The sequence below is a fragment of the Coregonus clupeaformis genome, chromosome 2, assembly GCF_020615455.1.
Source record: "Coregonus clupeaformis isolate EN_2021a chromosome 2, ASM2061545v1, whole genome shotgun sequence".
NCBI classification, from domain to species: domain Eukaryota; kingdom Metazoa; phylum Chordata; class Actinopteri; order Salmoniformes; family Salmonidae; genus Coregonus; species Coregonus clupeaformis.
The window spans coordinates 23040841-23112929 of record NC_059193.1 but is presented as its reverse complement, the minus strand read 5'-3'; the positions used below and the strand labels follow the sequence as shown (position 1 = coordinate 23112929).

Here is a 72089-nt window from a genome sequence, read left to right as displayed (position 1 = left end):
AGACTGTAAACTCTCCTTCCAGACTCACATTAAGAATCTCCAATCCAAAGTTAAATCTAGAATCGGTTTCCTATTTCGCAACAAAGCCTCCTTCACTCATGCTGCCAAACATGCCCTCGTAAAACTGACTATCCTACCGATCCTTGACTTCGGCGATGTCATTTACAAAATAGCCTCCAACACTCTACTCAGCAAATTGGATGTAGTCTATCACAGTGCCATCCGTTTTGTCTCCAAAGCCCCATATAATACCCACCACTGTGACCTGTATGCTCTTGTTGGCTGGTCCTCACTACATATTCAGTCGCCAAACCCACTGGCTCCAGGCCATCTATAAATCACTGCTAGGCAAATCCCCGCCTTATCTTAGCTCATTGGTCACCATAGCAACACCCACCCGTAGTCTGCGCTCCAGCCGGGTATATCTCACTGGTCATCCCCAAAGCCAACACCTCCTTTGGCCGCAATTCCTTCCAGTTCTCTGCTGCCAATGACTGGAACAAATTGCAAAAATCTCTGAAGCTGGAGACACTTATCTCCCTCACTAACTTTAAGCATCAGTTGTCAGAGCACCTTACCGATCACTGCACCTGTACACAGCCCATCTGAAATTAGCCCGCCCAACTACCTCATCCCTATATTGTTATTTATTTTGCTAATTTGTACCCCAGTATCTCTATTTGCACATCATCTCTTGCACATCTATCATTCCAGTGTTAATACTAATTGTAATTATTTTGCACTATAGCCTATTTTATTGCCTTACCTCCATAACTTGCTAAATTTGCACACACTGTATATATATGTATTTCTGTTGTATTTTTTGACTTTGTTTTGTTTTACCCCATATGTAACTCTGTGTTGTTGTTTTTATCGCACTGCTTTGCTTTATCTTGGCCAGGTCGCAGTTGTAAATGAGAACTTGTTCTCAACTGGTTTACCTGGTTAAATAAAGGTGAAATAAAAAATAAAATAAAAAGGAAGGAAGGAAGGAAGGAAGGAAGGAAGGAAGGAAGGAAGGAAGGAAGGAAGGAAGGAAGCTAAAGTAATTCCACTACTTAAAAATAGTAAAGCACTCTTTGCTGGCTCTAATAGCGCCCAATCAGTTTGCTGCCTGTTCTTAAAGTAGTAAACTGATGGAGAGAATTGTGATTTGCACAAATACAATGCTATTTTTTAAAGAACAAGTGAACAACTGACTTTCAGCATGCATATAGGGAAGGGCACTCAAATTTTAATGCACTGACTCAGATGACTGATGATTGGCTAAAATAAATGGATAATAAGAATATATTGGAGCTGTATTGTTAGATTTCAGTGCATCCTTTGATATTATTGATCATTATTGAAATAACTCACTTGTTATGGCTTTACATCACCTGCTATTACATGGTTGGAGTGCTACTTATCCAATAGAATGCAGAGAGTATTCTTCATTATAAAATGGGTGGGTCTAATCCTGAATTCTGATTTATTAAAACCTTATTCCAGCCGGTATCTATTCCACAAGTTACCACCGGCTAAATCTATGATGTTAAAATGCATATTTACTCTGTTCCATCTGACTGCGCAATCCACTGTCTCATCAGCCCAGCCAGGCAATTTCTAAACTAGATCTCCACTATAAAAACCATGTAGACATTATCTCACATTTCTTTTAGACTAACATTTAGTTGTCAACAGTGGACATTTGTATAAACCTTGCTGTCTGTCTCTCTGGCATTTGCAACATTAGTTCAATATTCAAATTCGATCTCCAGGTGTCCCATAGTATTGAACGTGTCGTGAGTCGGGACGAGACAGACAGGTAGGCAGCGTTTCTCAGCCAGTCAAAATCATGAATCAGCTGGCATCATTTTTATTGATAAAAACAAAGAAATATCAATTGAAAAAAGGTCAAAACGAAATGAAGTGCAGCTTGTTTGCAGTCTTTCCAGCTTCAGTTTGAATTGATTGTGTTAGCTGTGTTGTTGGCTAGCTCCTCTGAACAACAGTGTCCTGACGAGTGAGCACATTTTCTATGCCAGGCGAAATCGTGCCTCATTAGCTAATTGTTATGGATGTATCCAAATAAATGTCACTAGAAAACAGCTTAAACAAATGCAAATGCAACTACTTTGCTGTTATTCTGGCTGCACTGTAGGTTAGCCGTAGTTGGCTAACTAGCAAGCAAGGGATAAGAACATTTCCAGCCAGTATGGCAATAGGAGATTTAGAACGAACGACTGAGTCGCGTCCATAGATACAGAACAAACAGACTGAACAACTGGGTCTTGTCTCTGGCAACCGAACCGCTAGAACAAACGACCAGCCGGCTTGGGTAGCAACACTAGATTTGTGTTGGGACTATATCTTGTGGATGGATGAAATAGTATGAATAAATTAATCAAAATAACATTTTTAATGAAAATATGTAAATCATTATTTGAATATGTTTGGTAACCCATTGTATATAAAAGTGATAATGCCCTCAAAGCCGGTGTTTGGAGGATATATTGTCACGGTTTGCCAGCCCTCGACTTCGTCTTGAGCCTAACAACACCTGTACCAATATATCCTCCTAACACTGGCTTCTCGGGCATTATCAATTAAATCAGATATGTACAGTGCGGTATCCCTCAGGGCAGTTGCCTTGCCCCGTTACTCTTCTCTATTTTTACAAATGATTTGCCACTTCTCTTACAGGAAGCTAAAGTGACTTTGTATTCTGATGATTGCACACTCTACACATCAGCACCTAAAGCCAGTGAGCTCACTGAAACTCTTTGCAAGCAGTTTCAGTCAGTATCAGAACGGGTAATTAACAATAAACTGGTCTTAATTACATCTAAAACCAACAGCATTGTATTTGGTTCAAATCATTCTCTTAGACCTAAATCTTAACTGGAGTTGTGCATAAAGCGTGTGACAATTGAACAAGTTGAAGAAGCTGAACTCCTAGGAGTAACATTGGTCAGTTATCATGCCCAAGTTATATTGACAACATTGTTGTTAATATAGGGAGAGGTATGTCTGTTATAAAAAGATGTTCTGCATTTTTGACACAAAGATCAACTGTACTAGTTAATCAGGCTCTGGTCTTGTCCCATCTTGATTACTGTCTGGTAATATGGTCAGGTGCAACAAAGAAAGACCTAGCAATCAGTAAGATTGTCTCACCCAATGTTCAAGCATGGCCTTTTTCCCTTTATTCATATTACAAACTCTCACTTTCAGTTATTTGAAAAGGAAATCATCTCCCAAATATCACTATTTCTAAAACAATTTCAATTTAATTCCCCAGAAACGACAGAACAAATAATGCAACAAATATTGAGGTTAAACTCAAATATACTAATTGATAAAAAACCATTATTTTTTTGAATAAAAAAAAAAAAAAGGGATAATCTTTGTAAATTATATCATAGGTAGGACTGGTGGAGTGATGTCGCACATGCAGCTAACAAAAACATATGGAAATGTCTGCTCTACCCAAAATTACAACCAAATAATTGCAGCATTACCGCAAAAATGGGAGTGGAAAGTGGAAGGGGGAAAAAGTAAGGAACTTGTCTGTCGGCCCTGCATTAAAGAACATAATTGGTTAAAGAAAATTGTGATAAATAAAAGATTATACCAGTTTCATTTAAGGGCCAAAGGATTGACAGCCGTCCCATATAAATTGCAAAATAGTTGGGAAGAGATTTTTGACGTACCGATTCCATGTCATAGTGTTTATGAACTGATACGCAAAACGACGCCAGATTCAAAACATATAATTTTTCAATTTAAATTATTATACAAAAGTCTTGCTACCAATAGAATGTTATTTATATGGGGGATTCAATATTCACAGCTCTGCAGATTATGCTGAGACAGAATCATTAGATCATTTGTTTTGGTAATGTCCATTTGTAGCTTGTTTTTGGACACAGGTCCAGGAATGGCTAAAGGATTGCAATATTTACCTGGAGCTAACCCTGCAGATAACACTACTGGGTGATCTGAAAAATGATAGTCAATCGATCAATAATATAATAATACTTTTAGCAAAAATGTTTATTTTCTATTTACAATCGGTAGAAACAATGAGAATAGAAGGGTTCAGAACTTTTGTGAAACATCACAGTACAGCTGAAAAATATATGGCAAATAGAAATCCAGTATGGATGGTGTTAAGAGATAGATGGGAGGTGTTGAATGGAGTTGAAGGATGGGACTAATAACAACTAACAACAACTAATAACAACAAGATAACTAATGTAGAGCATACTGTGTCCATAATAAGTATATAGGTTATAGGTTGAGAGCTTTTGTGTGAGAGCACAGTTGGAAAGATATGGCATATAGGTAGAGGAAGTTCAGGAGTAAAAACAAACAAAATAGAATTATTGTAAAATTGACTGTGTCAATAAAATGTATATAGTATGTATTAACTGGAAGTAGACGCCTAAGCATTGATTTTCACTAGTTTACTCCAATTGGGAAAGGGGTGGTGGGGTTGGTAAGTAATGAAGGGAAATATATTTTAAAAAAGGATATGTGTATATATATATATGTATGTATATGTATTTATATGTATGTGTATGTATGTATATGTATATGTATATATATAGAGATATTTGCGAGAAAAAAAACATACACGGCTGCGTGGTCCCATGGTGTTTATACTTGCCTATTATTGTTTGTACAGATGAACGTGGTACTTTTAGGCGTTTGGAAATTGCTCCCAAGGATGAACCAGACTTGTGGAGGTCTACAATTTATTTTCTGAGGTCTTGGCTGATTTCTTTTGATTTTCCCATGATGTCAAGCAAAGAGGCACTGAGTTTGAAGGTAGGCCTTGAAATACATCCACAGGTACACCTCCAATTGACTCAAATGATGTCAATCAGCCTATCATTTTCTAGAATTTTCCAAGCTGTTTAAAGGCACAGTCAACTTACTCTATGTAAACTTCTGACCCACTGGAATTGTGATACAATGAATTATAAGTGAAATAATCTGTCTTTAAACAATTGTTGGAAAAATTACTTGTGTCAAAGTAGATGTCCTAACCGACTTGCCAAAACTATAGGTTGTTATCAAGAAATGTGTGGAGTGGTTGAAAAACAAGTTTTAATGACTCCAAACTAAGTGTATGTAAACTTCCGACTTCAAGTGTATATATATATATATATATATTATATATATATATATATATATATATATATATATATATATATATATATATATATATATATATATACACAGTATCAGTCAAAAGTTTGGACTCACCTACTCATTCAAGGGTTTTTCATTATTTTTACTATTTTCTTCATTGAAGAATAAAAGTAAAGACATCAAAACTATGAAATAACACATATGGAAACATCTAGTAACCAAAAAGTGTTAAACAAATCAAAATATTTTTTATATTTGAGATTCTTCAAATAGCTACCCTTTGCCTTGATGACAGAAGATAGACCTATTTGGTAAAAGACCAAGAACAGCACAAATAAGCAAAGAGAAAATACAATCCATCATTACTTTAAGACATGAAGGTCAGTTAATACGGAACATTTCAGGAACTTTGAAAGTTTCTTCAAGTGCAGTCGCAAAAACCATCAAGCGCTATGATGATACTGGTTCTCATGAGGACCGCCACAGGAATGGAAGACCCAGAGTTAACTCTGCTGCAGAGGATAAGATCATTAGAGTTACCAGCCTCAGAAATTTCAGCCCAAATAAATGCTTCACAGAGTTCAAGTAACAGACACATCTCAACATCAACAGCTCAGAGGGGACTGTGTGAATCAGGCCTTCATGGTCGAATTGTTGCAAATAAACCACTACTAAAGGACACCAATAATAATAAGAGACCTCCTTGGGCCAAGAAACACGAGCAAAGGACATTAGACCGGTTGAAATTTGTCCTTTGGTCTGGAGTCCAAATGTGAGATTTTTTGTTCCAACCGCCATGTCTTTGTGAGACGCGGTGTGGGTGAACGGATGATCTCCGCATGTTTATTTCCCACCGTAAAGAAGGGAGGAGGAGGTGTTATGGTGTGGGGGTGCTTTGCTGGTGACACTCTCTGTGATTTATTTAGAATTCAAGGCACACTTAGCCAGCATGGCTACCAGAGCATTCTACAGGGATACACCATCCCATCTGGTTTGGGCTTAGTGGGACTATCATTTGTTTTTCAACAGGACAATGACCCAACACACCTCCAGGCTATTTTGACCAAGAAGGAGAGTGATGGAGTGCTGCATCAGATGACCTGGCCTCCACAATCCCCCAACCTCAACCCAATTGAGATGGTTTGGGATGAGTCGAACCGCAGAGTGAAGGAAAAGCAGCCAACAAGTACTCAGCATATGTGGGAACTGCTTCATGACTTCAAGCTTTCCAGGTGAAGCTGGTTAAGATAATGCCAAGAATGTGCAAAGCTGTCATCAAGCAAAGGTTGGCTATTTGACGATTCTCAAATGTAAAATATACTTTGATTTGTTTAACACTTTTTTGTTTACTACATGATTCCATATGTGTTATTTCATAGTTTTGATGTCTTCAATATTATTCTACAATGTAAAAATAGTAAAAATAAAGAAAAACCCTTGAATGAATAGTTGTGTCCAAACTTTTGACTGGTAGTGTATATGCTACAGTGTTTCTCTGACACCAACTCAATCATTTCTCAAGTGCTAGTTTAACTTAATGCACTCCTCCAAGGAGGAACAACCATCCCTGGTGCAAGAAAGGTTGTTACACCACACAGGTCATGGTTTCTCTCCGTGGTGAAAAAAGTACCCAATTGTCATTCTTGAGTAAATGTAAAGATACCTTAATATAAAATGACTCAAGTAAAAGTGAAAGTCACCCAGTAAAATACTCCTTGAGTAAAAGTCAAAGTATTTGGCTTGAAATATTCTTATGTGTCAAAGTAAATGTAATTGCTAAAATATACTGAAGTATCAAAAGTATAAATCATTTCCTGTTTCTTATATTAAGCAAACCAGACGGCAACATTTTATTTTATTAAATTTTTTAGCCAGGGGCACTCTCCAAATGAAGCATGTGTGTTTAGTGAGTCTGCCAGATCAGAAACAGTAGGGATGACCAGGGATGTTATCTTGATAAATGTGTGAATTGGACCATTTTCCTGTCCAGCTAAGCATTCAAAATGTAATGAGTACTTTTGGGAAAATGTCTGGAGTAAAAGTATATTATTTTCTTTAGGAATGTAGTGAAGTAAAAATAAAAGTTGTCAAAAATATAAATACTAAAGTAAATTACAGATACCCCAAAACAATACTTAAGTAGTACTTGAAAGTATTTTTACTTAAGTACTTTACACCACTGTGTTGACTGTGAGCATTGTAATGGTGCCCTGATGTGGGAATTAATTTATTCCATTGAAAATCAAGGTGTTCAAAAAGAAAGGAGGACCAAGGCACTCTTCATATAATTAATTAAAATGCCTTTATTAGTATGGCATGTTCAATAGAAACAAGATTTTTTTTTTTATCCGACGCGTTTCGGCTAAATGGCCTTCCTCAGGGAGTACAAAGAAATAATACAATGTCCTCTTTTGAACAGCTTTTCCAATTAGCCCTAAGGGAGTGGTTACAAAGTTGATTGGACACACCTAGTAAGCAATACTATACACATTAAAAAGTGAAATACTGTAACTATGTTATCATATAAATACAACTCCAAGTTAGAAGTATCAGAACACTTAGAAAGGTAGTTCTAACCTTAAATATGACTAGGAAAAGTGTCAAAAATAAGAAAGCAATATATTCCATAGTACACTAGAAACCTGCAAAACATGAACAACAACAGTCTAAACATAGCTGAGGGCAATTGAGCACAATGTCCACTAGATGACAGCAAATGGACCTATCACAACCCTACAGGAAGGGTGAGAAATCCATATCTTCATTTAAACCATGGTGTTTAGTGACCTGTAGTTGGTAAATCCAAAAATGTTCCCTTTGGTTTAACTGTTTCAGACGGTCCCCTTTTCTAATAGAGGCCGGAATATGATCAATACCCATAGCTTGTAGGGAGGTAGGGTTACCATGGTGTAAGGACTTGTAGTGCCTTGCCACGAATATGTGACAGAAGCCTACCGTCAATTAGACAATGAAGAATTCTACCAATCTCTTACCTTCAACCCTACAGAGGACCTACAAACTGAATTGAAAGGGATCCTCACAGAAGCTAAGGAGAATGGTTACATTTCAGACAATGAGTTCAAATTTCTTTTCAATGTTTTTTTTACCTTCTTCCAAAAGTACACAAAAGTCTTGAAAATCCCCCAGGCAGGCCAGTCATTAGTGGTAATGAAAGTCTGACAGAACCCATCTCTAAGTACATTGATTACCACCGATAAATCTACAATAATCGAGAATTTCAACAAGCATTTTGCTACGGCTGGCCATGCTTTCCACCTGGCTACCACTACCCCGGCCACCAGCTCTGCACCCTACGCTGCAACTTGCCCATGCCCCCCGCTTCTCCTTCACACAAATCCAGACAGCTGATGTTCTTAAAGAGCTGCAAAATCTGGAGCCCTACAAATCATCTGGGCTAGACAATCTGGACCCTTTCTTTCTAAAACTAGCCGCCGAAATTGTCGCAACCCCTATTACTAGCCTGTTCAACCTCTCTTTCGTAACGTCTGAGATCCCCAGAGATTGGAAAGCTGCCGCGGTCATCCCCCTCTTCAAAGGGGGGTGACACTCTAGATCCAAACTGTTACAGACCCATATCCATCCTGCCCTGCCTTTCAAAAAGTTTTTGAAAGCCAAGTCAACAAACAGATCACCGACCATTTCGAATCCCACCGTACCTTCTCCGCTATGCAATCCGGTTTCCGAGCTGGTCATGGGTGCACTTCAGCCACGCTCAAGGTCCTAAACGATATTATAACCGCGATCGATAATAGACAGTACTGTGCAGCCGTTTTCATTGACCTGGCCAAGGCTTTCGACTCTGTCAACCACCGCATTCTTATTGGCAGACTAAATAGCCTTGGTTTCTCAAATGACTGCCTCGCCTGGTTCACCAACTACTTCTCAGATAGAGTTCAATGTGTCAAATCGGAGGGCCTGTTGTCTGGACCTATGGCAGTCTCTATGGGGTGCCACAGGGTTCATTTCTTGGGCCGACTCTTTTCTCTGTGTATATCAATGACGTCGCTCTTGCTGCTGGTGACTCTCAGATCCACCTCTACGCAGACGACACCATTTTGTATACATCTGGCCCTTCATTGGACACTGTGTTAACAAACCTCCAAACGAGCTTCAATTCCATACAACACTCCTTCAGTAGCCTCCAACTGCTCTTAAACACTAGTAAAACTAAATGCATGCTCTTCAACCGAACGCTGCTTGCACCCGCCCACTTGACTAGAATCACTACACTCGACGGGTCTGACCTAGAGTATGTGGACAACTACAAATATCTAGGTGTCTGGTTAGACTGTAAACTCTCCTTCCAGACTCACATTAAGAATCTCCAATCCAAAGTTAAATCTAGAATCGGTTTCCTATTTCGCAACAAAGCCTCCTTCACTCATGCTGCCAAACATGCCCTCGTAAAACTGACTATCCTACCGATCCTTGACTTCGGCGATGTCATTTACAAAATAGCCTCCAACACTCTACTCAGCAAATTGGATGTAGTCTATCACAGTGCCATCCGTTTTGTCTCCAAAGCCCCATATAATACCCACCACTGTGACCTGTATGCTCTTGTTGGCTGGTCCTCACTACATATTCAGTCGCCAAACCCACTGGCTCCAGGCCATCTATAAATCACTGCTAGGCAAATCCCCGCCTTATCTTAGCTCATTGGTCACCATAGCAACACCCACCCGTAGTCTGCGCTCCAGCGGGTATATCTCACTGGTCATCCCCAAAGCCAACACCTCCTTTGGCCGCAATTCCTTCCAGTTCTCTGCTGCCAATGACTGGAACAAATTGCAAAAATCTCTGAAGCTGGAGACACTTATCTCCCTCACTAACTTTAAGCATCAGTTGTCAGAGCACCTTACCGATCACTGCACCTGTACACAGCCCATCTGAAATTAGCCCGCCCAACTACCTCATCCCTATATTGTTATTTATTTTGCTAATTTGTACCCCAGTATCTCTATTTGCACATCATCTCTTGCACATCTATCATTCCAGTGTTAATACTAATTGTAATTATTTTGCACTATAGCCTATTTTATTGCCTTACCTCCATAACTTGCTAAATTTGCACACACTGTATATATATGTATTTCTGTTGTATTTTTGACTTTGTTTGGTTTTACCCCATATGTAACTCTGTGTTGTTGTTTTTATCGCACTGCTTTGCTTTATCTTGGCCAGGTCGCAGTTGTAAATGAGAACTTGTTCTCAACTGGTTTACCTGGTTAAATAAAGGTGAAATAAAAAATAAAATAAAAGAAGGAAGGAAGGAAGGAAGGAAGGAAGGAAGGAAGGAAGGAAGGAAGGAAGGAAGGAAGGAAGCTAAAGTAATTCCACCACTTAAAAATAGTAAAGCACTCTTTGCTGGCTCTAATAGCGCCCAATCAGTTTGCTGCCTGTTCTTAAAGTAGTAAACTGATGGAGAGAATTGTGATTTGCACAAATACAATGCTATTTTTTAAAGAACAAGTGAACAACTGACTTTCAGCATGCATATAGGGAAGGGCACTCAAATTTTAATGCACTGACTCAGATGACTGATGATTGGCTAAAATAAATGGATAATAAGAATATATTGGAGCTGTATTGTTAGATTTCAGTGCATCCTTTGATATTATTGATCATTATTGAAATAACTCACTTGTTATGGCTTTACATCACCTGCTATTACATGGTTGGAGTGCTACTTATCCAATAGAATGCAGAGAGTATTCTTCATTATAAAATGGGTGGGTCTAATCCTGAATTCTGATTTATTAAAACCTTATTCCAGCCGGTATCTATTCCACAAGTTACCACCGGCTAAATCTATGATGTTAAAATGCATATTTACTCTGTTCCATCTGACTGCGCAATCCACTGTCTCATCAGCCCAGCCAGGCAATTTCTAAACTAGATCTCCACTATAAAAACCATGTAGACATTATCTCACATTTCTTTTAGACTAACATTTAGTTGTCAACAGTGGACATTTGTATAAACCTTGCTGTCTGTCTCTCTGGCATTTGCAACATTAGTTCAATATTCAAATTCGATCTCCAGGTGTCCCATAGTATTGAACGTGTCGTGAGTCGGGACGAGACAGACAGGTAGGCAGCGTTTCTCAGCCAGTCAAAATCATGAATCAGCTGGCATCATTTTTATTGATAAAAACAAAGAAATATCAATTGAAAAAAGGTCAAAACGAAATGAAGTGCAGCTTGTTTGCAGTCTTTCCAGCTTCAGTTTGAATTGATTGTGTTAGCTGTGTTGTTGGCTAGCTCCTCTGAACAACAGTGTCCTGACGAGTGAGCACATTTTCTATGCCAGGCGAAATCGTGCCTCATTAGCTAATTGTTATGGATGTATCCAAATAAATGTCACTAGAAAACAGCTTAAACAAATGCAAATGCAACTACTTTGCTGTTATTCTGGCTGCACTGTAGGTTAGCCGTAGTTGGCTAACTAGCAAGCAAGGGATAAGAACATTTCCAGCCAGTATGGCAATAGGAGATTTAGAACGAACGACTGAGTCGCGTCCATAGATACAGAACAAACAGACTGAACAACTGGGTCTTGTCTCTGGCAACCGAACCGCTAGAACAAACGACCAGCCCGGCTTGGGTAGCAACACTAGATTTGTGTTGGGACTATATCTTGTGGATGGATGAAATAGTATGAATAAATTAATCAAAATAACATTTTTAATGAAAATATGTAAATCATTATTTGAATATGTTTGGTAACCCATTGTATATAAAAGTGATAATGCCCTCAAAGCCGGTGTTTGGAGGATATATTGTCACGGTTTGCCAGCCCTCGACTTCGTCTTGAGCCTAACAACACCTGTACCAATATATCCTCCTAACACTGGCTTCTCGGGCATTATCAATTAAATCAGATATGTACAGTGCGGTATCCCTCAGGGCAGTTGCCTTGCCCTGTTACTCTTCTCTATTTTTACAAATGATTTGCCACTTCTCTTACAGGAAGCTAAAGTGACTTTGTATTCTGATGATTGCACACTCTACACATCAGCACCTAAAGCCAGTGAGCTCACTGAAACTCTTTGCAAGCAGTTTCAGTCAGTATCAGAACGGGTAATTAACAATAAACTGGTCTTAATTACATCTAAAACCAACAGCATTGTATTTGGTTCAAATCATTCTCTTAGACCTAAATCTTAACTGGAGTTGTGCATAAAGCGTGTGACAATTGAAGTTGAAGTTGAAGTTGAAGAAGCTGAACTCCTAGGAGTAACATTGGTCAGTTATCATGCCCAAGTTATATTGACAAAATTGTTGTTAATATAGGGAGAGGTATGTCTGTTATAAAAAGATGTTCTGCATTTTTGACACAAAGATCAACTGTACTAGTTAATCAGGCTCTGGTCTTGTCCCATCTTGATTACTGTCTGGTAATATGGTCAGGTGCAACAAAGAAAGACCTAGCAATCAGTAAGATTGTCTCACCCAATGTTCAAGCATGGCCTTTTTCCCTTTATTCATATTACAAACTCTCACTTTCAGTTATTTGAAAAGGAAATCATCTCCCAAATATCACTATTTCTAAAACAATTTCAATTTAATTCCCCAGAAACGACAGAACAAATAATGCAACAAATATTGAGGTTAAACTCAAATATACTAATTGATAAAAAACCATTATTTTTTTGAATTTTTTTTAAAAAAGGGATAATCTTTGTAAATTATATCATAGGTAGGACTGGTGGAGTGATGTCGCACATGCAGCTAACAAAAACATATGGAAATGTCTGCTCTACCCAAAATTACAACCAAATAATTGCAGCATTACCGCAAAAATGGGAGTGGAAAGTGGAAGGGGGAAAAAGTAAGGAACTTGTCTGTCGGCCCTGCATTAAAGAACATAATTGGTTAAAGAAAATTGTGATAAATAAAAGATTATACCAGTTTCATTTAAGGGCCAAAGGATTGACAGCCGTCCCATATAAATTGCAAAATAGTTGGGAAGAGATTTTTGACGTACCGATTCCATGTCATAGTGTTTATGAACTGATACGCAAAACGACGCCAGATTCAAAACATATAATTTTTCAATTTAAATTATTATACAAAAGTCTTGCTACCAATAGAATGTTATTTATATGGGGGATTCAATATTCACAGCTCTGCAGATTATGCTGAGACAGAATCATTAGATCATTTGTTTTGGTAATGTCCATTTGTAGCTTGTTTTTGGACACAGGTCCAGGAATGGCTAAAGGATTGCAATATTTACCTGGAGCTAACCCTGCAGATAACACTACTGGGTGATCTGAAAAATGATAGTCAATCGATCAATAATATAATAATACTTTTAGCAAAAATGTTTATTTTCTATTTACAATCGGTAGAAACAATGAGAATAGAAGGGTTCAGAACTTTTGTGAAACATCACAGTACAGCTGAAAAATATATGGCAAATAGAAATCCAGTATGGATGGTGTTAAGAGATAGATGGGAGGTGTTGAATGGAGTTGAAGGATGGGACTAATAACAACTAACAACAACTAATAACAACAAGATAACTAATGTAGAGCATACTGTGTCCATAATAAGTATATAGGTTATAGGTTGAGAGCTTTTGTGTGAGAGCACAGTTGGAAAGATATGGCATATAGGTAGAGGAAGTTCAGGAGTAAAAACAAACAAAATAGAATTATTGTAAAATTGACTGTGTCAATAAAATGTATATAGTATGTATTAACTGGAAGTAGACGCCTAAGCATTGATTTTCACTAGTTTACTCCAATTGGGAAAGGGGTGGTGGGGTTGGTAAGTAATGAAGGGAAATATATTTTAAAAAAGGATATGTGTATGTATATGTATGTATATGTATTTATATGTATGTGTATGTATGTGTATGTATATGTATATATATAGAGAGATTTGCGAGAAAAAAAACCATACACGGCTGCGTGGTCCCATGGTGTTTATACTTGCCTATTATTGTTTGTACAGATGAACGTGATACTTTTAGGCGTTTGGAAATTGCTCCCAAGAATGAACCAGACTTGTGGAGGTCTACAATTTATTTTCTGAGGTCTTGGCTGATTTCTTTTGATTTTCCCATGATGTCAAGCAAAGAGGCACTGAGTTTGAAGGTAGGCCTTGAAATACATCCACAGGTACACCTCCAATTGACTCAAATGATGTCAATCAGCCTATCATTTTCTAGAATTTTCCAAGCTGTTTAAAGGCACAGTCAACTTACTCTATGTAAACTTCTGACCCACTGGAATTGTGATACAATGAATTATAAGTGAAATAATCTGTCTTTAAACAATTGTTGGAAAAATTACTTGTGTCAAAGTAGATGTCCTAACCGACTTGCCAAAACTATAGGTTGTTATCAAGAAATGTGTGGAGTGGTTGAAAAACGAGTTTTAATGACTCCAAACTAAGTGTATGTAAACTTCCGACTTCAACTGTATATATATATATATATATATATATATATATATATATATACACAGTATCAGTCAAAAGTTTGGACTCACCTACTCATTCAAGGGTTTTTCATTATTTTTACTATTTTCTTCATTGAAGAATAATAGTGAAGACATCAGAACTATGAAATAACACATATGGAAACATCTAGTAACCAAAAAAGTGTTAAACAAATCAAAATATTTGTTATATTTGAGATTCTTCAAATAGCTACCCTTTGCCTTGATGACAGAAGATAGACCTATTTGGTAAAAGACCAAGAACAGCGCAAATAAGCAAAGAGAAATTACAATCCATCATTACTTTAAGACATGAAGGTCAGTTAATACGGAACATTTCAGGAACTTTGAAAGTTTCTTCAAGTGCAGTCGCAAAAACCATCAAGCGCTATGATGATACTGGTTCTCATGAGGACCGCCACAGGAATGGAAGACCCAGAGTTAACTCTGCTGCAGAGGATAAGATCATTAGAGTTACCAGCCTCAGAAATTTCAGCCCAAATAAATGCTTCACAGAGTTCAAGTAACAGACACATCTCAACATCAACTGCTCAGAGGGGACTGTGTGAATCAGGCCTTCATGGTCGAATTGTTGCAAAGAAACCACTACTAAAGGACACCAATAATAATAAGAGACCTCCTTGGGCCAAGAAACACGAGCAAAGGACATTAGACCGGTTGAAATTTGTCCTTTGGTCTGGAGTCCAAATGTGAGATTTTTTGTTCCAACCGCCATGTCTTTGTGAGACGCGGTGTGGGTGAACGGATGATCTCCGCATGTGTATTTCCCACCGTAAAGAAGGGAGGAGGAGGTGTTATGGTGTGGGGGTGCTTTGCTGGTGACACTCTCTGTGATTTATTTAGAATTCAAGGCACACTTAGCCAGCATGGCTACCAGAGCATTCTACAGGGATACGCCATCCCATCTGGTTTGGGCTTAGTGGGACTATCATTTGTTTTTCAACAGGACAATGACCCAACACACCTCCAGGCTATTTTGACCAAGAAGGAGAGTGATGGAGTGCTGCATCAGATGACCTGGCCTCCACAATCCCCCAACCTCAACCCAATTGAGATGGTTTGGGATGAGTCGAACCGCAGAGTGAAGGAAAAGCAGCCAACAAGTACTCAGCATATGTGGGAACTGCTTCATGACTTCAAGCTTTCCAGGTGAAGCTGGTTAAGATAATGCCAAGAATGTGCAAAGCTGTCATCAAGCAAAGGTTGGCTATTTGACGATTCTCAAATGTAAAATATACTTTGATTTGTTTAACACTTTTTTGTTTACTACATGATTCCATATGTGTTATTTCATAGTTTTGATGTCTTCAATATTATTCTACAATGTAAAAATAGTAAAAATAAAGAAAAACCCTTGAATGAATAGTTGTGTCCAAACTTTTGACTGGTAGTGTATATGCTACAGTGTTTCTCTGACACCAACTCAATCATTTCTCAAGTGCTAGTTTAACTTAATGCACTCCTCCAAGGAGGAACAACCATCCCTGGTGTAAGAAAGGTTGTTACACCACACAGGTCATGGTTTCTCTCCGTGGTGAAAAAAGTACCCAATTGTCATTCTTGAGTAAATGTAAAGATACCTTAATATAAAATGACTCAAGTAAAAGTGAAAGTCACCCAGTAAAATACTCCTTGAGTAAAAGTCAAAGTATTTGGCTTGAAATATTCTTATGTGTCAAAGTAAATGTAATTGCTAAAATATACTGAAGTATCAAAAGTATAAATCATTTCCTGTTTCTTATATTAAGCAAACCAGACGGCAACATTTTATTTTATTAAATTTTTTAGCCAGGGGCACTCTCCAAATGAAGCATGTGTGTTTAGTGAGTCTGCCAGATCAGAAACAGTAGGGATGACCAGGGATGTTATCTTGATAAATGTGTGAATTGGACCATTTTCCTGTCCAGCTAAGCATTCAAAATGTAATGAGTACTTTGGGAAAATGTCTGGAGTAAAAAGTATATTATTTTCTTTAGGAATGTAGTGAAGTAAAAATAAAAGTTGTCAAAAATATAAATACTAAAGTAAATTACAGATACCCCAAAACAATACTTAAGTAGTACTTGAAAGTATTTTTACTTAAGTACTTTACACCACTGTGTTGACTGTGAGCATTGTAATGGTGCCCTGATGTGGGAATTAATTTATTCCATTGAAAATCAAGGTGTTCAAAAAGAAAGGAGGACCAAGGCACTCTTCATATAATTAATTAAAATGCCTTTATTAGTATGGCATGTTCAATAGAAACAAGATTTTTTTTTTTATCCGACGCGTTTCGGCTAAATGGCCTTCCTCAGGGAGTACAAAGAAATAATACAATGTCCTCTTTTGAACAGCTTTTCCAATTAGCCCTAAGGGAGTGGTTACAAAGTTGATTGGACACACCTAGTAAGCAATACTATACACATTAAAAAGTGAAATACTGTAACTATGTTATCATATAAATACAACTCCAAGTTAGAAGTATCAGAACACTTAGAAAGGTAGTTCTAACCTTAAATATGACTAGGAAAAGTGTCAAAAATAAGAAAGCAATATATTCCATAGTACACTAGAAACCTGCAAAACATGAACAACAACAGTCTAAACATAGCTGAGGGCAATTGAGCACAATGTCCACTAGATGACAGCAAATGGACCTATCACAACCCTACAGGAAGGGTGAGAAATCCATATCTTCATTTAAACCATGGTGTTTAGTGGCCTGTAGTTTGTAAATCCAAAAATGTTCCCTTTGGTTTAACTGTTTCAGACGGTCCCCTTTTCTAATAGAGGCCGGAATATGATCAATACCCATAGCTTGTAGGGAGGTAGGGTTACCATGGTGTAAGGACTTGTAGTGCCTTGCCACGAATATGTGACAGAAGCCTACCGTCAATTAGACAATGAAGAATTCTACCAATCTCTTACCTTCAACCCTACAGAGGACCTACAAACTGAATTGAAAGGGATCCTCACAGAAGCTAAGGAGAATGGTTACATTTCAGACAATGAGTTCACATTTCTTTTCAATGTTTTTTTTTTACCTTCTTCCAAAAGTACACAAAAGTCTTGAAAATCCCCCAGGCAGGCCAGTCATTAGTGGTAATGAAAGTCTGACAGAACCCATCTCTAAGTACATTGATTACTTTATTAAGCCTTTTCTGACGTCACTCCCAGCCTATCTTCAAGATACCACAGATGTGTTGAACAAAATTAAGGAATTGAATAATATAAATACAGCTTCCTTTTTAGTCACCATGGATGTGGAGTCTCTATACACCACCATTGAACATGAACAAGGTTTGGCAGCTATGCACCATTTCTTGAGTCCCCGACCTGAAACTGAGATGCCTCCTACAGAATTCATTGTCTCACTGACTGAATAGTCTCTTAATCATAACATCTTTATCTTTCAGGACCGTATTTTTAAACAGGTCAAAGGATAATAATAATATAATATAATATGCCATTTAGCAGACGCTTTTATCCAAAGCGACTTACAGTCACGCGTGCATACATTTTTTTGTGTATGGGTGGTCCCGGGGATCGAACCCACTACCTTGGCGTTACAAGCGCCGTGCTCTACCAGCTGAGCTACAGAGGACCACCATGGGAGCTTGTGCCATGGGAGCTTGCTACAGCCCTTCCTACGCTGGTTTGTACTTGGGTAAATGGGAAAATGACTTCATTTTGGATCCTTCTAATAACCATTTCTTTGACCGGATTATATGGTGGGGACGCTATATTGATGATGTTTGCCTGTTTTGGTCCGGCTCAGAAGATGAACTTATTTCCTTCCACCAATACCTTAACAGCATTAATCCTAACATCAAAGTAACTATGGAGTACAGCAAGGAAAACATTCATTTTTTGGACCTCGACATTAGTAAAAATGACAAAGGTTGTTTGCACACATCAATCTTTAGGAAGCCCACAGATGGGAATACCATTCTGAGGGCAGACAGCTTTCACCCCAAAAGGCTAAAAGAGAATATTCCATATGGCCAATTCCAAAGAGTACGCAGAATTTGTGATCAGGAAACATACAGTGTCAAATCTGCTGAATTGGAGAATCACTTCTTGAATCTGGGTTACAGCGTTCAGGACCTGAAAGATGCAGGTATAAGGGCTGGATTACTTGACAGAGAGAACTTGTTGCGAAGGGGAGTGCCTCGTGTGTCACGAGTTGCTAAGCCAGAACCCAGAAGCAGACCAGGACAAGGTAAGTTGAAACGAAGGTGAGTGTTTATTACAAATTCAAGAGTGATGCTGAATAATCCAGGGAACAGAGCGGGCGGCGTTGATTAGTTGTTGGGGGTGCAGTGGTTGATCCCATCCTGGGTCGGCAGCCGCCGACCACCAGGCAGAGGTTGGATGAAGGTTCCGGACGGGTGACTGCAGATGGAACAAAACGGGGGTAAGTAAGCAACAAACCAACACGGTGCAAAAACAACAAAACTAACGCTAGGCTCTAAGACTGATACTCTGGTAAACCTACTGTTCATGGCTAACGATCCGGCAGGGACTGGATGTTAGGCCAGAGCCTAAGAAGGGTGATGATCAGGACCAGGTGTGCAGATTGCTGATGGGATGCAGGTGCGGAAATCAAGAGAGCTCCCGGAGCGTTCCCGAACCCTCGGGAAACTGGAGATCACGAACAGAAAAACTAGTCACCAGACAGGACCCGACTCAGACTGCCGGGATCGTTACAGTACCCCCCTCCGACGAACGCCACCGGGCGGACTCCCCGGAGCGCCAGGATGGAGGCGGTAGAAGTCACTGATGAGGTCAGCATCTAGGACCTGTCGCCGCGGAATCCAACTCCTCTCTTCAGGACCATACCCCTCCCAGTCCACGAGATACTGGAAACCCCGGCCCCGCCGTCTGGAATCCATGATGCGGCGCACCGTGTAGGCAGGACCACCTCCGATCATCCGAGGAGGAGGAGGAGGAGGCGGAGGAGGCAACAGAGGACTGAGGAAGACAGGCTTGAGGCAGGAGACATGAAAGGTGGGATGGACTCTGAGCGTCCTCGGTAGTTTGAGTCGAACTGCCACTGGATTGATCACCTTCTCCACCACAAACGGACCAATGAACTTCGGTAACAACTTCCTAGACTCAGTCCGTAACGGAAGATCCCGTGTGGCCAACCAAACCCTATCTCCGATGGTATAGGTGGGAGCGGGGATCCGGCGACGATTCGCCTGGAGCTGATACCGGTCCGAAACTCTAAGGAGTGCCTTTCTGGCCCGATGCCAGGTCCGGTGGCAACGACGAATATGGGCCTGAACAGAAGGCACTGAGAGCTCCTTCTCCTGAGAAGGGAACAGGGGAGGTTGGTAGCCATACAGGCACTGGAAGGGGAGACATCCCAGTGGCAGATGTAGGGAGAGTATTGTGGGCATACTCAACCCAAGGCAACTGAGAGACCCAGGAGGTGGGGTTGGAAGAGACCAGACAGCGTAGCGTGGATTCCATCTTCTGGTTGGCTCTCTCCGCCTGACCATTGGATTGGGGGTGAAAACCAGATGTGAGACTGACTGTAGCTCCAATGGCCAAACAGAAGGACTTCCAGACAGCAGAGGTAAACTGAGGGCCACGGTCGGAAACGATATCACTGGGCAAACCGTGGACCCTGAAAACCTCCCTAACCAGGATCTCGGACGTCTCCGAGGCAGAGGGAAGCTTGGCAATTGGCACAAAGTGGGCGAACTTGCTGAATCTGTCCACGATAGTCAGAACGACCGTGTTCCCCTCAGAAGCGGGCAACCCAGTGACGAAGTCCAGGGCCAGATGCGACCATGGTCGCGGGGAATAGGAAGGGGGTGAAGTAGTCCAGAGCTGGGCCGATTGGTACTCTTATTCTGCGCACACACTGGACAGGCAGCAACAAAACCCCGAGTATCCTCGGCCATGGCAGGCCACCAAAAACGTCTGCGAAGAAACGCCATTGTCCGAGCCACGCCAGGGTGACAAGCCATCTTGCTGGCGTGGGACCATTTGAGGACAGCAGGACGAACCGACTCAGGCACAAACAACCGACCCGGATGGACCGTTACCGGGACCGGGCTGAGTCCGAAGGGCCGCCAGCACCTCCTCCTCAATCTTCCACATAACTGCTCCCACGACGCAGTTCCGGGGGAGAATTGTCTCGGTCTTGGACCCACTCTCCTCCGTCTTGGAGAACATCCGGGACAAGGCGTCCGCCTTGCCGTTCTTAGATCCAGGTCGGAACGTCAGGGAAAACTTGAATCGTCCGAAAAACAACGCCCACCTGGCCTGACGGGGAGTTGAGACGTTTAGCCGATTGCACGTAAGCAAGATTCTTGTGGTCAGTCCAGACAATAAACGGTTGCTCCGCCCCCTCCAACCAGTGGCGCCACTCCTCCAAGGCAAGTTTCACCGCGAGAAGCTCCCGGTTACCCACATCGTAATTCCTCTCCGCAGGCGAAAGGCGACGAGAGTAGTAGGCGCAGGGATGGAGTTTACTGTCCGTGGAGCATCGCTGCGACAGGATGGCGCCAACTCCCACATCAGACGCGTCCACTTCAACGACGAACTGACGGGCCGTGTCCGGTTGAGAGAGAATCGGTGCGTTGGTGAATCGCCTCTTCAAATCCAGAAACGCTCGATCCGCCTCCGGATTCCACTTGAAGGTCCTGATACTGGAAGTCAAGGCAGTTAACGGAGCGGCCACACGGCTGTAATCCCGGATGAATCTGCGGTAGAAATTCGCAAACCCCAAAAATCTCTGGAGCTGCAATCTCGTACCGGGCTGGGCCCATTCCAGAACCGCTCTAACCTTCTCCTGGTCCATCCTAATCTCTCCCTGGAGATGATGTACCCGAGAAAGGATGTCGTGTGGGCGTGAAACTCGCACTTCTCGGCCTTCACGAACAGGCGATTCTCCAACAATCGCTGCAGAACCTGCCGGACATGCTGGACGTGGTCGGAAGGTTCCTTCGAGAAGATCAGAATGTCATCCAGGTAAACAAACACAAAGAGACCGATCATATCTCTCAGGACGTCGTTCACCATACTCTGGAATACCGCTGGAGCATTGGTCAGTCCAAACGGCATCACCTGATACTCGGTGACCCATCGGTGTATTGAAACCCGTCAACCACTCGTCCCCCTCTCTGATCCGGACCATGTGATACGCATTGCGTAGGTCTAGCTTGGTGAACACCGTAGCACCCTGTAAGGAGTCGAAGGCAGAACTCATCAAGGGCAGGGGATACTTGTTCTTGACCGTGATGTCATTCAACCCCCGATAATCAATACACGGTCGAAGAGAGCCATCCTTCTTACCCACAAAGAAGAATCCTGCCCCCAGGGGGTGATGACGAGGGACGAACGAGACCAGCAGCTAGGGACTCCTTGATGTAGGTCTCCAAAGCCTCACGTTCAGGTCGGGAGATACTGTATAACCTTCCCTTGGGGTAGACAGCTCCAGGGAACAGGTTGATGGCACAATCATATGGTCGGTGGGGAGGGAGTGACAGAGCCTTCTGCTTACTGAAAACTTCCCCCAAATCGTGATATGTCTCGGGAACCAGGGACAAATCTGGGGGTTTAGCCTCAATCACCTGACTGGGAACCGAATGGGGGCAGGCAGTCTTGAGACAGTTAGCATGACAATCAAGGCTCCAACTCGTTACCTTGCCCGTCACCCAATCGAACGTGGGATTGTGTTCCTTCAGCCAGGGGTATCCAAGGACCAGAGGAACATGGGAAGACGGCAGAATGAAGAATGAAATCATCTCAGAATGATTCCCCGACAACCGCATCTTAACCGGTTCAGTCCTCATCGTGATACGTGCCAGACTACTGCCGTTCAGAGTGGTCGCTTCAATGGCTTCCGGCAATTGCTCCTTGGAAAGCCCCAGCTGTTCCACCAACTCGGCATCAAGAAAGCTTCCATCGGCACCTGAATCGATAAAAGCGTTAATCGCTAAGCTCTGATTCCTGTTCACAAGGGTAGCCGGAAACGGGGTCTGACAGAGGTACTGAGAGGTTGAAACTGGCTCGCTAAAAGTCCTCCCAACTTTAGCGAGCCGGGCAGTTTGACGACCGCCGGGAACAAGTGGAGATGTAATGTCCCGAGCTACCACAGTAGAGGCAGCAGTTGGTCTTACGTCTATGTTGACGCTCCTCCTTGGTTAACCCGTGCCGCCCCACTTGCATGGGTTCAGAATCGGGAGAGAGGACCTCTCCACTAATCCTTTGTGGTGGAGAATGATCGACGTGTTCTGGTCCACCACCCGACCCGACTGGGAACTGAGAAGCTGATCGATTGGACGGACCCCATTGCTTCTCCCTCCTTCGCTCTCGGACTCGATTATCCACCCGAATAGACAAGGCTACCAAGCTGTCCAGGTCACTAGGCTCCGGATAGGAGATCAACTCATCCTTGAGCTGCTCCGACAGACCCTGGTAAAGGCCGCTTGCAGAGACTCCTCGTTCCACCCACTCTCCACAGCCAACGTCTTGAACTCGATCACGAAGTCGGCCACGCTGCGAGTTCCTTGGTGAAGCGAAAACAGGCGCCTAGCTGCGTCCCTCCCTCGGACGGAATGGTCGAAGAGCTTCCTCATCTCGGCCGTGAACCCCTGGTATGAAGCCATGCAGGGGTCTTGTCGTTCCCAAACGGCTGAAGCCCACTCCAGCGCTCGACCACGCAGCAACGCAATCACAAAGGCTATCCTAGCCTTGTCTGTGGCATAAGAGTAGGGCTGTAGATCGAACACTAATCCACACTGCATAAGGAAGGAACGGCATCTCCCCAGCTCCCCCTCATATCTATCCGGCGTCGGAACCTTGGGCTCACGGAAGGACACAGCTCCAGAAGCGGCAGGCGAGATGGGTGAAACCGGTAGTGGATCCTCCACCGGAAACTTGCGTTGGTTCTGGACCTCCGTCAGACCGGTAGAAAGGTTCCGAACTGACAACGCGATCTCCTGTAGTACCGTGCTATGATGGCCCAACATCTTCTCCTGATGGGTAATGGCATGGCGAACAGAGTCCAGGTCCGCTGGGTTCATTACTGGCCGGATCGTTCTGTCACGAGTTGCTAAGCCAGAACCCAGAAGCAGACCAGGACAAGGTAAGTTGAAACGAAGGTGAGTGTTTATTACAAATTCAAGAGTGATGCTGAATAATCCAGGGAACAGAGCGGGCGGCGTTGATTAGTTGTTGGGGGTGCAGTGGTTGATCCCATCCTGAGTCGGCAGCCGCCGACCACCAGGCAGAGGTTGGATGAAGGTTCCGGACGGGTGACTGCAGATGGAACAAAACGGGGTAAGTAAGCAACAAACCAACACGGTGCAAAAACAACAAAACTAACGCTAGGCTCTAAGACTGATACTCTGGTAAACCTACTGTTCATGGCTAACGATCCGGCAGGGACTGGATGTTAGGCCAGAGCCTAAGAAGGGTGATGATCAGGACCAGGTGTGCAGATTGCTGATGGGATGCAGGTGCGGAAATCAAGAGAGCTCCCCGGAGCGTTCCCGAACCCTCGGGAAACTGGAGATCACGAACAGAAAAACTAGTCACCAGACAGGACCCGACTCAGACTGCCGGGATCGTTACATCGTGATACATCAGAGAGAGTGTATTTTGTTACAAAATACAGCACTGAAGCAGAGAACATTAAAATAATCATTTAAAATAATTGGAGAATCATCCAAAGTGATACGCTACCATGCCAAGTCTTTCCTGAGCCACCAGTCATAAAGCTTTAAGAGATGTCCTACCCTAAATGACAAATTAGTCCACAGTTATCTTCCGGGTGACTCTCAAAACACTTGGCTTGACCACAAACCCAAGGGCTCTTTTAAATGTAACCAGTGCAACCATTGCAGAAATATTGCACATAAAATTTATTTTGTTGACACAGCTTCCAAAATGGAGTATTACGTCAAACAATTCATTAACTGCAAAACCACTCATGTCATCTATAGATTGGAACGTCCACAGTGCAAGGTGTTCTACATTGGACGGACAAAGAGACGCCTTCAAGACCGCTTAGCGGAACACAAGTACGCCATACGGGTAGGCAATGAAGACTACCCCATGGCAAGGCACTACAAGTCCTTACACCATGGTAACCCTACCTCCCTACAAGCTATGGGTATTGATCATATTCCGGCCTCTATTAGAAAAGGGGACCGTCTGAAACAGTTAAACCAAAGGGAAAGTTTTTGGATTTACAAACTACAGGCCACTAAATACCCTGGTTTAAATGAAGATATGGATTTCTCACCCTACCTGTAGGGTTGTGTGATAGGTCCATTTGCTGTCATCTAGTGGACATTGTGCTCAATTGCCCTCAGCTATGTTTAGACTGTTGTTGTTCATGTTTTGCAGGTTTCTAGTGTACTATGGAATATATTGCTTTCTTATTTTTGACACTTTTCCTAGTCATATTTAAGGTTAGAACTACCTTTCTAAGTGTTCTGATACTTCTAACTTGGAGTTGTATTTGTATGATAACATAGTTACAGTATTTCACTTTTTAATGTGTATAGTATTGCTTACTAGGTGTGTCCAATCAACTTTGTAACCACTCCCTCTTCAAATTAGGGCTAATTGGAAAAGCTGTTCAAAAGAGGACATTGTATTATTTCTTTGTACTCCCTGAGGAAGGCCATTTAGCCGAAACGCGTCTGATTATTATTATGATTTTTAAAATCTTGTTTCTATTGAACATGCCATACTAATAAAGGCATTTTAATTAATTATATGAAGAGTGCCTTGGTCCTCCTTTCTTTTTGATGACCAATTCACCCCTTTGACCAAAGAGCACCTTCTGTCTACCAACATTTACTATTTTGTACCTTAGTAGCACTTCCCTTCCTCCTCTTTCTACTAGAAAATCAAGGTGTGTTTTAATAGAACTTTAGTTTGTGAAATGAATTAACGATGAGGGCCACAGAAAATGTTGTGGCAGTTCAGATACCTTCCCCTGGATGCTATTGTTAAAGAAGGGATGATGCCTCTATATGCTAGCCTGGTTCCATACTTTATATGCTCTGTAGCCACCTCTTCTATCATTGTACTGCTATCATTGTGGGGCCGGCGACCTTTTAGTTACTGGCCCAACGCTCTGACCTCAAGGCTACCTGGTGTCAGAGAAGGCTACTTTGTTGTTTTTTTGTTCATGCAACACATGATTTAACGTATAATAAATGATTCCAATAATGTGTAGATGATGTCATGAATTATGAATAACGGCAAAGTAAAATACGTTTGACTCGAATTTTTTTATTTTTTTTATTTGCATTTTGTATTGTAAATGATTGTATCACTGTGGAGTGACACTTTAATAACTGTTTCTAACTCTAAATGAGATAATTGGCATGGCAATGGACAAACACAGAGAGGAGTTGGCTACACAGCACAAACAGACTGGACCACCAGGCTATCTGTATGCCACTACAGGGAAATACCATAATGACTATCATAAATACTGTGTCAGATAAATTGAATGTATACAACCAGAAAAACGATAGTACTTTCAGCTGCATTTGTGATCTGAACATGTATTAATTTAGGTGAAAAAGCAATTATTATTATAAATAGCAATTAAAAAGCAATTGTTTGTTTGTTTTCAACATATTTTCAATAAAATAGACTATTCTAAATGTATATAGAAATAATTCTCAAAGAGATAATAATTTAAAAAAATCCAACAAAAACAAATATTTGAGAAAGAGAGATAAAGAGATAGAGAGAGAAAAAAAGAGAGAGAGCGATAAAGAGAGGTGTATTGGACCTCATTCTGGACCTCATTTCTCATTATCTACTACTGTTTGTTTAAAGCACAACAAACTAAGTGACTATATGCAGGTTTTTCTGACTTTTCAATCAGCCCACTGAAATAAATGTTATCACACATACTGTATATTGGAAAGGTTTTTTAAATGGGGAACTGCAGCACATTTTTTCTTACTGTAATTTCATATTTTAATTAGATGGTTTTGTGTGATTTTGAATGCATAGAAATGAAAGCAAACTACTTTTTGAAACATGTTGGACCTCATTTCTCATTATCTACTACTTTTGAAACAGTACAATGATAGAAGAGTTGGCTACAGAGCACATAAAGTATGGAACAAGGCTAGCATATAGAGGCATCATCCCTTCTTTAACAATAAAATCCAGGGGAACATATCTGACCTGCCACAACATTTTCTGTTGCCCTCATCGTTAATTCATTTCACAAACTAAATTTAAAAACAAACTCAAACCTTGATTTTCTATGGGAAAATGCATTCCCTTCACTAGGCCACCATTAGGAGGCTCACATTGAACATATTACCTGTGTTGAGTAACATTGATTCTCAACCTTTCTTGCACAAGGGATGGTCCTTCCTCCTTGGAGGAGGGCCTTAAAATTAAACTAGCAGTTGAGAACTGACCGAGTTGGTGTCAGAGAAACACTAACACACACAGCTGTAGAAAGGGCATAGTGTTTACTAAATAACTTCCAGTATATGATTTGACATGGACCTGCTACAGAGCTAGGTCTGTGGTGCAGAAATACAAAGTTCTCACAGACTAAATTTAGTCTGATCGTTTCTTCTGTATCCCATTTCCTCTTACAGCCCTCATGTAAATATAGTCTCAAGATCTCTTGTTCACTTGTGTGTGTGGTTTATCCTACTTCTGTGTTGTATCTTATTTAATGCCTTATCTTATACATTGGTCTGTGAAATGAAGAAGTGAGATCAAGACTGTGTTCAAACACTTCCTTTTTCATTCCTGGAGTGACACAATCTATCGCGTGTTTTTCTCAAACATCCTGGTCACACAATGTGGCAGGTTCCTTTAGTTAGCAATCTGAGTTTGGTATTTGTATAGTGAATCTACAGTTGCCAACACATATCAGTGGTTGGCCTTTGTGAAGACAACATGCTTGTGGTGTTTGGACTCCTGGTGATGTTAACCGGACTCGCTAATGGTAAGAGGCTACAGTTGTTTGTCTATGGAGGTCATGCATGTTCTAACAATAAGGCAGTGTTATAAAGGGTGTTTAACTGAATAATTACAGCAGAATACAATGCTGTGTTATTATGAGAAGAAAAGAAACAGAAACCAATCAATGTAATAGGCCTATCATAGAGCATCTCAAGTTTGATGGCTTATATACTTCCCAAGCAAGCTTAAATGATTTACTTGTCAAATTAGATATTTTTCTATCCCTTATTTTACAAGGTAAATTGACTGAGAACACATTCTCATTTACAGCAGCTACCTGGGGAATAGTTACAGGGGAGAGGAGATGACTGGGCCAATTGGAAGCTGGGGATGATTAGGCGGCCATGATGGTATGAGGGCCAGATTAGGAATTTAGCCAGGAGACCAGGGTTAGCACCCCTACTCTTACCATAAGTGCCATGGGAACTTTAGTGACCACATAGAGTTAAGACACTGGTTTAATGTCCCATCCAAAAGACGGCATCCTACACAGGGCAATGTCTCCAATCACTGCCCTGGTGCATTGGGATATATATTATTTGTTTTAGACCAGAGGAAAGGGTGCATACTACTGGCCCTCCAACACCACTTCCAGCAGCATCTGGTCTCCCATCCAGGGATCGACCAGTACCAACCCTGCTTAGCTTCAGAGGCAAGCCAGCAGTGGGATGCAGGGTGTTATGCTGCTGGAGCAATCATAATGTTACAAAAGGAAATTCTATTAGAGTTTCAGAGGAATAAAAGCTGTAATCACTATCAACAAAAGTGTCCCTTTTCCCTCCTTTCCTCAGGCATGAAGGAGAAATCCTGTGATGCTAGACAGAACATGTCATGTCACGGAATTCTGGGAGAAACTGTATATCTTCAGCTGATGAATAACGCCACGGGGTCTGAACTCAAATTCAAGAAAGTCCGCACTAGTGTTATTATAGAGATATTCAAAAAGAAAAACAACACAGTGATAATCCATGACTCCATTAAAGCTAGATCAGAGTTCTTTATCAACAACGGGACATTTAGGATAGCGAACACAGAATGGAATGATTCTGGTGAATATCTCTTAGAAATCTATAATTCAAGTGGAATATATTTGAGCACCAGAAGAGTACAACTGATAATTGGAGGTGAGGAGCTAAAAAGCTCATATCTTTTTGCCAAATAAAAATCTTCCAAAGAAGCTAAAGGCTTCTTGAATGTTGACATGCATGATTTTTGAGGGACTGTTTGTCAAACATTGACTAGTGATAAATATATGATCAAATGTTTTTTGGGGTGTAAAATGCTCCTTTGAAAGCTTACATACATGAACCCTCTTGCTTCTCCCCCATTTCTGTCCACCTTATCATGTAGGAAGATCCGATTGGCCTATCATTGCGTCACTAGTAGCTGTGGTCCTGGTCCTTACAGTGGTGGTGGGAGCTTACTGTATTCACAAGAGGGGGACACCTCCACAGGCTCCAGGTCAGTAGTGTGACAGTCTAACAATTCTAACAAACCTCAAAGATTACTATCTACAGTATACTGATGGTTACCACATTCAGTCAGCTCATGTGACTGTTGTTTCAGTGTTGTAGCTCACTTTAGGACTGTTTTTATGTGGCTTTTATACTTTGCATAGTGTAGGTTCATTTCTATAGGGCTATTTTCAGACTTACAGACAGGCTAAGTGCATGTGAAGGAGGTCAATCTATTAGTGCTAAAAGCCCCAATGCATCAGTTTTTATATCAAAATCAAATCATTTCTGGGTAACATTTAAGTACCTTACTGTAATAGATTGGCATTAAAATAGGCAAAAGTAGCTTTTAGCAAATCATTATTTTTTAAGCAAAAATTTTGCTAGGACAGTCTGGGAGTGGTTGAGTGGGGAATGGAAAACTGAAAACTAGCTGTTATTGGCAGAGAGGTTTGGAACTCTCTTTGTTATTGGTCTATTAACCAATTTACCACATGGTGATGTCACCATGCAAAGCTGAAACTCCCACCTATGCAAACCTGCTGAATAGAAGGTCCTGTGTAGATTGTATTTTCAACCAGGAAATTACCTGGTTGAAAATGTTTTCACACTTTTGTGATTTTCATCAACTGTTGTACAATATGATATAAAACACAGGAAAAACATATTTTTAACTGCACTGGGCCTTTAAGTAGGCTTTTGACCCTCGAAGTATAATTGTCAACAAATGATCTGTGCATTAGCAAACCTCCCCCCCCCCCCAAACACTCATGTCACATCTCCCCAGTCCCCACAGATGCTGATGAGAGTCCAGAATTGGAATATGCTGACGTCACTATTCTAAAGAAGATGGATAAACCCCCAGAGGTTCCAGAGGAGGTGAAGTATGGACAGGTTGTAGTGTTGGAGGGTCCCAGACAAACCAAAGAGAGAGACAGACCTGAGACCATAGTCAGTGTAGTCAGCTCAGCCATACCCATTGAGACTGTGTCTGTGCCTCGACCTAGGTTGGGCAAAACTAAACATGGTGGTGTTCACCCTAGCAATCTTATTAGGATAAAGACCTCCTCCATTCCTGCCATTATTGAAAGAGATCGTGATACCTCACATCTCAAAATAGGGTTACTTAATGTTAGATCCCTCACTTCAAAGGCAGTCATAGTCAATGAACTAATCACTGATCATAATCTTGATGTGATTGGCCTGACTGAAACATGGCTTAAGCCTGATGAATTTGCTGTGTTAAATGAGGCCTCACCTCCTGGTTACACTAGTGACCATATTCCCCGTGCATCCCGCAAAGGCGGAGGTGTTGCTAACATTTACGATAGCAAATTTCAATTTACAAAAAAAAAATGACGTTTTCATCTTTCGAGCTTCTAGTCATGAAATCTATGCAGCCTACTCAATCACTTTTTATAGCTACTGTTTACAGGCCTCCTGGGCCATATACAGCGTTCCTCTCTGAGTTTCCTGAATTCCTATCAGACCTTGTAGTCATAGCAGATCATATTCTAATTTTTGGTGATTTTAATATTCACATGGAGAAGTCCACAGACCCACTCCAAAAGTCTTTCGGAGCCATTATCGACTCAGTGGGTTTTGTCCAACATGTCTCTGGACCTACTCACTGCCACAGTCATACTCTGGACCTAGTTTTGTCCCATGGAATAAATGTTGTAGATCTTAATGTTTTTCCACAAAATCCTGGACTATCGGACCACCATTTTATTACGTTTGCAATCGCAACAAATAATCTGCTCAGACCCCAACCAAGGAGCATCAAAAGTCGTGCTATAAATTCTCAGACAACACAAAAATTCATTGATGCCCTTCCAGACTCCTTCTGCCTACCCAAGGACGTCAGAGGACAAAAATCAGTTAACCACTTAACTGAGGAACTCAATTTAACCTTGCGCAATACCCTAGATGCAGTTGCACCCCTAAAAACGAAAAACATTTGTCATAAGAAACTAGCTCCCTGGTATACAGAAAATACCCGAGCTTTGAAGCAAGCTTCCAGGAAATTGGAACGGAAATGGCGCCACACCAAACTGGAAGTCTTCCGACTAGCTTGGAAAGACAGTACCGTGCAGTACCGAAGAGCCCTCACTGCTGCTCGATCATCCTACTTTTCCAAATTAATCGAGGAAAATAAGAACAATCCAAAATTTCTTTTTGATACTGTTGCAAAGCTAACTAAAAGCAGCATTCCCCAAGAGAGGATGGTTTTCACTTCAGCAGTGATAAATTCATGAACTTCTTTGAGGAAAAGATCATGACCATTAGAAAGCAAATTACGGACTCCTCTTTGAATCTGCGTATTCCTCCAGGGCTTAGCTGTCCTGGATCTGCACAGCTCTGCGAGGGCCTGGGATCGGGAGAGACACTTAAGTGTTTTAGTACTATATCTCTTGACACAATGATGAAAATAATCATGGCCTCTAAACCTTCAAGCTGCATACTGGATCCTATTCCTACTAAACTGCTGAAGGAGCTGCTTCCTGTGCTTGGCCCTCCTATGTTGAACATAATAAACAGCTCTCTATCCACCGGATGTGTACCAAACTCACTAAAAGTGGCAGTGATAAAGCCTCTCTTGAAAAAAGCCAAACCTTGACCCGGAAAATATAAAAAACTATCGGCCTATATCGAATCTTCCATTCCTCTCAAAAATTTTAGAAAAAGCTGTTGCGCAGCAACTCACTGCCTTTCTGAAGACAAACAATGTATACGAAATGCTTCAGTCTGGTTTTAGACCCCATCATAGCACTGAGACTGCACTTGTGAAGGTGGTAAATGACCTTTTAATGGCGTCAGACCGAGGCTCTGCATCTGTCCTCGTGCTACTAGACCTTAGTGCTGCCTTTGACACCATCGATCACCACATTCTTTTGGAGAGACTGGAAACCCAAATTGGTCTACACGGACAAGTTCTGGCCTGGTTTAGATCCTACCTGTCGGAAAGATATCAGTTTGTCTCTGTGAATGGTCTGTCCTCCGACAAATCAACTGTACATTTCGGTGTTCCTCAAGGTTCCGTTTTAGGACCACTATTGTTTTCACTATATATTTTACCTCTTGGGGATGTTATTCGAAAACATAATGTTAACTTTCACTGCTATGCGGATGACACACAGCTGTACATTTCAATGAAGCATGGTGAAGCCCCAAAATTGCCCTCGCTAGAAGCCTGTGTTTCAGACATAAGGAAGTGGATGGCTGAAAACTTTTTACTTTTAAACTCGGACAAAACAGAGATGCTTGTTCTAGGTCCCAAGAAACAAAGAGATCTTCTGTTAAATCTGACAATTAATCTTGATGGTTGTAAAGTCGTCTCAAATAAAACTGTGAAGGACCTAGGCGTTACTCTTGACCCTGATCTCTCTTTTGACGAACATATCAAGACTGTTTCAAGGACAGCTTTTTTCCATCTACGTAACATTGCAAAAATCAGAAATTTTCTGTCCAAAAATGATGCAGAAAAATTGATCCATGCATTTGTTACTTCTAGATTGGACTACTGCAATGCTCTATTTTCCGGCTACCCGGATAAAGCACTAAATAAACTTCAGTTAGTGCTAAATACGGCTGCTAGAATCCTGACTAGAACCAAGAAATTTGATCATATTACTCCAGTGCTAGCTTCCCTACACTGGCTTCCTGTTAAGGCAAGGGCTGATTTCAAGGTTTTACTGTTAACCTATAAAGCGTTACATGGGCTTGCTCCTACCTATCTTTCCGAGTTGGTCCTGCCGTACATACCAATACGTACGCTACGGTCACAAGACGCAGGCCTCCTAATTGTCCCTAGAATTTCTAAGCAAACAGCGGGAGGCAGGGCTTTCTCCTATAGATCTCCATTTTTATGGAACAGTCTGCCTACCCATGTGAGAGACGCAGACTCGGTCTCAACCTTTAAGTCTTTACTGAAGACTTATCTCTTCAGTAGGTCATATGATTGAGTGTAGTCTGGCCCAGGAGTGTGAAGGTGAACGGAAAGGCTGGAGCAACGAACAGCCCTTGCTGTCTCTGCCAGGCCGGTTCCCCTCTCCACTGGGGTTCTCTGCCTCTAACCCTGTTGCAGGGGCTGAGTCACTGGCTTGCTGGTGCTCTTTCATGCCGTCCCTGGGAGGGGTGCGTCACTTGAGTGGGTTGAGTTACTGACGTGATCTTCCTGTCTGGGTTGGCGCCCCCCCTTGGTTTGTGCTGTGGTGGAGACCTCTGTGGGCTATACTCGGCCTTGTCTCAGGATTGTAAGTTGGTGGTTGGGGATATCCCTCTAGTGGTGCGGGGGCTGTGCTTTGGCGGAGTGGGTGGGGTTATATCCTTCCTGTTTGGCCCTGTCCGGGGTTTCTTCGGATGGGGCCACAGTGTCTCCGGACCGCTCCTGTCTCAGCCTCCAGTATTTATGCTGCAGTAGTTTATGTGTCGGGGGCTGGGGTTAGTTGGTTATACCTGGAGTACTTCTCCTGTCTTATCCAGTGTCCTGTGTGAATTTAAGTATGCTCTCTCTAATTCTCTCGTTCTCTCTTTCTCTCTGAGAACCTGAGCCCTAGGACCATACGTCAGGACTACCGGGCATGATGACACCTTGCTGTCCCCAGTCCGCCTGGCCTTGCTGCTATTCCAGTTTCAACTGTTCTGCCTGCGGCTACGAAACCCCTACCTGTCCCAGACCTGCTGTTTTCAACTCTAAATGATCGGCTATGAAAAGCCAACTGAGAGACCTGAGCCCTAGGACCATACGTCGGGACTACCGGCCGTGGTGACTCCTTGCTGTCCCCAGTCCGCCTGGCCTTGCTGCTATTCCAGTTTAAACTGTTCTGCCTGCGGTTATGGAACCCCTACCTGTCCCAGACCTGCTGTTTTAAACTCTAATGATCGGCTATGAAAAGCCAACTGAGATTTATTCCTGATTATTATTTGACCATGCTTGTCACTTATGAACATTTTTGAACATCTTGGCATGGTTCTGTTATAATCTCCACCCGGCACAGCCAGAAGAGGACTGGCCACCCCTCATAGCCTGGTTCCTCTCTAGGTTTCTTCCTAGGTTTTGCCTTTCTAGGGAGTTTTTCCTAGCCACCGTGCTTCTACACCTGCATTACTAGCTGTTTGGGGTTTTAGGCTGGGTTTCTGTACAGCACTTCGAGATATTAGCTGATGTAAGAAGGGCTATATAAAATAAAATTGATTGATTGATTGATTGAGAGGCTGGAGGATACTGTGTATGCTGGAATACAGTTTGGCCAATGAGAGAGTTTCTTCAGTGTAGGCCGGGGTGTGAAGGGTTGGTCTAGTATTACAGCTTTGTTGCTTCATGTGTTACTGTAACTAATTGTATCTAACTTTCCCATATTTCTGTAGATATTTTCATGAAATGTACATGAACAACCCAACAACTAAACTGTATACACTGGCTGTAGTGAGTACGTCTGTTATTGATTGAACATGTTTTTTACCCTTTAAAGTCTTAACATACAGCCATACTAACCATTTCCATCTACAACATGTTATTACACAGTAGTAACAGTAGTAACAGTAGTAACAGTGTTAACAGTGGTAACAGTGTTAACAGTGGTAACAGTGTTAACAGTGTTAACAGTAGTAACAGGGGTAGCAATGGTAACCGCAGTAACAGTAGTAACATTGGAAACAGTGGTAACAGTAGTAACGGTGGTAACGGTGGTAACTGTAGTAACAGTGGTAACAGTGCCAAGTCTAGGTCCAAAAGACTTCTCAACAGCTTCTACCCCCAAGCCATAAGACTCCTGAACAGCTAATCATGGCTACCCGGACTATTTGCACTGCCCCCCCACCCCATCCTTTTTACGCTGCTGCTACTCTGTTAAGTATTTATGCATAGTCACTTTAACTCTACCCACATGTACATATTACCTCAACTACCTCAACTAGCCGGTGCCCCCGCACATTGACTCTGCAACTGTACCCCCCTGTATATATAGCCTCCCTACTGTCACTTTATTTTACTGTATATATAGCCTCCCTACTGTCACTTTATTTTACTTCTGCTCTTTTTTTCTCAACACTTTTTTTGTTGTTGTTTTATTCTTACTTTTTTTGTTTAAAATAAATGCACTGTTGGTTAAGGGCTGTAAGTAAGCATTTCACTGTAATGTCTGCACCTGTTGTATTCGGCGCATGTGACCAATAAAATTTGATTTGATTTGATTTGATTTGATTTGAACAGTTGTCATTCACTGCAGAAGTTTGTGATGGAGAAGATGTCCCTGTAGTGTACAATTCTGTGAAACACAATTCTCATTATTATCCTCAATGGTAGAATGGGTCAAACTGTTTTCTAAAGCACGTATTGTTTTGCATCCAATAACAAACCCAAGTCAACAAGGTATGAGCCCCCAGAAAGTGCTATGTAAACCCAGTCCATTATAAACTCATGTTATTGTGTCCAGCCAACAACTGCAACCCAAAATGAATCAGTTGCAGCCGGTCGAAGAAACCAGAGAGTCACAAACCACTATTAGGGAAACATTGTACTTTGATCTGCTGGTCCTCTCTGTTTCACTTCTGATTTCTCTCACCTCTCCTACTCTCAAATTCCTCTCTCTCTCTCTCTCTCTCTCTCTCTCTCTCTCTCTCTCTCTCTTACTTGTTCATTTCTCCTGCTCATGGTGTAATGCTAATGTTTTAGCAGCCAGAGCAATGAAAATGTAAATGACGTCATCATTTCTTAATGTTTTTACAGACAGATGTAGCCTATTGAATATAATTATAGAATATGCATAAAATGCGTCCTCCAATAGAAATGTCTGCCTATGCCCACACATATTGTCAAAAATCAAATAAAAATGTATACCCTCAAACACCAAGTTATGCATACGTAATTTCAAAATAGGCCATGTCTTCATCACTGTCAATCGTAAATGATAATTCTTTGTTTTACCAGCGAAATGTCCAAACTGCGTCTGCATGCACATTTTTTGATACCAGTCAGTTTCATGGGAATACTGTTTTATGAGCTAATTAGAGCAGTTGGTGTTAAGAAACTATACAAACTATACTGAACACTGGGGAGCCAGGCCCAGCCAATTAGAATGAGTTTTTCAACATAAAAGGGCTTTATTACAGACATAAATACTCCTAAGTTTCATCAGCTGTCCGGGTGGCTGGTGAATAAGCCAGGAGCTGCACATTTTAGAGTGGATTTTTATTGTCCCCAACACAAGGTGCACCTGTTCAATGATCATGCTGTTTAATCAGCTTCTTGATATGCCACACCTGTCAGGTGGATGGATTATTTTGACAAAGGAAAAATGCTCACTAACATGGATGTAAACAAATTTCTGCACAACATTTGAGAGAAAATCAGCTTTTTGTGCGCATGGACTATTTCTGGGATCTTTTATTTCATCTCATGAAACATGGGACCAACACTTTACATGTTGCGCTTATATTTTTGTTCAGTGTATATAGCCTTCCTGTATTTTGTTTCAATCAAAGCACATTATGCCTAGTGGCACATGCTGTTGAGTTTTGGCCTCACGAGAGGACATATCGCTAAGGACATATCGCAATTTACTGAGGGGGAGGGGTGGTCCAAAATAGGGGAGGGTTGTCACTTGTCAAACTTGTATTAATTTTTTTGCACTGGGGGAGGGTAGTGTGTTTTTTTATTGGGCACAGGGGAGGGTAGTGCGTTTTTTCCCTGGTTAACATTCACTATTTGCAGGTTTTGCTATATAATTTTCTCCATCCTAGCCATATTTCCTAATCTGTTTGCATGGACCTCTCCGATATGAAGGTGTTTTGGTACTTCCCTTATGAACTACGCTTTACCATGTGTTAATTATGGCTGTACCACAGGTCAATATAGTCTACCAGTCTAACGGTCTATCCTGCCCTCAATCCATCATTCATATTGACAATAGTGTTAGGTGGATTGTTTGTCCAGATCTGCAATAGGCTAACTAGCAATCAAACCACACATAAAAGCATTCAAAGCTGCATCAAGCTTCAATGTGAATCGTCAAGAACAAATAGAAATAGCTGATAGGCAGCGGACAGACCAGGTGCATCATTGACATGAAAGAACAGTGAAGACATGAAACACACAGCTCAGGGTCAAAAGCCTAATTAAAGGCCCAGTGCAGTCAAAATATGCTTCAAAGTCTCCTGTAAGCATACGCACATTCATCCAAAATATAATTCCAGCATCCTTAAAATGGCTTGACATTAACCAGGTTTCCCTCCATCCTTTTTATGCATTAAAGTAGCCTACATGTCTGATAAAAAATGTCATGACATCATGGGAAAGCATGCAGTTTAGTTAAGTTATGATGAACTTCACAGGGTGGCGAAAGTGCACAGTGATGAGGTTGATGCTCCTTTCAATAAATATGGAGGGTCTTGTTCTTGTTACATGATGATCGATGCTTGGCTGCCATTTGAAAAATGCAAATTATCTGGCATTTTTGTCCATAATAGCCTCATCATGTAGTAGGCTATACATCCACTGTATCTGCAAGCTGTTGGCTAGAGCGCACGTGCCATAACCAACTTGTATGTTTTTATTTGATACATGGGAATTTAACCTCAAAAGTTATTTTTATGTTCACTATGTATTTACGCACATCTTTTATCTGCAACAAGTCAATTTGATGGAAACTACTCTGATGTGAAATGTGCCAGTGTTTCCTTTAGCCGGTAATTGCAGCTTTTGAAAAACCAATAAATTAAATTGTAGTGGGCCAAATTGTCCTGGAGAGGCTGTCCATCATAGCCTACACCCCCAGGAGAGGCTGTCTATCACAGCCTACACCCCCAGGAGAGGCTGTCTATCATAGCCTACACCCCCAGGAGAAGCTGTCTATCATAGCCGACACCCCCAGGAGATGCTGTCTATCATAGCCTACACCCCCAGGAGAAGCTGTCTATCATAGCCGACACCCCCAGGAGAAGCTGTCTATCATAGCCTACAGCCCCAGGAGAAGCTGTCTATCATAGCCGACACCCCCAGGAGAAGCTATCTATCATAGCCTACACCCCCAGGAGAAGCTGTCTATAATAGCCTACACCCCCAGGAGAGGCTGTCTATCATAGCCTACACCCCCAGGAGAGGCTGTATATCACAGCCTACATCTCCAGGAGAGGCTGTCTATCATATTCTACACCTCCAGGAGAGGCTGTATATCGTAGCCTACACCCTGATATTCGCGCTTCATCACCATTCTCTCACACCTTAAACCCATGTGAGCTGAGGAGAGAGGAGACTTGGCCTAGGCTACTGAGCTAAAATGGAGGCCTTTTTCATTGAAGTAAAACAAAAGTTAGAGGAAAAAGAGCATGCCTTTAGTGAAAAGCCTACAAGGGGAATTTAATAAAAAATGTAATATTGTAGTGGACTAAGATGAGAAGAAAGTTGGCATGGCAACGCAGGCTACTGTGTAACTCCCTATCCAGGTAGGATGCAATTTAGGAACTTACAGTTTTTTATAATAATATGTTTTATCATTATTATGGTATATTATTGTTATTATTGTAAGCCTATTTATTAATCAAAACCCGTTTTTTTCATATGCAACACCTGTTTTGTTTAATTCTGTAGAGACATTTTCATGGACTAAATTACATTTGATCTGTCTTTTTTAATTGTGTGCTCCATAATTCTTTTAAGATAGGTTATAAGTAGTGTTGGGCATGGGAGGCACTTGCCTTTGTTGGTAATTTTTGCAAAATAGCCTGTTCAAAACTAATTTTTTTTCCAACTGTAATCCTGTGTTAGCTACAATATAATAGTCTGCTCATATATTCCCTATAAACAATGGCTTGACTTACTTTTGATATTACCCTAATAAAGTTTAGAAACTTTTGTGAAAGTTTGGTGTGATATGGCTATTATTAAGCTTTAGCTACTGCAAGCCTATGATAGGAAGGCAGTGTACATCGGTGCTGCAACTGACTCCGACAGTTGAACTTGAGGTGAGGAAGACTGTTTCAGGCCTACCAGAGTTACTCGTATAACCTAACAATATAATGCTTTCTTTTATACAAAATATTATAGAATGCCGCCAGCATATCTCTATCTCTCTGGGGTTAGGCCTAAGCTTCTCTTCCTTTAAATATGCTATATATTTTTTAAATATTAATATCATACAGTGGACATCTGAGCTTGAAGGCCTATGCATGCAATGCCCTGATACATTTTGTGCTCATATCTCCAATAGCTGAAACTTGAGGTGGAAAATTATTGTTTTAGGAAGGTAGCCTAAAAATCTAAACAAAAATAGGCTTTAAAGTTTTGCATATGCTACACATCGAAACACAAGGAATAGTGTTGCTATTTGTTATAGGCTGTTTTTAAGGACATGTAAATGTGGCTCATTTGGCCAATATCCCTCGTTTATTGATGGCACTGGCTGCGCCAAGTCGGATCTGAATGCATATGGATGTCCGGTAAATTTCTTAAATGTCCGGTCAATTAAAATATTCCTGGTCACATTGTCCAGATGTGACCTAAAGGAAACCCTAAAGGAAACCCTAAAGGAAACCCTAAAGGAAACCCTGAAATACTCATATTGTTTGTATGCAGATTTTAAAATATTTGCATGAAAATCTGTCGCCAGTTGGATGGAAACCTAGCTGTACACACCCTAAGAACTGCGGCAGGTGTACTAGTCCAGTGTCACTTTCATTATTATGCCTCACTAACAGGGATGTAAACACATTTGTGCAAGAAATTTGAGATAAATAAGCTTTATGTGCGTATGGAAAATGTATGGGATATTTTATTTCAGCTCATAAAACATGGGACCAACACTTTACATGTTGAGTTTTTATTTTTGTTCAGTATACACTGAATGACATTGGCCTATGTCCCGTCTTGCACTGCGCAGAATATCAGATCTCAACAATAATTGGAGAAGTGTTTAACATAACCAGTATGATATATACTGTATTTTTTCATAAGCACAACGTGACTGCAAGAGACAGGTCTGAAAGTCTGACTGAAATATGGGACAAATTCAAAATTAGTGAATTTGTTGATAAAATGCAGGACATGACTGTTTGGTTGCGGGACACGGGACAAAGGGCCAAAATGCGGGACTGTCCCGCACAATCCGGGACATGTGGTCACCCTAGTTATGGAATAGGCACAAACTTTATAACAGCGGAAAGAGGGGATTGAGCTGCAGTCTCTACAAGAAACGGTAAGTCTCTAGCATAAACATGGGGGGCTATTCAAGATTCAAAACGTTGTCACGTTTGATGCTGTGGAGTGTCAATGGACTTAGGGGGATTCATTAAAGTACCATAGGTTAATTTGATAAATTGAGACCCTGTGTTGTGAAGAGAAATGGAGGCTGTGTTTGGACTGTTGGTGATCTTAGAAGGAGTGTCTCATGGTATGAAGCGTCGTTAACCCTCATACTACGGACCTGGATTGTTTTGACCCCAGAGGCATATTTTGGATCATAGCCCAAAGGTGGCTTATACAATTCTTTACATTTTTCATGACCTTTTTCATGTCAATGAACTTGAACTTAATAAAGCTAAATAATTGTTTCATGTTTCTGTATCAACATGGACGTTTAAGAAATTCAAGTCTTTTGGGGTCATTTTGACCCCAGCCAAAAACACCTAATTCCACCTATAGTAATTTGATAAATAGGACCTTTATTTGAATCTAGGTTTCTCTGGAGACATAATAACAAGTTATCCATACCACCAGAGGGTGGAGGGGGACCTGTATCAGTGATTTTTACCAGATAGAGAGATCCCCTGCAGAGATATAGCTCCCCTTGTACTCGCCTAAGATTGTACATTTCTATACCACAAATCGTATGACGGTGTACAATACCAGAATTACCTTAAATCTGCCAATGGTATACAAGGTCTGCCAAAGGTATAATTACTTGATAGAACTGCAATACTGAACTCAGATACACTCTGAATCGACACAGAGAGATGTATTTGTGTATTCTCCGGACCGAGGGGGCGGAGGGACCTCCCGCATCAGACTCCTGGAGCGGACCAGCCACCACCGGCCTGAGGAGAGACATATGGAACGAGGGCTTAATAAAATATTCTGGCGGGAGTAATAACCTATAGGTAACCTTGTTTATTCTCCTCAGGACTTTGAATGGCCACACAAACCACGGGCTCAGCTTCCGGCAGTGCAGGCAGAGGGGCAGATTCCGGGTCGAGAGCCAGACCCGATCTCCCGGTACAAAGACCGGGGCCACACTGCGGTGGCGGTCAGCGTTGACCTTCTGGCGATGCACGGCACGCTGGAGATGGACGTGAGCAGCGTTCCAGTCATCCACCGCAGGAGCTTTGGTCTGGCTCGGATGCCACGGTGCCAGAACCGGCTGATAACCTAAAACTCATGGAAATGGCGTTAGGTTAGTGGAGGAGTGGCGGAGAGAGTTCTGGGCATATTCGGCCCATGGTAAGTACACCGACCACTCCCCCGGCCGGTCCTGGCAGTAGGACCGCAGGAACCTACCCACATCCTGATTCACCCGTTCCACCTGCCCATTACTCTCGGGGTGAAACCCAAAGGACGGCCCGGAAGAGGCGAGCGAACTCCCTGTAGTTGTCCAACGCGGCTCCTCCTTCACTCCAGACCGCGTTGGCCCACTCCAGGGCTTTCCCCGAGGTGCAGCTGACGAGGGCGGACACCTTCTCCCACTCCGAATGATCCGGGCTGATGGTTGAGAGGTATAGATCCAGTTGCAGAAGGAATCCCTGGCAGCAGGCAGCTGTCCCATCAAAATCTTTTGGTCGGGATATATGAATCCCTCTGGGTGCTGGGGTGTGGGTGGCTGGATCTAATCACTCAGCTGGTCCCGAAGGAGTCAGGCGCAGGAGGGTAAATCATAAAATAACAGGATTTATTCAGAAGCACAGAGTTATGCAGAAATGCGTCAAAACAATCCAGTGCGCAAAACAGGTGCACTGGAGATAACAAGGCACACGGGAAATGTCCCGGCGATACAAAATACACGGAGCTCCACCGAGCTTCTCTAACTTCCACAATAAACAATCACACACAAAGACAAGGGGGCAGAGGGAACACTTATACAGGTACTGGTGAGGGGATATGAACCAGGTGTGTGTAATGAAGAAGACAAAACAAATGGAATGATGAGATGTGGAGCGGCAGTGGCTTGAAGGCCAGTGACGATGAACCCCAAAGCCTGCCCGAACAAGGAGAGGAGGCAGCTTCGGAGGAAGTCGTGACATGGAGTGATCATAACCTGATAGAAAAATCACTTGCAGAGATGGAGCACCATATGTACTCGCCTATGGTTATAACTTGTTTAACTAGGTATGCCCGTCTACAAAATCAAAATGACCTTACATATATGCTTAGTTGCAGTCAAAACAGCTCATAAAAGTTAGTTTTTTGAAGACCTTGTGGAACTGTAATACAGAAACCAGCTACCCTCTGATTGTACACAGAGTGCTGTATTGGTATTTTCTCTGATTCTTTTAAATTCTACTATGGGAAATGTTCTATGAGTGCAACTTGTTATGGTATTTGGGTTGCTATAACATTTGGTTTGAGGGTTTATTCATGCTTTATGAAAGGTGGGTGTCTCATGCTCTGCACACTCTTGGATTGCATCCTAACTGGCAGGTCGCTCCTACCTGGCAGGTCGCTCCAACCAGATGGCGTGGAGAGGATCTGTGTCTGCACCACATGATCTCACTGCTGGTGGCCCCCAGGGCTTGGTTCTAGGCCCTCTCCTCTTTTCTCTATATACCAAGTCATTCTGCTCCATCATATCCTCACATAGTCTCTCTTATCATTGCTATGTGGATGACACTCAACTACTCTTTCTCCTTCCCCCCTTCTGACACCAAGGTGGCGACACGCATCTCTGCGTGCCTGGCAGACATCTCAGCTTGGATGTCAGACCACCAACTCAAGCTCAACCTCGACAAAACAGAGCAGTTCTTCCTCCCGGGAAAGGCCTGCCCACTCCAAGACCTCTCCATCACGGTTGACAACTCCACGGTGTCCCCCTCCCAGAGTGCAGAGTGACCCTCTCAGAATCAATGGATGAATCACTTTTTGTCAATAAAATTAAGTATATTTCACATTTTGGTGGCAGTAGTAAATGGCAGTAGTTTTTAGCACATGAATATGAGAAGTCATATTTACTTACAAATGTGAAAAAATAAAAGATACTACAACACAATTATGGTAAATACACAACAAAAAAGTTGCACATTATTTAAGGGAAACATTTTTACTTTAGTTTGACAGAACATGCAAATTGACTATAATTTTATCATAAAAAAATATTTACATGTGTAATTAAGTTGATATTTTACTATGATTGTTGCTTTTTCCAATAGTTTCTTCTTAGGGTCAATATGACCGCAGTTGGTAATCCATGTATGTAAAATATGTTGGTAGGTGGGTTACATGTGTTGGTTTCCCTCTTCTTTTATGCAGAATAATATCAGAAGGTGTGTAAATCATGCAGATCAAAGCTCTCTGTGGTTTATACTGTGGGCTGCTCAGAATTACATTAGTCAAATGAATCCCTCCTATAATTGACTGATGATGGATAGAGAGAACATATTCAGAACACTGTAGAAGACAGAGTTGTCTCTCTATTCATGGTCCCATGATAATGATCACTGACTCGGGTGCTGTTATAGTAGGTTCCCTATAATATTGATGCTGTTGGTTTGGGTATACTGTTGCTTGCTTGTAGCCTCATCTGTAAAATGATACATGACCTGAAATGGGTTGAGACAGTGATAGTCACTACAGTGTCTGTTTTTCTTCTTGATCTTCAGGCTTGGAGAAATCCTGTGATGCTAGAGAGGATGGATCTCAGTGTCATGGAGCTCTGAGATGAACTGTCTATCTCCAGCTGGTGACTGATGACATGGGATATGATGAACTCATATGTACCATATAAACCTGTGTTTCTTCCTTGACCACTAATCTCCAATGCCAATGTACAACAGCAGCTTCCATAGTGTTCTAGAATGGCTGTAGGGTTCTCTTCCAAATGTGTTTGCCCCTTACCACCTCCTTTCCTTTAGAAGATATAGTGTAGCTACCTACCAACTTTTTTTTTATTTTTTAGTAATTTTATTTCATTTTTTTTGTTTTTTTTTGGGGGGGGGGAATGCATCAGCTTAATATTGCAGATAGATTGTATCTTCTATCAATGTAATTGTCTGCATCACTTCCAATCCCCCATGTTTTTTTATCTTTTTTATATATATACTCCCCTTTATTACTTTTCAACCCCACCGTCCTTTCCCTACTTGGAGTAAATTAGTGAACAACAATGCCCAGGCCTCAACTTCTGGTCTATACTTACTATCTACACCTTATGGACAGAGTTAATTTTACAATAATTATATTATATATATATATATATATATATATATATATATATATATATATATATATATATATATATATACACAGTGCCCTCCACAATTATTGGCACCCCTGTTTAAGATGTGGTCGAGGACTTCCAAAAATTATCCTTTTCTTTTTAAACAACTGTCACGGTTTCGGCCGAGGCTGCTCCTCCTCCTGGTTCGGGCAGGCTTCGGCGGTCGTCGTCCCCGGAGTACTAGCTGCCACCGATCTATGTTTCATGTTCGTTTGGTTTGGTCTTAATGTTGTACACCTGTGTCTAGTTAGTCCTCGTTAGTGATCTATTTAGTTCTCGTTGTGTGTGTCTGTGTTTGTGTGTGATTGCGCTTCTGTTACGTGTTGGAGCTACTATTTCCCTCCAGTGTTTTGGAGTGGTTACGTTGCACATGTTTTGTGCGCCGTTTATTTTGTCGCCTGTGTGCGCCTTGTATTCGCCTTCAGGCTTATTGTGCTTTTGTTTTGTGTGAATTTTGCACTAAAGCCTTTGGACTGAGCCTCTGCGTTCATACACCACACCCACCTTCAGCACCCTATGACAACAACATAGAACCCAAATGCAAAAAAGAGACAAATCCAACCTTTTATTTAAGTACATTACTTTGGTGTAAAAAAAAAAAAATCACACATTTAGAAAAAAATAAACTTGAAATCATGTGTCCCACAATTATTGGCACCCCTGATGTTAATACTTTGTACAACCCCCTTTTGCCAACAAGACAGCACTTAATCTCCTCCTATAACATTTCACAAGATTGGAGAACACAGAGAGAGGGATCTTTGACCATTCTTCTTTGCACAATCTTTCTAGATCATCCAGTGTCCTGGGTCCTCTCTTATGCACTCTCCTCTTTAGCTCGCCCCACAGGTTTTCGATTTGGTTGAGGTCTGGGGACTGAGATGGCCATGGGAGGACCTTGAGTTTGTGACTGCTGAACCATTTTTGTGTAGATTTTGCCACATGTTTTGGATCATTATCCTGCTGAAAGACCCAATGACGACCCATCTTCAGCTTTCTGGCAGAGGCCATCAGGTTTTTATTTAAAATGTCCTGGTAGTTCAAAGCGTTCATAATGCCATGCACCCTAACAAGGTTCCCAGGGCCTTTGGAAGAGAAACAGGCCCACAGCATCACAGATCCTCCACCATACTTCACGGTGGGCATGAGGTGCTTTTCGGCATACTCATCTTTTGTTTTACGCTAGACCCACTTAGAGTGTTTGTTGCCAAAAAGCTCAATCTTAGTCTCATCTGACCAAAGCACACGATCCCAGTTGAAGTCCCAGTGCCGCTTAGCAAACTCCAGACGTTTACGTTTGTGAGTGTTAGTGAGAAAAGGCTTTTTCCTTGCATGCCTCCCAAACAGCTTGTTGGCATGTAGAGAGCGTCTGATGGTTGTTTTGGAGACTTTGTGACCCCAAGATGCCACTCTTTGATGCAATTCAGTGACAGTGAGCTTAGGACTTTTTTTTACTTCTCTTACCATCCTCCTCACTGTGCGTTGTGGCAAGATAAACTTGGGACCTCTTCCAGCCTTGTTTGTCACTGTTCCAGTTGTTTTAAACTTCTTAATGATTCCTCTGACTGTAGATACGGGCAAGTTAAGGCGAGTGGCTATTTTCTTGTAGCCATTGCCTGACTTATGAAGGTCGACACAAATCTGCCTTACTTGAATGGTGTGTTCTCTTGTCTTTGCCATGTTGACAAATGGGTAAGAGAATTAGGCCTCTGTGTCACGTCATATGTATACCCCAGGGAAACAGGAAGTCATGAATTACTAATTAAAAGTTCCTAGATACCCTGACCAACTTTAGCAACTACAGAAAAATATATTTTTTAAAAAATCAATTAAAATTTTCAGCGGAATTGTTAGGGGTGCCAATAATTGTGGGACACATGATTTCAAGTTTTTTTTTTTTTTTTATGTGTGATTTTTTTTTTTACCACCAAAGTCATGTACTTAAATAAAAGGTTGGATTTTTCTCTTTTTTTTTGCATTTGGGTTCTATGTTGTTTAAAAAACAAGGAGAATTTTTGGAAGTCCTCGACCACATCTTAAACAGGGGTGCCAATAATAGTGGAGGGCACTGTATATATATATATATATATATATATATATATATATATATATATATATATATATATATATATATATTTTTTTTGCTCCTGAACTTCTTCTACTCTCAACCTCTCCGATCATTTTCATGGTGTCCATCCGGTTTGCTTCTATATGGCATATCTTTCTAACTGTGCTCCTTCCCAAAAGCTCCCAACATACAACCTATATACTTATTATGGACACAGTATGCTTACATTATTAGCTATCTTTGTTATTATTTGTTGTTATTTGTTATTAGTTCCATCCTTCAACTCTATTCAATACCTCCCATCTATCTCTTAACACCATCCATATAGGATTTCTATTTGCCATATATATATTTCAACCGTACTGTGATGTTTTACAAAAATTCTGAACCTTTCTATTCTCATTGCTTCTACAGATTGTGAATTAAAAATAAACATTTTTGCTAAAAGTATTATTATATTATTGATTGATTGACTATGACTTTTCAGATCACCCAGTAATGCTATCTGCAAGGTTAGTTCCAGGTAAATATTGCAATCCTTTAGCCATTCCTGGACCTGTGTCCAAAAACAAGCTACAAATGGACAGAACCAAAACAAATGATCTAATGATTCTGTCTCTTCACAGCAAAACCTGCAGAGCTGGGAAGATTGTATCCCCCATATAAATAACATTCTATTGGTAGCAAGAATTTTATAAAATAATTTAAATAGAAAGATTCAAATTTTTGAATCCGGTGTCGTTTTGCGTGTCAGTTCATAAACACTATGCCATGGGATCGGTACGTCAAAGATCTCTTCCCAACTATTTTGCAATCTATATGGGACGGCTGTCAATCCTTTGGTCCTTAAGTGAAACTGATATACTTTTTTATTTATCACAGTTTTCCTTAACCAATTATGTTATTTAATGCAAGGGTGACAGACAAGTTCCTTACTTTCTCCCCCTTCCACTTTCCTCTTCCACTTTTGCGGTAAGGCTGCAATTATCTGGTTGTAATTATTTCCTTTTCAAATAACTGAAAGTGAGAGGTTGTAATCTGAATAAAGGGAAAAAGGCCTTTCTTGAACATTGGGTGAGACAATCTTACTAATTTGCTTGAGAACCAGTTCGGATTTAAGTATAACTTTTGTATGACTGAAGCTTTTAGTGATAGGTCTAATGCTTTAATATTTAATCATTTTTGTCCTCCGAATTCATATTCATTATATAAGTGATTGTGTTAGCTGTGTTGTTGGCTAGCTCCTCTGAACAACAGTGTCCTGACGAGTGAGCACATTTTCTATGCCAGGCAAAATCGTGCCTCATTAGCTCATTGTTATGAATGTATCCAAATAAATGTCACTAGAAAACAGCTTAAACAAATGCAGATGAAGCTACTTTGCTGTTATTCTGGTTGCACTTTTTGACGTGACTGTAAGTTAGCCGTAGTTGGCTAGCTGGCAAGCAAGGGAAAAGAACATTGCCAGCCAGTATGGCAATGGAAGATTTAGAACGAACAACTGATACAGAACAAAAAGACTGAACAACTGGGTTGTTTCTCTGCCAACCGAACCGATAGAATGACCAGCCGGCTTGGGTAGCAACCCTAGATTTCTGTCGGGACTATATGTTGTGGAAGGATGAAATAGTATGAATAAATTAATCAAAATAACATTTTTAATGAAAATATGTCAATCATTATTTGAATATGTTGGTAACCCATTGTATAAAAGCGATAATGCCCTCAAAGCCGGTGTTTGGAGGATATTTTGGCACGGTTTGCCAGCCGTTGACTTCGTCTCGAGCCTAACAACACCTGTGCCAATAAATCCTCCAAACACCGGCTTCTCTGGCATTATCACTAATCACATAAATCAGATATGTACAGTGTGGTATCCATCAGGGCAGTTGCCTTGCCCCGTTACTCTATTTTTTACAAATGATTTGCCACTTCTCTTACAAGAAGCTAAAGTGACTTTGTATTCTGATGATTGCACACTCTACATATCAGCACCTAAAGCCAGTTGTAATGAATACTCGGACAGAGTGGTAAGATCCAATCGCAGAATAGCGATGCTTTATTAGAGTACAGACAAGGGAATAGCTTAAACGTGGTCGGGCGGGCTGTGGTCAAAACCGGGCCAGGCATAGACAGGCAGAGGTACCAATGGAGCAGGCTTAGTCATAGTCGAGGGCACAGGCACAGGATCAGAGGACAGTAATCACTGGGGTAGACAAGCAGAGGATTAAGCAATTCGGGGAGTCAAACAACAAGGCACAGGTCGGATACACGGGTAATCAAAAACAACAAACTCTCTCTCTCGGAACAAAACGCTTAGCAAGTCAAAAAGGAACAATACCTCGCGCCGACTGAGCTTCGGAGCACACCTTAAATCCTACACTAATTACTGACAGGTGTGCTCAGAACTCAGGTGAACCAGATCGAGTCTGATGACTCCCCCTCTCTGTAGATCGGGGAAGTGTCAGACTCTGTCTAGACCCTGCCAACCCCCGATCCCTTACAGTATCCCCCTCCCCAGGGCCGGCTCCTGACGGCCTTCTACCTCTACCGGGTGGTCTTCCTCTGGGTCGGGGTCTTGGATGATCTGGGTGCTCAGCGTGGAAAGTGGCCTTGAGAGCGGGATCCAGTATGTCCTTAGCCGGAACCCAGGACCGTTCCTCAGGTCCATATCCCTCCCAGTCCACGAGATATTCGATGCCCCCTAGGCTAACCGAGATGCCCAAGCGTTCGCAGAAGGCCTTCCATACCCGGGATACAAACTGGGGTCCCCGGTCGGAAACAATATCCTCCGGGACACCAAACTGCGGAACACCTGGGTAAACATAGTCTCAGCCATCTGAGTGGCGTTAGGCAAACGGGTCATGGGTACTAACCGGCACATCTTGGAGAAACGATCGATGACCACGAGAATTACAGTATGGCCCTCTGATTCTGGTAGGTCGGTAACAAAGTCCATAGCAATGTGCGACCATGGTCGTTGAGGAGTTGGCAATGGCATCAATTTACCCTCCGGTAGTGCACGAGGTACCTTGGACTGAGCACATACTGGACAGGATAAGACATAGTCTCTGACGTCATCTGTGAGGGAATCCCACCAGTATTTTCGGCTGATGAGTCGTGTAGTTCGAGTGATTCCGGGATGACCAGATCCCAGCGACGTGTGGCACCATTCCATCAGTTGAGGTCGAAGAGGAGCTGGCACAAACACCTTAGACCCCGGGGTTTCTGGAGGGGCTGGTTCCGCTTGTAAGCTCTCCTGAATCGTGTCATCAATAGCCCACCTCACCGGACCAGCACGGTAACTCATGGGGAAAATAGGTTCTGGCTCCACGGGTCTTTCCGTGCGCTCGAACAGTCGGGAAAGCGCGTCCGCCTTACCATTCTTGGACCCGGGGATATAAGAGACAGTGAATCGGAAACGGTTGAAGAATAAAGACCACCTTGCCTGTCGGGAGTTCAGTCGTTTGGCACTGTGAAGATACTCCAGGTTGCGGTAGTCCGTGAGCACTTGGAACGGATGCTCTGCTCCCTCCAACCAATGTCTCAACTCCTCCAGTGCTAACTTCACCGCCAGTAATTCCCGATTACCCACGTCATAGTTCTGCTCGGCAGAATTCAGTTTCCTTGAAAAGAAAGCACAGGGTCGTGATTTAGGCGGCTCACCTTGGCGTTGGGATAACACGGCTCCAACTCCAACCTCCGAAGCGTCCACTTCCACGATAAACGGTAAGGTAGGGTCCGGCTGACATAGAATAGGAGCGGTGGTAAAGCGTTGTTTCAACGTCTCAAACGCACGCACTGCCCCCTCCGTCCAGTTCAGACCGCGACCCTTGTAGCTGGTCATCGCCGACAGGGGCACTGCGGTTGTGCTGAAAAATATGCACGAACCGTCTATAGTAATTGGCAAACCCTAAGAACCTCTGGAGCTCCTTCACCGTCTGGGGTTGAGGCCAGTCTTGTATTGCTTGCACCTTGGATTCATCCAGTTTAACCCCGTCGGGAGTGAGTATGGCCCCATGGAAGGAAATCGTAGTGACATGGAATTCACTCTTTTCTGCCTTCACGAACAGAGAATGTTGTAGGAGCCGATCCAGAACCTGTCGTACATGGGACACATGTTCACTCAGAGAGTTGGAATATATTAGGATGTCATCAATGTACACTATAACAAATCGATCAATCATGTCCCTGAAAATGTCATTCATGAACGCCTGGAATACTGAGGGCGCGTTGGTAAGTCCATAGGGCATGACACAATATTCGTAGTGTCCTCGATGTGTGATGAAGGCGGTCTTCCATTCATCCCCCTCTCTAATACGCACCAGATTGTACGCACTCCTGAGGTCCAGTTTACTGTACATGGAGGCCTGTCCCACCTGTTCAAGGGCTGCTGGAATCAAAGGAAGAGGGTAACGATTTTTGATGGTAATATCGTTCAACCCTCAATAGTCTATACAAGGACGCAGTCCGCCATCCTTTTTCTTCACAAAGAAAAAACTGGATGCGGCGGGAGACGTCGATGGGCGAATGGCCCCTTGCTGTAGCGCCTCATCAATATACTGGCTCATCGCTTCTCGTTCCGGCTGTGACAACGGGTAGATTCTTCCACGAGGAGGTGTAGCTCCGGATAGCAGATCAATCCCGCAGTCCCAGGCCCGATGAGGTGGTAACTCGGTAGCCCTCTCCTTGGAGAACACCTGCGTGTAATCCTGGTATTCTGTAGGGACCACAGTAGACACCGCACCCTGCGCATCCTCCACAGTAGACATTTTGCACGGTAAATTGAGGCACTCTGCCCTACACACCTCACTCCAAGCTGTGATATCGCCAGATTTCCAGGAGATGACCGGATCATGGAGGACAAGCCAGGGGTGGCCGAGAACTAGTGGCTCCCGTGGAGCGGAGATGACGAAAAAAAAGATGTTCTCCTGGTGTATGGAGCCCACTTGTAACTTGATTACCTCTGTACGGTGCGTAATGAACCCAGTGCCCATGGGCTCACCGTCTAGCGCGTTGACTCGCAGGGGAGGTTGAATTGGGATAAGTTGAACTCCCAACACCTCAGCAAGACCCATATCCAGAAAGCTGGCAGCCGCTCCGGAATCAATAAGTCCTTCCAACCTGCGCACTTTCTCTCCGACAGATAAGGTAACTGGCACATACATTTGTTTCGATGTAATGTTCAAAACTTGATTCTCACTCACCGGTTTGGCAGTTCCGAGGCGATATCCTGGTGTACGGTTAGGTCGTACCGGACATTGACGAACGAAATGACCCGACTGACCACAATACAGGCATAGTCCGTCTTGCCGACGTTGTTGTCTCACCGAACCTTGTAGAGGTGACCGTCCCAGTTGCATAGGTTCCTCCTCAGATTCTCTCCTCCGCTCTGTCGATTGCATAGGACCAGTGATCGAGGACTCCCGGACTGTTGAGGCCTTGTGTTGCACTATAAGATTATCAATAGAGATGGCTATTTTGATAAACTCATGTAGCGCAGTGATATCTCCTCGACAAGCCAACTCAGTCTGTACGTCTTTGCGCAGCCCTCTTCGGAAAACTGTGAGCAAAGCAGTCTCGCTCCATCCGCTACCGGCTGCTATAGTACGGAACTCTAAAGCGTAGTCGGCTACTGTGCGACGGCCCTGCTGAAGTTCGCATAGTTGGTCTCCCACACTACACCCAGATACTGGGTGGTCGAACACCTCTTGAAACAGTCTCTTGAACTGAACTTCCACATTCAACTCGGGGACCTCAGCTGCCCAAAGCGCAGTAGCCCAATCCAGTGCTCTTCCCGTTAGCAGAGAAATCATGAAATCCACCCTGCTACGGTCATCGGAAAACATAGTACGATTATACGACATATACAGGGACGTCTGGAGTAGAAACCCCTGACATTTGCCAGGTTCCCCGTCGTACCTTGTAGGTAGAGAAATCGGAGGTGCATGACGAGGACTGACCGTGCTCGGGGTGGTGCCTTCAGCCGCACCAGCGTTGATTAGCTGTAGGAGTTCATCCATCCGTTTCTCCTGTATCTCCCATCGCCTCTGTAATTCCGCTGGATCCATGGTATTGGCGAGGTATTCTGTAATGAATACTCGGACAGAGTGGTAAGATCCAATCGCAGAATAGCGATGCTTTATTAGAGTACAGACAAGGGAATAGCTTAAACGTGGTCGGGCGGGCTGTGGTCAAAACCGGGCCAGGCATAGACAGGCAGAGGTACCAATGGAGCAGGCTTAGTCATAGTCGAGGGCACAGGCACAGGGTCAGAGGACGGTAATCACTGGGGTAGACAAGCAGAGGATTAAGCAATTCGGGGAGTCAAACAACAAGGCACAGGTCGGATACACGGGTAATCAAAAACAACAAACTCTCTCTCTCTCTCTCTCTCTCTCTCTCTCTCTCTCTCGGAACAAAACGCTTAGCAAGTCACAAAGGAACAATACCTCGCGCCGACTGAGCTTCTGAGCACACCTTAAATCCTACACTAATTACTGACAGGTGTGCTCAGAACTCAGGTGAACCAGATCGAGTTTGATGACTCCCCCTCTCTGTAGATCGGGGAAGTGTCAGACTCTGTCTAGACCCTGCCAACCCCCGATCTCTTACACCAGCGAGTTCACTGAATCTCTTAGCAAGCAGTTACAGTCAGTATCAGAACGGGTAATTAACAATAAACTGGTCTTAAATACATCTAAAACCAACAGCATTGTATTTGGTTCAAAGCATTCTCTTAGACCTAAACTCAACTGGAGTTGTGCATAAAGGGTGTGACCATTGAACAAGTTGAAGAAGCTGAACTCCTAGGAGTAGCATTGGTCAGTTATCATGGCCAAGTTATATTGACAAAGTTGTTGTGAATATAGGGAGAGGTATGTCTGTTATAAAAAGATGTTCTGCATTTTTGACACAAAGATCAACTTAACTAGTTTATCAGGCTGAGGTCTTGTCCCATCTTGATTACTGTCTGGTAACATGGTCAGGTACAACAAAGAAAGACCTAGCCAAGCTGCAGCTGGCTCCAAAAAAAGCAGCACGCCTAGCCCTTAACAGCACACACAGAACTAACATCAACATGCATGATAGTCTTTCATGGTTGAGGGTTGAGAAGAAATTGACCACTTCTCTTCTAGTCTTTTTAAGAAACATTTGTGTGTTGAAAATGCCTAACCACTTGTATAATCTATTTGCATACACTTCCAACAGACATACCCACCAGACACGACACTATAGGTTTCTTCACTGGATCAATAGGAAAGAACAGTCTTTATCTGTTCTTAAAAGTCTCCCTAGTGGCGCAGTGGTCTAAGGCACTGCATCGCAGTGCTAGCTGCGGCCGGGAGACCCATGGGGCGGCGCACAATTGGCCCTGGGTAGGGGAGGGAATGGCCGGAAGGGATGTTTGTAGAGAATGGCGTTTGCAACGCCAGGGTTGTGGGTTCGATTCCCACGGGGGGCCAGTATGAAAAAAATAAAAATATAATATAAAATGTATGCACTCACTAACTGTAAGACGCTCTGGATAAGAGCGTCTGCTAAATGACGTAAAATCTGAATCAGGGATCATTTGATACATTGTAGAGTGAAGAGACATGGAGGCTGTTTTTGGACTAGCGTTGGTGATGTTAACAGGACTGTCTCATGGTAAGATTATCCTTTATTTGTGTTCTGATTCAGTTTGATATTTTTTGCATTGCTTTCTATTTTGCTCAGAAAAAGTCAGAACTGTGAAGGACGGATATTTTTCACTCTTTCCTTAGGCATGGAGACCTGCTGTAATGCTACACTGGATTGAGCTCAGTGTTATGAAAGAATGGTTGAGAAACACTGTTACACCACACAGGTCATGTGTTCACTCCGTAGTGAAAAAGTACCCAATTGTCATAGTTGAGCAAATGTAAAGATACCTTAATAGAAAATGACTTAAGTAAAAGTGAAAGTCACCCAGTAAAATACTACTTGAGTAAAAGTCAAAGTATTTGGCTTTAAATATACTTACGTGTCAAAGTAAATGTAATTGATAAAATATACTGAAGTATCAAAAGTATAAATCATTTCCTGTTCCTTATATTAAGCAAACCAGACGGCACCATTTAATTTAATTTAATTTTTTAGCCAGGGGCACTCTCCAAATGAAGCATGTGTGTTTAGTGAGTCTGCCAGATCAGAGGCAGTACGGATGACCAGGGATGTTATCTTGATAAATGTGTGAATTGGACCATTTTCCTATCCAGCTAAGCATTCAAAATGTAATGAGTACTTTTGGGAAAATGTCTGGAGTAAAAAGTATATTATTTTCTTTAGGAATGTAGTGAAATACAAATAAAAGTTGTCAAAAATATAAATACTAAAGTAAAGTACAGATACCCCAAAACAATACTTAAGTAGTACTTTAAAGTATTTTTACTTAAGTACTTTACAACACTGTGTTGACTGTGAGCGTTCTAATGGTGCCCTGATGTGGGAATTAATTTATTCCATTGAAAATCAAGGTGTGTTTTAATATAACTTTAGTTTGTGAAATGAATTAACGATGAGGGCCACAGAAAATGTTGTGGCAGGTCAGATATGTTCCCCTGGATGCTATTGTTAAAGAAGGGATGATGCCTCTATATGCTAGCCTGGTTCCATACTTTATATGCTCTGTAGCCACCTATTCTATCATTGTACTGCTATCATTGTTGGGCCAGCGACCTTTCAGATACTGGCCCAACGCTATGACCTCAAGGCTACCTGGTGTCAGGGAAGGCTACTTTGTTTTTGTTTTGTTCATGCAACACATACTGTAACGTATAATAAATGATTTCAATAATGTATAGATGGTGTCATGAACTATAGATGACGCCAAAGTAAAATACGTTTGACTAGGATTGTTTTTTTTATTTTATTTGCATTTTGTATTATAAATTATTTTATCACTGTGGAGTGACACTTTAATAACTGTTTCTAACTCTAAATGAGATAATTGGCATGGCAATGGACAAACACAGAGAGGAGTTGGCTACACAGCACAAACAGACTGCACCACCAGGCTATCTGTATGCCACTACAGGGAAATACCATACTGACTATCATAAATACTGTGTCAGATAAATTGAATGTATACAACCAGAAAAACGATAGTACTTTCAGCTGCATTTGTGATCTGAACATGTACTAATTTCGGTGAAACAGCAATTATTGTAAAAAGCAATTAAAAAGCAATTTCTTGTTTGTTTTCAACCTATTTTCAATAAAGTAGACTATTCTAAATTTATATAGAAAGAATTCACACAGAGATAATAATCTAAAAAAATCCAACAAAAACAAATATTTGAGAGAGAGATATAAAGAGATAAAGAGAGGTGTACTGGACCTCATTCTGGACATTATTTCTCATTATCTACTACTTTTGAAACATTCTGGACCTCATATCTCATTATCTACTACTGTTTGTTTAAAGCACAACAAACTAAGTGACTATGTGCAGGGTTTTCTGACTTTTCTATCGGCCCACTGAAAGAAATGTTATCACACATATTTTATATTGGGAAGGCTTTTTAAATGGGGAACTGAAGCACATTCTTTCTCACTTTAACTTCATGTTTTAATTATATGTTTTTGTGTGGTTTAAATGCATAGAAATAAAAGCACTACTTTTTGAAACATTTTGGACCTCATTTTTCATTATCTACTACTTTTGAAACATTTTGGAACTCATTTCTCATCTACTACTGTTTGTTTAAAGCACAACAAACTAAGTGACTATGTTCAGGGTTTTCTGACTTTTCTATCGGCCCACTGAATGAAATGTTATCACACATACTGTAGCACTTCCCTTCATGAAGAGCCAATGCTGAGGTGTAGTCAGTCAAACATCACAACATCATAGACCAAATCTCACATCACCAGTTCTGAGGTCTCCTATTTCCTAGAATGATGGGCTAAAGTGATCTTGAGACGTGTAGGCAACCCAGGTTTAATGTTATATATAATATATTTCAGTACACCCTGTCTCTATTGTATCTTTCTAAATGTTCTAAAACATTACAGACGCATCTCTCCTATCATTGCTATGTGGATGACACTCAACTACTCTTTCTCCTTCCTATAATATTGATGCTGTTGGTTTGGTTATACTGTTGCTTGCTTGTAGCCTCATATCTAAAATGATACATGACCTAAAATGGGTTGAGACAGTGATAGTCACTACAGTGTCTGTTTTTCTTCTTGATCTTCAGGCTTAGAGACTTCCTGTGATGCTAGAGAGGATGGATCTCAGTGTCATGGAACTCTGAGATGAACTGTCTATCTCCAGCTGGTGACTGATGACATGGGATATGATGAACTCAAATGTACCATATAAACCTGTGTTTCTTCCTTGATCACTAATCTCCAATGCCAATGTACAACAGCAGCTTCCATAGTGTTCTAGAATGGCTGTAGGGTTTTCTTCCAAATGTGTTTGCCCCTAACCACTGCTTATTTCACTCCTCCACAGCTCCAGTGTCCTCTCCTCAGCTGTCCTCTGAGTGTCTGTCCCATGGAGAGATGAGGGTGTCCTGCTCCTCTGAGGGGAACGGTCCCCAGTACAGCAGGACTCTGGATGGACACACAGTGAGAGACACTGAGGCCTCTTCTGATAACGAGACAAACACCATCACTCTGAAGAAAGGCCTGTCTGGAGATCTCACCTGTATCATCAGAAACAACATCAGCAGTGTTGCAGTCAGCAAGAGAATCTCACACTGTCCAGGTAATCTGTTTAATATTTTTTGTTAAAAATACATTATGATCAGCAATATCAATGATGAATGATAATAATGATGATGATTATAATGATCAATGACAAATTCTTATCGATAAAAATGGACCTGTTTAGTAACAGCACTATCCATTTGCCAGTATTGAATTCAGATACGCATGTGATTACTGTTGAATTTACATGCCTACAGTGCCTTCAGAAAGTATTCATACCACTTGACTTATTCCACATGTTGTTGTGTTACAGCCTGAATTCTAAATTGATTAGATTTATGTTTTTTTTCTCTCACCCATGTACACACAATACCCCATAATGACCAAGTGAAAACATGTTTTTTGAAATTTTAGGAAATGTATTAAAAATGAACAATACTTTGTAGAAGCACCTTTGGCAGTGATTACAGCTGTAAGTCTTTCTGGGTAAGTCTCTAAGAGCTTTCCACACCTGGATTGTGCAACATTTGGCCATTATTCTGTTCAAAATTCTTCAAGCTCTGTCAAATTTGTTATTTGTCATTTCTAGACAACCATTTTCAGGTCTTGCATTAGATTTAGGTCAAAACTATAACTTGGCCACTCAGGAACATTCAGTATTCTTGGTAAGCAACTCCAGTGTAGATTTGGCCTTGTGTTTTAGATTATTGTCTTTCTGAAAGGTTAATTCATCTTCCAGTGCCTGGTGGATAGCAGACTGAACCACGTTTTTGCCTGTGCTTAGCTCCATTTAGTTTATTTTTTATCCTGAAAAACTCCCCAGTCCGTAACGATTACAAGCATACCCATAACATGATGCAGCCACCACAATGCTTGAAAATATGGAGAGTGGTACTCAATGTAGTGTTGTATTTGATTTGCCCCAAACATAACACTTTGTATTCAGGACAATAAATGAATTGCTTTGCCACATATTTAGCAGAATTACTTTAGTGCCTTGTTGCAAACTGGATGCATGTTTTGGAATATTTATATTCTGTACAGGCTTCATTCATTTCACTCTATCAATTAGGTTAGTAATGTGTAGTAACTGCAATGTTCTCGATCCATCACAGCCATTAAACTCTGTAACTGTTTTAAAGTCAACATTAGCCTCAAGGTGAAATCCCTGAGCGGTTTCCTTACTCTTCAGCAACTGAGTTAGGAAGGACACCTGTATCTTTGTAGTTAACTGGGTATATTGATACACAAAGTGCAATTAATATCTTCACCATGTTCAAAGGGATATTCAGTGTCTGCTTTTTGTATTTTTACCATTATGTTCCCATCTTTGCGAGGCATTGGATAACCTCCCTGGTCTTTGTGGTTGAATCTGTGTTTGAAATTCACTATTCGACTGAGGGACATTAAATATAATTAATTGTATGTGTGGGTTACAGAGATGAGGTAGTCAGTCAAAAATCATGGTAAACACTATTATTGCAAACAGAGCAATTCCATGCAACTTATTGTGTGACTTCTTAAGCATATTTTTACTCCTGAACTTATTTAGGCTTGCCATAACAACGGGGTTGAATACTTATTGACTCAAGACATTTCAGCTTTTCATTTGTAATTCATTTGTACACATTTCTATAAACATTTTTCCACTTTGACATAATAGGGTATTGTATGTAGGCCAGAGACCAAAAAATCTCATTTTAATACATTTTAAATTCAGGCTGTAACACAACAAAATCTGGAAAAAGTCAGCTAAAATGCTTGCGTGCCTAACTTCCTCGCATGGGCAACAATGAACCAGCTAAGTTAGCTAGCTAGTTAACGTGAGCCTACTAGGCTACATTTAGGCTACATATTAAACTTAAATCATCTCAGGCTCAGCTCAACGCTAATTGGCTAATTATTTTAGAATTGTTTTTATCAAGGGAGGCCAAATTCTTGCTGGCATCAATCAATTCAACGCTACAGCGGCAACATGTCATACTCCTTTTTTCCACACAGCATCAGATACATAGGCTACACATACTGAGACAGAGGGGCGCTATTTCCCTCGCTCGGTTGATTTCTCCAGTGAGGTTCAGCCACTTGAAATTTGACGAAAAATTATGAAAACACAGAGAGACGAACAAGAAATTATTTTATAATGTAAAAAAATTTATTGGTCAAATATTCAGGGAATCCTGCTCCCCTTGGCATCCATGAATGCACACCACTGTGTGTGTTGAGTCTACAACAGTGGCCCCCATGACTGTGACTGCTGAAGTCTTCATTCTGCTGACAGTCTGTCTGGGATCATACTGTTTCTACAAGAAGAAAACCTGTCCTCAAGAACAAGGTCAGTAATACACCATTGTTCCTATATATTCCATATATACCACTGATGCTGCTGAATGTGTTACTTTACCTATCTGATACAATTATGTATTCCACTTTCTTGGTCTTGTTCTTTCCCTTTATTATGTCTCATATCTTTCTCTGTCTGCAAATTTCTCTCTCTCTCTCTCTCTCTCTCTCTCTCTCTCTCTCTCTCTCTCTCTCTCTCTCTCTCTCTCTCTCTCTCTCTCTCTCTCTCTCTCTCTCTCTCTCTCTCTCTCTCTCTCTCTCTCTCTCTCTCTCTCTCTCTCTCTCTCTCTCTTCAAGTTTGTGTGGAAGAGATGGAAAAATGGTTGTTATCCATCAATAATGATAAGCCACCAGGTATAGACAACCTAGATGGGAAACGATTGAGAATGGTAGCAGACTGCATTGCCACCCCTTATGTGCCATATCTTTAACCAAAGTCTAAATTAGTGTGTGTGTCCACAGGCGTGGAAGGAAGCCAAAGTAATTCCACTACTTAAAAATAGTAAAGCACCCTTTGCTGGCTCTAATAGCGCCCAATCAGTTTGCTGCCTGTTCTTACAGTAGTAAACTGATCGAGAGAATTGTGTTTTTGAAGAAATACAATGCTATTTTTCAAAGAACAAGTTAACTACTGACTTTCAGCAGGCACGTAGGGAAGGGCACTCAACTTTTACTGCACTGACTCAGATGACTGATGATTGGCTAAAATAAATGGACAATAAGATGATAGTTGGAGCTGTATTGTTAGATTTCAGTGCAGCCTTTGATGTTATTGATCATCATTGAAATAACTCACTTGTTATGGCTTTAGATTGCCTGCTATCACACGGTTGGGGAGTTACTTATCCAATGGAACGTGGAGAGTGTTCTTCAATGGAAGCTTCTCTAACATCAGATTTGTACAGTGCGATGCTACTTCTTTTACAAGAAGCTAAAGTGAATATGTATTCTGATTATTGCACACTCTACACATCAGCACCTACAGCCAGGGATCTCACTGAAACACTTAGCAAGGAGTTACATTCAGTATCAGAATAGGTAATTAACAATTAACTAGTCTTAAATACATCTAAAACCAACAGCATTGTATTTGGTTCAATGGATTCTCATATACCTAAATCTCAACTGGAGTTGTACATAAAGGGTGTGACCATTGAACAAGTTGAAGAAGCTGAACTCATAGGAGTAACATTGGTGAGTTATCATGGCCAAGTTATATTGACAAAGTTGTTGTGAATATAGGGAGAGGTATGTCTGTTATAAAAAGATGTTCTGCATTTTTGACACAAAGATCAACTGTACTAGGTAATCAAGCTCTGGTCTTGTCCCATCTTGATTACTCTCCGGTAATATGGTCAGGTACAACATAGAAAGACCTAGCCAAGCTGCAGCTGGCTCCAAAAAAAGCAGCACGCCTAGCCCTTAACAGCACATACAGAACTAACATCAACATGCATGATAGTCTTTCATGGTTGAGGGTTGATGAGAAATTGACCACTTCTCTTCTAGTCTTTTTAAGAAACATTTGTGTGTTGAAAATGCCTGACCACTTGTATAATCTATTTGCGTGCACTTCCAACAGACATACCCACCAGACACGACACTATAGGTTTCTTCACTGTACCCAAACCGAAAACAGATGAAATGCGTCACTCAGTTATGTATAGAGCCATGTCATCATAGAATGCTCTGCCACCAGAGGTTACTCAGGCAAAAAGCAAGTTTAGCTTTAAAAAACGGATAAAAAAACAACATATTGTATCACAGCACCTCTCCTCTTTCTATAGATCAAAATTAACTGCATTGTATATAAGAATATGAATATGTATATAGGAATAGTGTGTAAATAGTATTTTGGTTGTCTCTTGGTGTCTTTCCTATATATAACTCTTATAGATATAGATTTTATAATTTATTTTTATTATTTTTATTTAATGTAATATTTATGTTATTGTCTATAACTGTTCTGTGCTTTGATTTTTATTTGCATGTTTTTTGTGGACCCCGGGAAGAGTAGCTGCTCCCTCTCCACAGATGATGGTGAATAATTAGAGAGCGCTTACTCAGGTGACACAGAATGAGAGGTCAAGGTCCAGAGATTTAGAGGAGGGAGTGGATGTCCTCAGAGATGTTGAGAGGACAAAACCAAGCTGTCAGATAATGTTAATGACATAATACGCCTTATTATTGAAAATGGTTCAGTGCTATCTGCGATCCTTGGGCCCTCCCCTAAACCCTAACCCTAACCTTAACCCCTACCCTAACCCTAACCATAACCCATACCCTTAACCGTTTTAAATGTCAACTTCAATGGGGTGGGGACGTCCCAAGGATCCCTGAAAGCACAGACCATTGAAAATGTACCTTATTGTTATTTTAATGTTTTCAATGTTATGTCAAATGAATGTATGCTACTGTCAGTAACTGTAGTAACTTTTGTGAGATTAAACTTTTGCAATAAAAGACCAAAAACACTGACAATACAGCCTTTATAATGATGATTGAGAGTTGAGTGTCCCCTAGTGGTCTTACAGTGTCTAATAACTCTGGTGACCCCATAACAAAAGCCAGCCAGGGGTCATAATCAGCCTAAAGACAGTTGTGCCCCTCTGGCTGGGTATCTACAAGGCCAAGGATAGGTAGAACTGTGGATTGGATGTGGCATCATCTTGACCTCTGAATTAATACATTTCCCTGAGAACTGTATTGAGGACACATTTTAAATGAAGAAGTTAGACATGACATTTGTGTCATTGTTAAGTAGTTCTTTTAGATTAGCTGGATGTTTACTGAGGTTTGTACTTAAATAGGACAACTCATATGGGGGCCACTGTTGTAGACTGGGTCAACTCTTAGTTTCTCATGCATTGTTGGATCAATAGGAAAGAACAGTCTTTATCTGCATCAGGGTTCATTTGATACATTGTAGAATGAGGAGAAATGCAGGCTGTTTTTGGACTAGCGTTGGTGATGTTAACAGGACTGTCTCATGGTAAGATGATCCTTTATTTGTGTTCTGATTCAGTTTGATACTTTTTGCATTGCTTTCTATTTTGCTCAGAAAAAGTCAGAATTGTGAGGGATGGATATTTTTCACTCTTTCCTCAGGCATGGAGACCTACTGTAATGCTACACTTGATTGAGCTCAGTGTTATGAAAGAATGGTTGAGAAACACTGTTACACCACACAGGTCATCTGTTCACTCCGTGGTGAAAAAAGTACCCAATTGTCATAGTTGAGTAAATGTAAAGATACCTTAATAGAAAATGACTCAAGTAAAAGTGAAATTCACCCAGTAAAATACTACTTGAGTAAAAGTCAAAGTATTTGGCTTTAAATATACTTACGTGTCAAAGTAAATGTAATTGATAAAATATACTGAAGTATCAAAAGTATAAATCATTTCCTGTTCCTTATATTAAGCAAACCAGACGGCACCATTTTATTTTATTTCATTTTTTTTGCCAGGGGCTCTCTCCAAATGAAGCATAGGGGTGGAAACATCATGCTTTGGGGCTGTTTTTCTGCAAAGGGACCAGGACGACTGATCCGTGTAAAGGAAAGAATGAATGGGGCCATGTATCGTGAGATTTTGAGTGAAAACCTCCTTCCATCAGCAAGGGCATTGAAGATGAAATGTGGCTGGGTCTTTCAGCATGACAATGATCCCAAACACACTGCCCGGGCAACGAAGGAGTGGCTTCGTAAGAAGCATTTCAAGGTCCTGGAGTGGCCTAGCCAGTCTCCAGATCTCAACCCCATAGAAAATCTTTGCAGGGAGTTGAAAGTCTGTGTTGCCCAGCGACAGCTCCAAAACATCACTGCTCTAGAGGAGATCTGCATGGAGGAATGGGCCAAAATACCAGCAACAGTGTGTGAAAACCTTGTGAAGACTTACAGAAAACGTTTGACCTGTGTCATTGCCAACAAAGGGTATATAACAAAGTATTGAGTAACTTTTGTTATTGACCAAATACTTATTTTCCACCATAATTTGCAAATAAATTCATTAAAAATCCTACAATATTATTTTCTGGATTTCTTTTTCTCATTTTGTCTGTCATAGTTGACGTGTACCTATGATGAAAATTACAGGCCTCTCTCATCTTTTTAAGTGGGAGAACTTGCAAAATTGGTGGCTGACTAAATACTTTTTTTCCCCACTGTAAGTAGTACTTTAAAGTATTTTTACTCAAGTACTTTACACCACTGTGTTGACTGTGAGCGTTCTAATGGTGCCCTGATGTGGGAATTAATTTATTCTATTGAAAATCAAGGTGTGTTTTAATAGAACTTTAGTTTGTGAAATGAATTAACAATGAGGGCCACAGAAAATGTTGTGGGAGGTCAGATATGTTCCCCTGGATGCTATTGTTAAAGAAGGGATGATTCCTATATGCTAGCCTGGTTCCATACTTTATATGCTCTGTAGCCACCTATTCTATAATTGTACTGCTATCATTGTTGGGCCAGCGCCCTTTCAGTTACTGGCCCAACGCTATGACCTCAAGGCTACCTGGTGTCAGGGAAGGCTACTTTGTTTTTTTTTTGTTCATGCAACACATGATGTAACGTATAATAAATGATTTCAATAATGTATAGATGGTGTCATGAATTATAGATGACGCCAAAGTAAAATACGTTCGACTAGGATTTTTTTGTTTTTTTATTTGCATTTTGTATTGTAAATGATTGTATCACTGTGGAGTGACACTTTAATAACTGTTTCTAACTCTAAATGAGATAATTGGCATGGCAATGGACAAACACAGAGAGGAGTTGGCTACACAGCACAAACAGACTGGACCACCAGGCTATCTGTATGCCACTACAGGGAAATACCATAATGACTATCATAAATACTGTGTCAGATAAATAGAATGTATACAACCAGAAAAACGATAGTACTTTCAGCTGCATTTGTGATCTGAACATGTATTAATTTAGATGAAACAGCAATTATTATTATAAATAGCAATTAAAAAGCAATTGCTTGTGACACTCTGGCTCCATGGACTTTGATTATTGAGCCAGGGTTGTTCATTTTCTTTTGGGTGTATTTCTATGTTGGTTTCTAGGTGTTAATTTCTATGTTGTGGTGGTTATTATTCATGTGACTCCCAATCGGAGGTAACGAGTGACAGCTGTCGGCTCGTTATCTCTGATTGGGAGCCATATTTAAACTGTTGTGGTTTCACTGTGTGTTTGTGGGTTTTTGTTCCTGTACAGTCATTTGTCACTGTGGACGTCACTATCGTCATTCGTTTATTTGTTTTCGTGGTTGCTTTGATTAAATAAAGTCATCATGTTCACTCAACGCGCTGCGCAGGGACGGCTTGTTCAATAGGGCGATATGGGCGACGCACTGCCAAACGGGAAAAGGAAGGGATTTTTTTTCTAATCAATTATTAAAAAAAAAATATATAAAAAAAAATTATATTTTTTTTTTATAAATTTATAAAAAATTATATCACGGCAACAGCAGTTATCAGTGTTCACGTCTGATCTGCCAGCCACTAAATGTCAAATCAGGCTAAAGTCGTGCTTCAAATGGCCCCGCCCGTTTTTTGGGCGATTTCAGTCAGGTTGAAAATCGCCCAGAAGTCTCTCATAGCCTGTCATGTAAAATCTATTTTTTCACATTTCAAAGCTTTCAATACATTCTCTATGGGTGTCTGTGTGCATGCACTTACGCGCTTTCGTCATACGTGACGTAACGTTGAACGTAACTAAGACAATGGCGGCTATCAGCGTCTATGTTGCGACCTGCAGTGTGGCGTTATTTTATGTTTTTAATTTGTAGACTTAGTTTACAAACATTCTGCAAACATTCTGCTTTGGACTGATCTTCGGTTTTGGACTGATCTTGTTGATCGTGTACATACCCGCTACGAACGGACTAAATAATGAAAACGCTGCTGGCAGAGAGGTGGAGCCGGCCACCTTCACCCTGGTCAGAGCGGACCGCGATCCTGGTAAGAGAGCGACTGTACCCCGACATTGAACTGCTTTCTGTGTCATTGAACCTTACTATTGTTGATAAAACAAGTTTACTGGAGAACGGAGAAAAAGTAGAGACTTTTGGACAAGGTGGATAATTGTATAATATAAGGCAGTTTATTCAGAGGTAAAGATATCTGCAATCGCGTTCACGGACCCGTTCGTCAAACTCTTAGGGAGCTATAAATCAAGCCCCATTACTTACCATATCAGATAAGAGAAATTGCTGCAGCTACATATATTTTACATCCTGGCCCTACATAGTTCACTATTTGCATCACTTACCAAAATATTACATGTGGTCATATATGCTTGGAAAGTGGAGATGCCATAGAACGTCAAAAAAGTAAACATTGCTGGAGACACATTGCGTTTGCTAGCGAAGAGATGTGTTGTGGCAAATGAACTTGGGCTGGGAATTGCCAGGAACCTCACGATAAGATATATGCATCAGCATTGCGAGTCTCATGATTCTATACGTATTGCGATTCGATACTGTGATTTTATTGCGCACCATATGTCTGTTGCAGAGGGATCAGAAAGCCATGAGAACGAGTTTTGATCAGTCATGGAAATAAAAGTGCTGAAAACAAATTGGCTCCCAATGTGAAAAGATTGAGAACAAGCTATGAAGGAACAATAATGGTGTTTTGGTGCAGGTACAGCCAACTAGTGCTAAAATATTGCGATATTGTCAATACAGTATATCGTAAAGTATCACTATGTAACTCGATTTCTTTCACCCCAATCCCTCAAATTAACGGTAAATAACTGAATTGTTTGCCCCACATTTAGCTAAGATGATTAGCTAGCCAGCTAAAATGTTTTATTTAGTTAGCAGTCGCATCTACAATAGTTTACTGTCAATAACATGTCTCCAAAAATGACGTGGTGTCTCCAATTGTGTTGACATTTTACAATTGCAATGCGCATCCATGAGTATCCACTTTCTGTAGCTCAGCTGGTAGAGCATGGTGCTTGTAACGCCAAGGTAGTGGGTTCGATCCCCGGGACCACCCATACACAAAAATGTATGCACGCATGACTGTAAGTCGCTTTGGATAAAAGCGTCTGCTAAATGGCATATTATTATTATTATTATTATTATCTGAAGAGAGCCCCGAAACATTGTGTGCAGACATTTTATGCAATAAATGAAGTAGGTTCAATCTAGTAGTTCTGATCTTCTGATTGGTCCTGATGAGTTGGGCGAGGTCCCCTCCAGGCTACTGTCACTGTTGCATTGGCTCTGAGTCGGGTTCTCTGTCTTCAAATGTTCAGCCTAAGAGAGGGGATTTTTGTGTGTGTGTGTGTGTGTGTGTGTTTAACAGTGATGATGTGTGTGTGTGTGTGTGTGTGTGTTTTAACAGTGATGATGTGTGTGTGTGTGTGTTTGTGTGTGTGTGTGTCCTCAGAGCAAGAACTCGTGAGTTGGAAGAACTGAGAGGCCTATGGCGTGGGTGTTGTCCTTGGCCACCTGCTGACAAGGCTGACAAGATAGGACCCTTTTGTCCATTGTTATTGGATAGGAACATAACTTATAACCAGCTCCTGACCTAAATAGATCTTAGCACAACATTTTACTCAACATATCATATTCCATATTCACTATAACAAATATATTTACTACGACATTAGCAAGAACCGCCACATCCTCAGCCGGCTAATCCAGTGTGTGAAGTTTTGCGGAGTGTTTGAGTTAGCTTTGCGAGGCAAAGATGAAACTGAGGGCTCCACCAACCCTGGTAAGCCAACACTTTTGAGATCAGTCAATAAATGCTTCTGGTATTGACTTATATGCTGCCCCTGTCTTCATGTTGTTGCTGGACATATCTTTTTTTAAATGTGTGTAGGTCACCTAAATCATCAGAAAAATTGCCCCTCCTGAGAATTTTTTCAGGAGCCGCCACTGGCGCTGCGTATTGGTCCGCTTCCTCAGACGATCGTGACAGAAAAACCCACCATAGAAGGACCAAGCAGCGTGTCCAGGAGCAAGACAGCTGGACATGGGAGGAAGCGCCTGGTAAGGAGATCGAGAGGCTGGCGATGGCCCAGGTGGGCAAATCGTGGTCCTGGGAGGACATGCTCGGGGGCAAGGGACCTTGGGGGAAGATCAAGGCCCTGGCGAGAGAGGAGCAACGGGCGTCAGCAGGGCCATCATCGTTGGAAGGACGAGAGGCAACCCCAAAAAGTTTTTTGGGGGCACAGGGCTTAGCGGCTGGGCAGCAGGAGGCTGCCACAGGGAGACGTGGAGAGAAGGCTATCGGATTACGGGAGCCATTGGCGAGTAGAGGAAGGGAAGTTGTTGCGGCACGGCGTGAGAGACTGATGTGTGTTACCAGTCCGGTCCGGCCCGTTCCTGATCCCCAGTTAAAGCCAGTGGTGTGTGTTCCCAGTACGGACCGGCCTGTTCCTACTCCACGCATCAAGCCCACGGTGTGCGTCGCCAGCCCAGCCCGGCCTGTTCCTGCTCCACGCACAGAACCTACGGTGTGCGTCGCCAGCCCAGCCCGGCCTGTTCCTGCTCCACGCACCAAGGATACGGTGTGCGTCGACAGCCCTGCCCGGCCTGTTCCTGCTCCACGCACCAAGGATACGGTGTGCGTCGACAGCCCTGCCCGGCCTGTTCCTGCTCCACGCACCAAGCCCACGGTGTGCGTCGCCAGTCCAGCCCGGCCTGTTCCTGCTCCACGCACAGAACCTACGGTGTGCGTCGCCAGCCCAGCCCGGCCTGTTCCTGCTCCACGCACAGAACCTACGGTGTGCGTCGCCAGCCCAGCCCGGCCTGTTCCTGCTCCACGCACAGAACCTACGGTGTGCGTCGCCAGCCCAGCCCGGCCTGTTCCTGCTCCACGCACAGAGGATACGGTGTGCGTCGACAGCCCTGCCCGGCCTGTTCCTGCTCCACGCACCAAGGATACGGTGTGCGTCGACAGCCCTGCCCGGCCTGTTCCTGCTCCACGCACCAAGGATACGGTGTGCGTCGACAGCCCGGCCCGGCCTGTTCCGGCCACTCGCACCAGGGATACGGTGCGCGTCGCCAGCCCGACCCGGCCTGTTCCGGCCACTCGCACCAGGGATACGGTGCGCGTCGCCAGCCCGGTCCGGCCTGTTCCTGCCACCCGCACCAAGTCTACGGTGCGCGTCGCCAGCCCGGTCCGGCCTGTTCCTTCTCCCCGCACTAGCCCTGAGATGCGTGTCCTCAGCCCGGTACCTCCAGTTCCGGCACTACGCGCCAGGCCTAAGGTGCGCCTCAGACGGCCAGAGTCTGCCGTCTGCCCAACGGGCGCCTGAACTGCCTGTCTGCCCAACGGCGCCTGAACTGCCCGTCTGCCCAACGGGCGCCTGAACTGCCCGTCTGCCCAACGGCGCCTGAACTGCCCGTCTGCCCAACGGCGCCTGGACTGCCCGTCTGCCCAACGGGCGCCTGAACTGCCCCGTCTGCCCAACGGCGCCTGAACTGCCCGTCTGCCCAACGGCGCTTGAACTGCCCCGTCTGCCCAACGGGCGCCTGAACTGCCCGTCTGCCCAACGGCGCCTGGACTGCCCGTCTGCCCAACGGCGCCTGAACTGCCCGTCTGCCCAACGGCGCTTGAACTGCCCGTCTGCCCAACGGGCGCCTGAACTGCCCGTCTGCCCAACGGCGCCTGGACTGCCCGTCTGCCCAACGGCGCCTGAACTGCCCGTCTGCCCAACGGCGCTTGAACTGCCCGTCTGCCCAACGGCGCTAAAGCCGCCCGTCTGTACTGAACCTGCAAAGCCGCCCATCTGCCATGAGCCTTCAGAGCCGTCCGCCAGACCGGAGCCGCTAGAGCCTTCCGCCAGACAGGAGCCGCTAGAGCCTTCCGCCAGACAGGATCAGCCAGAGCCTTCCGCCAGACAGGATCAGCCAGAGCCTTCCGCCAGACAGGATCAGCCAGAGCCTTCCGCCAGACAGGATCAGCCAGAGCCTTCCGCCAGACAGGATCAGCCAGAGCCTTCCGCCAGACAGGATCAGCCAGAGCCTTCCGCCAGACAGGATCAGCCAGATCCGTCAGCCAGCCATGAGCAGCCAGATCCGTCAGCCAGCCATGAGCAGCCAGGTCCGTCAGCCAGCCATGAGCAGCCAGATCCGTCAGCCAGCCATGAGCAGCCAGATCCGTCAGCCAGCCATGAGCCGTCCAGCCAGGATCCGCCAGAGCCGTCCAGCAAGGATCCGCCAGAGCCGTCCAGCCAGGATCCGCCAGAGCCAGCCAGCCAGGATCCGCCATTCAGTCCGGTGCTGCCCCTTAGCCCGGTGCTGCCCCTTAGCCCGGTGCTGCCCCTTAGCCCGGTGCTGCCCCTTAGTCCGGTGCTGCCCCTGAGTCCGGTGATGCCTCTTAGTCCAGTGCTGCCCCTTAATCCTGTGGGGTTTAGTGGGGGGGTGGTCATTTGGAGGAGGCTACGTAAGCGGGTAGTGACTATGGTGGGGTGGGGACCACGACCAGTGCCAGAGCCGCCACCATGGACAGACACCCACCCAGACCCTCCCCTAGACTGTATGCTGGTGCGCCCGGAGTTCGCACCTTTAGGGGGGGGTACTGTGACACTCTGGCTCCATGGACTTTGATTATTGAGCCAGGGTTGTTCATTTTCTTTTGGGTGTATTTCTATGTTGGTTTCTAGGTGTTCATTTCTATGTTGTGGTGGTTATTATTCATGTGACTCCCAATCGGAGGTAACGAGTGACAGCTGTCGGCTCGTTATCTCTGATTGGGAGCCATATTTAAACTGTTGTGGTTTCACTGTGTGTTTGTGGGTTTTTGTTCCTGTACAGTCATTTGTCACTGTGGACTTCACTATCGTCATTCGTTTATTTGTTTTCGTGGTTGCTTTGATTAAATAAAGTCATCATGTTCACTCAACGCGCTGCGTATTGGTCCGCTTCCTCAGACGATCGTGACATTGCTTGTTTGTTTTCAACCTGTTTTCAATAAAGTAGACTATTCTAAATTTATATGGAAAGAATTCACACAGAGATAATAATCTAAAAAAATCCAAAAAAAAAAAATATTTGCGAGAGAGAGAGATAAAGAGAGAGAGATATAAAGAGATAAAGAGAGGTGTACTGGACCTCATTCTGGACCTAATTTCTCATGATCTACTACTTCTGAAACATTCTGGACCTAATTTCTCATCTTCTACTGTTTGTTTAAAGCACAACAAATTAAGTGACTATGTTCAGGGTTTTCTGACTTTTCTATCGGCCCTCTGAAAGAAATGTTATCACACATACTGTAGCACTTCACTTCATGAAGAGCCAATGCTGAGGTGTAGTCAGTCAAACATCACAACATCATAGACCACATCTCAAGTCGCCAGTTCTGAGGTCTCCTATTTCCTAGAATGATGGGCTAAAGTGATCTTCAGACGTGTAGGCAACCCAGGTTTAATATGTTATATATAATGTCTTTCAGTACACCCTGTCTTTATTGTAGCTTTCTAAATGTTCTAAAAGGACACATTACAGACACTCAATTAAATAAAAGTAGGACATAGCTACACAATACAAAGCAGCTTTAGTGACAGTTTGAGTAATATTCTGAGTCCATTATTTTTTTCATTCATAGTGGGGATCGCCTTTGTGAGTAAATGGTTGCAGGACATACTAAGACATACAGTGGGGAGAACAAGTATTTGATACACTGCCGATTTTGCAGGTTTTCCTACTTACAAAGCATGTAGAGGTCTGTAATTTTTATCATAGGTACACTTCAACTGTGAGAGACGGAATCTAAAACAAAAATCCAGAAAATCACGTTGTATGATTTTCAAGTAATTAATTTGCATTTTATTGCATGATATAAGTATTTGATCACCTACCAACCAGTAAGAATTCCGGCTCTCACAGACCTGTTAGTTTTTCTTTAAGAAGCCCTCCTGTTCTCCACTCAATACCTGTATTAACTGCACCTGTTTGAACTCGTTACCTGTATAAAAGACACCTGTCCACACACTCAATCAAACAGACTCCAACCTCTCCACAATGGCCAAGACCAGAGAGCTGTGTAAGGACATCAGGGATAGAATTGTAGACCTGCACAAGGCTGGGATGGGCTACAGGACAATAGGCAAGCAGCTTGGTGAGAAGGCAACAACTGTTGGCGCAATTATTAGAAAATGGAAGAAGTTCAAGATGACGGTCAATCACCCTCGGTCTGGGGCTCCATGCAAGATCTCACCTCGTGGGGCATCAATGATCATGAGGAAGGTGAGGGATCAGCCCAGAACTACAAGGCAGGACCTGGTCAATGACCTGAAGAGAGCTGGGACCACAGTCTCAAAGAAAACCATTAGCAACACACTACGCAGTCATGGATTAAAATCCTGCAGCGCACGCAAGGTCCCCCTGCTCAAGCCAGCGCATGTCCAGGCCCGTCTGAAGTTTGCCAATGACCATCTGGATGATCCATAGGAAGAATGGGAGAAGGTCATGTGGTCTGATGAGACAAAAATAGAGCTTTTTGGTCTAAACTCCACTCGCCGTGTTTGGAGGAAGAAG

General features: G+C 42.3%; 1 protein-coding gene across 1 annotated transcript; it reads left to right on the top strand.

Annotated features, from left to right (window-relative positions):
- The first annotated feature begins 27490 nt into the window (after positions 1-27490).
- LOC121580321 lies at positions 27491-62598 on the top strand. The gene is made up of 7 exons (XM_041895376.2): positions 27491-27584; positions 28393-28725; positions 28952-29062; positions 29843-30015; positions 56846-56882; positions 57029-57283; positions 62594-62598. The coding sequence occupies exons 1-7, from the start codon at positions 27536-27538 to the stop codon at positions 62596-62598; spliced, it is 963 nt and encodes a 320-aa protein (XP_041751310.2). The 5' UTR covers positions 27491-27535.
- The last annotated feature ends 9491 nt before the right edge of the window (positions 62599-72089 follow it).

Excerpts from the sequence above, each read along its gene's own strand:
- LOC121580321 (XM_041895376.2), top strand. The coding sequence starts at position 27,536 with ATGCTTGTGGTGTTTGGACTCCTGGTGATGTTAACCGGACTCGCTAAT. Across the intron at positions 29,063-29,842 it reads GACACCTCCACAGGCTCCAG|TCCCCACAGATGCTGATGAG; the intron begins GTCAGTAGTGTG and ends ACATCTCCCCAG. Across the intron at positions 56,883-57,028 it reads GGGATATGATGAACTCAAAT|CTCCAGTGTCCTCTCCTCAG; the intron begins GTACCATATAAA and ends ACTCCTCCACAG.